The 66115-nt window shown below is 39.7% G+C and overlaps 2 protein-coding genes across 8 annotated transcripts in view; both read left to right on the forward strand.

Annotated features, from left to right (window-relative positions):
- Nucleotides 1-2630: 2630 nt before the first annotated feature.
- SUN3 (Sad1 and UNC84 domain containing 3) lies at nt 2631-49879 on the forward strand. Its single transcript, XM_005549626.4, has 11 exons — nt 2631-3035; nt 3120-3247; nt 6296-6357; nt 14853-14956; nt 23444-23484; nt 24900-25062; nt 26222-26306; nt 35511-35626; nt 37049-37216; nt 41674-41766; nt 49579-49879. Exons 2-11 carry the CDS (start codon nt 3126-3128, stop codon nt 49696-49698), a joined length of 1074 nt encoding a protein of 357 aa, XP_005549683.2. The 5' UTR covers nt 2631-3035; nt 3120-3125; the 3' UTR covers nt 49699-49879.
- Nucleotides 49880-63471: 13592 nt separating this feature from the next.
- The window catches only part of HUS1 (HUS1 checkpoint clamp component), a 17967-nt gene continuing 15323 nt past the window's right edge, over nt 63472-66115 (forward strand). For 5 of the 7 annotated variants that reach the window (XR_275420.5, XR_006696908.3, XR_012433202.1 and 2 more), the window contains exons 1-3: nt 63472-63574; nt 64240-64367; nt 64460-64636. Coding sequence is in view for 4 of the 7 variants with exons in the window: in XM_065541973.2 (XP_065398045.1) it covers nt 63523-63574; nt 64240-64367; nt 64460-64636 (357 nt within the window). In the remaining 3 variants the exon portion in view is untranslated. Of the gene's footprint in view, nt 63575-63620; nt 64117-64239; nt 64368-64459; nt 64637-66115 lie in introns of those variants that run through there. The other 2 variants (XM_065541974.2, XM_074036578.1) reach the window with 1 other exon arrangement.

Genomic DNA, 66115 nt, shown 5'->3' on the forward strand with positions numbered 1-66115 from the left:
TAAATTAGATCATACAGTATTCACCTATCTGTGTCTGGTTTATTTTACTTAGCATAATGTCCTCCAGACTCATTCATGTGGACACAAATAACACAATTTCCTACTTTTTATGCTGAATAATATTCCATTCTCTTTCTCTCTCTCTCCCCCCGCCACCCCCCACCCACCTTGTGTGTGTGTGTGTGTGTGTGTGTGTGTGTGTGCGCGCGCGCGCGCGCGTGTGCATAAATCACATTCATTCATCCATCAATGAACACTTGGGTTGTTTTTATATCTTGGCTTGTAAATAGTGATACAATGAACATGGAAGTGCAACTATCTCTTCAACACACTGATTTCATTTCCTTTGGATATATATACCCAGAAGTGGGATTGCTGAATCATATGGTAGTTCTATCTTTAATTTTTTAAGGCACTTCCATACTGTTTTGCATAATGAGTATACCAATTTCCATCCCACCAACAGTATACAAGGGTTACCTTTTCTCCGCATTCTTGCCTACACTTATCTTTACATATTTTTGTTTGTTTTAAGATTAACAAATTTTTAAAAATACGGTGTCTGGCTATGTCGCCCAGGCTGGTCTCAAACTCCTGGGCTCAAGCAGTCCTCCTGCCTCAGCCTCCCAAGTAGCTGGGATTACAGGCGTGTACCACTTTGTGCAACACTAGCCACTTATCTTTTTTATAATAGCCATCCTAACAGCTGTGAAGTGATATCTCATTGTTGTTTTGATTTACATTTCCCTGATGATTAATGATGTTGAGCATCTTTTCATATGTCTGTTGGCCATGTGTATGTCTTCTTTGGAAAAAAAAATGTCTATTCAAGACTTTTGCCAACTTTTAAATTCAGTTATTTGTTTTCTTGCTATTAAGTTCTTTTGTTGTGCAAAAGCTTCTTGGTTTTTGGTTTGATATGGTTCCAGTTATTTATTTTTGCTTGTGCTTTTGATGCATATGTAAAAAGTCATTGTCAAGACCAATGTCAAGGAGATTTTTTCTTGTTTTCTTCTAGGAATTTTATGGTTATAGCTCTTATGTTTAAGTCTTTTATCTATTTCAAGGTAATATTTGGGTATGGTGTAAGATAAGTGTCCAATTTAATTATTTTGCATGTGAATATCTAGTTTTCCCTGCACCATTCATTGAAGGGACTACAGGGTCCTTTCCTTATTGTGCACACCTGGCAAACTTATCAATGATTAGTTGGCTGTATATGTACGGGTTTATTCTTGAAAAATACACATAGACTTTGACCCAGAAATTCCTCCTCTGGGTATATATCCTTAAAGATATATTCACACATATGGATAATAACTTAAATACAAGATTACTATTGCACATTATTTTAAATATCAAACTGCCCATCAATATGAGACAGGCTAAACAGCCTATGGCCCATTCACCCAATGAAACACTATTCAATCATAAATGAATGAGGAAGATTATCTCAAACCATCAGAAAAACTTCCAAGATAAATGTTTAAGCGAAAGAAGCAAGATGGAGAGCACAGTCTATAGTAAGCTACCATTAGGAATGTGGAGAGATAAATATACATATAAAATGCTACATATATAATACAATGTCACATACTGTGCATGCATATCACATCTTTGAAAGGAAATAGTATAAATGGTAGCATAGATGCTAGGAGGGAGGGGAACCAATAGCTAGAAGGCAAATGCAGGGTGGAAAGGCCATATTTGCTGTGTACCATTTTGTAACTTTCAAATTTTGGACCAATAGGTAAAAAAGTAGAAACTTGGGGGTTTCTTGGGATAGATCTAGACTCTCAGAAAATAGATAGTAAATTGAAAAATAACACTTACAAATGCACCCAGAAATCAGATTAAGTAAAAAGAGAAAAGGGCAAAAACAAATATGAAGGAGCAGTTGAACTATATGGAAAGTAAAGGGGAGACACAAGTGTCAATAGGTGGACCATTCTAAGAAAATTGGGGCAGTGGCAGAGATGCAATATTTGAAGACCTGATGGCTGAAAAATAGTCCAGAACTGAAAAAAACACACAAGTGTCCAAACTGAAAAGACTCTCTGAGTTATAAGTGAGGAAAAACAAAAACTAGTATCAAACCTGGATACACTAAAATACAACTGGAAAATATGGATAAACAGAAAATCTTAAAAACTACCAGAGAAATTGCCAAAAAACACAAGAGAAATGAAGATCAGACAGAATTCTCATCAGCAACAATCAATCCACGAGGCCGTGGAGTAGTATCTCCAAAGTGCTGAGAGTGAAATGTCATCCTAGAATTTATGCCCCAAATAAACCAGCTCATCCTTCCACCTAACTATTCTGTTTCTAGGTGTATGTTTAGAAAAACCTTGTGATGTGTATATAACAACATGCAATGAGCATTATTCTTTGCCCAAAAAAAACTGAAAACAACATAAGTATACATCTATAGAAGGACGGGTAAATGAACTGTCATGTATATACAATGAAATACCATAGAGCAATTAAACTGAGTCGAGTTAATGTTTCAAGATGGATAATATTGTAAGAAAACCAAGAGTGGCATAACATTTAGTCTACATTTTAAGCATGAAAACAATATTATTTGTAGATACACGTTTACATAGTAAAGTATCAAAAATAATGAGAATAGAGTATATCAATTTTCAGGCTGTAGTTATCTGTGGAAAATAAGAGAGAGGGCTGAGATTCAGGATACCTGGGGGTCTACCATTATATTTCTGATATTTTCTTTATTAGAAAGGCACTGAAGCAAACACAGCAAAACATCCAGATTTGCTATAGAAAAGTGGTAAGTACATGGGAGGAGGGGTCTTTGTATTATTCAGTGGGTTTGACATATGGTACAATTAGGCCCTTGAAGCAGAGAGGTGGATGCGTGTCCATGCCCTGGCTGGACGTGGTGGCCATCTGCATTATGAGGTGTCACGGAGGATGATGCAACAGAAGACTCAGAAGCTTTACAAAATTCCTTCTTCAAGAAGAAACACCCGTGGAGGAAGAAGACATTAAACAAAACAAATTTAAAAACTGTATGTATAGCTTCATGTTTTTAATAAAATAGGAATGAGGACAAATGTTGCTCTTCATCCTACCAGCTGTTTGTTCTTTGGTAGGGGATCATGAGTGGAAAAGCAAAGGCAAGAAGGGCTGCCATGTTTTTTAGAGGTTGCTCTGAAGATGCCAGCGGTAGCACCAGTGGCAGCACTTTGCTATCAGAGGATGAAAACCCTGATACGAATGGGTAGGTAAACACGGCAGAATGGTGTGCCTGAAATTGTAGGTTGTATGTGTTACATCTGTCACTTGTGTCCTGTTCACCTGTTACCTGTTACCTGACAGACAGTGTTTTCCTCCTTTATAGAGAAAATCATTTCCAAATAGTTTCCTTTGAAGGTTTCTCTTGATCACAGTACTTACGCTTGATCACAATACTTCTATGTCAACAGTATCTGGATTAATAACAGCAGACTGGGGACAAGGATTAAGAAAGGAAAGCCATCCTGTTTAAAAGAATGAGCCGCAGCAGCAGGAACTTAAAACCATCCAGATAATTCACTTTTTTTTTTTTTTTTTTTTTTGTCATTGGCCTCGCTTGTATAGTCTTGGTGGTATGCAGAGCTTAGCACCGGGCTCAGGACTCTGGGCACAGAGGGGCATTTATTACATTCTTGGGTGATAATTGACTAAAGACTCTGGTAGGGGATGCATATTTTGAGTGAATCACCCTGTTTCCTCTAGTGAGAACATATGTGGGGATTATTGTAGCAGGGAATCCAAAGACCCTAAACCTATTTAAAAACGCCCTGCCCATGTGCTGCCTGCTGGAAAAACAAAAACTTTATTAGAAAAGCACTGAAGCAAACACGGCAAAACATCCAGATTTGCCATAGAAAAGTGGTAGGTATATGGGGTGGGGGACTTTGTATTATTCAGTTGGTTTGACATATGATACAATTAGGCCCTTGAAGCAGAGAGGCAGATGCGTGTCCATGCCCTGGCTGGGCGTGGTGGCCATCTGCATTATGAATGGTGATGAAATAACCTTCCTATTGGTAACAATGAAGCACTTGCACAGAAACAAAACTGTCAATAAAAATAAAAGGAATACTACAAAGTTATTAGTACAAGTAGAGCAGCATTTCAAAATTACAGTAATAACAAAATATGCTTGCCCCAAATGGCAGAATCCCACTGGCTGGGCGAAGGCACCGAAGGAATTTTGCAATGCAGAGCCTGGCAGCAAGTTTTCTAGTAGAAAAAAAAAATAACACTGGAATTAATCTTTGGTAAATATGGTAATGTGATAATTTTCATTTAATGCAGCCCACCAGAAGAGCTCTTATAGACCACAATTGACCTATGAACAACTTTTTTATACAGTGGACCCCTTACCGCTCTCCACATCTCCAATAATAGTTAAAAGGAAGAGGTTTCAGAATATACTTCCCTGGAGGGAAGAGAGTTAAGAAAATTCTCTTCTTAGTTGCTTTCCACACTGTCTCACACTCTTGGATGGCTAATAGGCATGACTGCTTTATGTAGGGGAGATAAGCTACTTAAAGATTCTGTTCCGGGAGAATTAGGTGGCCCACTCTAGTGAATACAGTTAACAAATGATCCATCTTAATGTGATTTTTCGTATGTTTTAAGTAGAAATTTTTAGTTTGCCAACTTGTAATACTTTATCCAGAAGTTTACAACTTTCACCTTAGTTTAATGTGATCATTTTAGCTTCCCTCCCCATCCGCCCTTTAGGGCTTTTTAAAAGGTTGGATGTGAAAAGGTTATCATTACAACCACTTTGTAAAACTGAGCAAAATCTACTGCAACGGATTAAGCATGTATCCTATGACCCAGCAATGCCTCTCTTGAGAATATACTTAAATGAAATACATACTTGTCTTCATCAAAAACCATGTACAAGAATGTTCATAGCTGCATTGCTTGTAGTAATATTTATAACTCCATTGTTTATCATAGCCCCGAACACCCATCAATGTTAGGATGGATAACCACATGGTATATTCACACAATGAAATACTATACAGTTATAAGAATGAATGAACCACAGCTATGCACAACAGCACAGTTGACTCTCACAGACATAAGGCTGGGAACAGGAGGCAGACAGATAGGGCCCATACCTGAATGGGTCCATTTATAGATGGTTCAAACCCAGCAAACCTACTTAATGGGGATAGAGCTCAGGAGAGCAGGTACCTTCAGAGGTGGGAGGTATAGGGTTGATGAGGGCACAAGATGGGCTTCCGATGGGCTTGGTGTATTTATCTGCTCGGGCTGCAACAATAAATACCACAGACTTGGTGGCTGAAACAACAGAAATTTATTTTCTCGCAGTTTTGGAGGCTAGGAAGTCCAAGATTCCAGCTGATTTGGTCTCTGGTGAAGGCTTTCTTCCTGGATTGCCTTCTCACTGTGTCCCCATGTGACCTTTCTTCTGACTGCACAAAGAGGGAAAAAGTTCTAGTCTCTCTTCCACCTCTTCTAAGGACAACAATCCTGCTAGTTTAGAGTCCCACTGATAACCTCTTTTACCCTTAATTAGCAATTAAAGACCCTATCTCTAAATACAGTAACAATGAGGGTAGGGCTTCAACAAATGAATGTGTGTGTGGTGTGTGTTTGTGTTGGGAGGAGGAGTGCAATTCAGTCCACGGAACTGAGTGTGCTCAATTTCCAGTCCTGGGTGAGGTTTCATGGATGTGTTCATTCTGTGAAGCATCACTGGGCTGTACAATTATACAGAAAAGAACACAAATCGTATTTGTATAGCATACTATACTTCAACACAGAGTAGGAAAAAAGGTCATGATGACTTCAAAGAATTTTATCAGATATTTGTTAATTGTCATAGTTTTTTATCTTAATACCGAATTTCCATAAAATTAGAGCCTGATTTTTCTTCTTTTTCTTTTTTCGTAGCTAATTCTACATTTGAGACCTCTAGAAAACTGCCTTTGTTTTTTTCTTATAAGCATTTTAAGAATATAAATAGACGTATACTAGCATAAGCATTGCATATGTGAAAGCGAGAGGTATGACTAAATCTATGTGCTCACATATATGCTGGTAAGTGTGTATCATCACGAAAATGATCTCTTGATTTAAAAAATAGTGGATTGGAAATTAAAGTAATTCATAGACTCAACCTAGATTAAGCAAGAATGAGAATAAGTAAGTTTGTTGACTTGGGAGTAGTGGCTAAAGTCCAAGTTAAATGCATGATGTTGTTAAATTCTTTTTCTAATCATTGTTTTTATTCTTTTAGGGTAACTCGATCATGGAAGATTATTCTAAGTACGATGTTTACATTGACTTTTCTTCTTGTAGGTAAGTCTTCCTAAGTAATGATCCTTAAAAACCATTTCTCTATATGTCTACCTGGTGAGAGAGATCTCAACAGAATGACTCATATTTGTAAATAAATGCCACGGAAAGTGCTGGAGGTGACCTGCACATTATCAAAGCTTTTTTGTTTGTTTTTTATTTCTGATTGTAAAGGTAATATTGGCTTTTAAATAGAAAATTTAGAAAGGACCTTCTTTTCTTTTAGAATTGTGGTTTGCTTTTTGCAAATTTTGTAGTCATATATGTTGCTTTAAAGGTAAGGATTTCTAATATATTTATTGCAAACATATTATACATTTTACCTTTTCTAAATTTAAGTGACTGCACTTGGGAGGTTTTGACAACCAGAGACTGTTGCTCATCACACAGTTCCCCAAAAAATCATTGCAGAATGTGCAGTGTGTAGTTTCATATTGAGAAATATCACAATCCACAACCCCTAGCACACTGGAAATTTGTTATTTAATATATTGACAACTTAAGGCATGGATCTCGCATTAAAATCAAAGTTTCAACCCAGTTATTGTTATAAAAAAGATCATAAAGCGTGTGATCTTTCTTATCTGACTTCTTTCACTTAGCATAATGTTTTTAAGGTTCATCCATATCCTAGCATGTTCTTCATTCCTTTTTGTAGCTAAATAATATTTCATTGTATGTATATACCACATTTTGTTTATCCATTTACCTATTCATGGACATTTAGAGTGCTTTTATCTTTTGGCTATTGCGAATAGTGATGCTGTGCATAAGTGTGTACATGTGCTTATTTGAACATCTGTTCTCAATTCTTTCAAGTATATACCTAGGAATGAGATTTCTGGGGAGGAACCACCACACTGTTTTCCTCAATGGCTGCACTATTTTACATTCCCACAAGCAGTGTAGGAGGAGTGCTATATTTTGGATATCTGACCTCCCAAATCCCATGTTGAAATCTGACACCCAATGTTGCAGGTGGGAGCCTAATGGAAGGCATTTGGGTCATGGGGACAGATTCCTCATGAATCACTTGGTTACATCCTTGTAGTAATGAGTTGTCACTCTATTAGTTCTTGTGGGAGCTAATTGTTAAAAAGAACCTGACTTCTCCCAACTCTCTCTTGCTCCCTCTCTCACCATGTGGTCTCTGCACATGCTGGCTCCTTTTTGCTTTCCACTATGAGTGAAAGCAGCCAGAGACCCTCACCAGCTGTAGATGCTGGTGCCATGCTTCTTGTACAGCCTATAGAACTGTGAGCCAAATAAACCTCTTTTCTTTATAAATTGCCCAACCTCAGATATTCCTTTACAGCAACCCAAATGGATTAAAACAAGAAGTCCGATTTCTCTACATTTCCACTAACTTTTTTTTTCCTTTTTTTTTTTTTTTTCATTACAGCCATCCTGGTGGATGAAAAGTCATGTTTCATCATGGTTTTATTTCTCTAATGACTAATGATGTCAAGCATCTTTTTATGTGCTTATTGACCGTTTGTATGTGTTCCTTGGAGAAATGTCCATTAAAGTCTTTTGCTCATTTTTGATTAAGTTGTTTGTCCTTTTGTTGTTGAGTTGGAAGAGTTTTTTATGTATTCTAGATACCAAACCCTTCTCCGATATATCACTTGAAAATATTTCTTTCATTCTGGGTTGTCTTTGCACTTTCTTTATACTGTCCTTTGATACACAAAGGTTTGTAATTTTAAGGGTGTCATATCGAAGAACCCATTGCTAAATCTTTTTTGAAGAGTTTTGTGGTTTTAGCTCTTCTAATATTTAGGTAATTGACCCATTTTGAGTTCTTTTTTTATATGATGCAAGGGATCCAACTTCATTTTTTGGCATGTGGAAAGCCTGTTGTCCCAGGACCATTTGCTAAAAATATTACTCTTTCCCTATAGGTATCTTTGAATGCCTTGTCCTCCTTTCCAAAAACTGAATTGGCTATAGTTGAGTTAGTTTATTTCTGGATATTCTAGCCCATTGGTCTATATGTCTATCATTATCCAGTATCATGCTGTTGGGATTTTGATAAAGATTACTTGGAATCTGTGGACAGCTTTAGGTAGTTTTGCCATCTTAGCAATACTTCCAATTCATGAACACAAGTTGTCCTTCCGTTTATTTAGGTCTTCTTTATTTCTTTCAGCCATGTTTTATAAATTTCAGTTTTGATTCTAAAGTAAATCTCTTGTAAGCAGCATGTAGTTGAATCATGTTTTTAAATTCATTCTGCCAGCCTCTGCCTTTTGATTGGAAAGTTTAATCAATTTTCATTTACATTAATTACTAATAAGGAATGACTTACTTCTGCCATTTTTCTATTTTTTAGAAAATCTATACCTTCTATCTTTTTGTTCATTTCCTTCTTTACTGCCTTCTTTTGTGTTTAATTGCTTTGTTGTAGTGTACTGTTTTGATTCTGTTCTCTTTCATTTTGTATTTTTTCTAGATATTTTCTTAGTGGTTACCATGGGGATTTCAACTAAGACCCTACATTTATAACAATATAGTTTAAATTTATACCAAATTAACTTTAATAGAATACAAATACTCTGCTCCTATTCAGCTCTGCTCCTCTTTTTTTTTTCCTCCTTATGATCTGTATTCACTGGGATTTACTCCTCTTTATGTTGTCAGAAATTACATCTTTACACATTGGGTACCCATAAACATAGATGTATAATTATGCTTTATAAATTTGTCTTTTAAATTATGTAGGAAATAAAAAAAGGAGTTACAAACCCAAAACAATAATACTGGTTTCATATTTACCTCTCTATTACCGTTACTGGAGATTTTGATTGCTTCATGTGGCATTGAGTTACTCTCTATGTCCTTTCACTACAGCCTGAAGGAATCCCTGTAGCATTTCCTGAAGGGTTGGTCTAGTGGTAGAGACACCATGAGCTTTTATTTATCTTAGAATATGTTAGTTTTTTCTTCAGTTGGGAGAATAGTTTTCTCATATATAGAACTTTTTTTCTTTTGGCACTTTAAATATGTCATCCCACTCTCTTCTGGCCTCCATGGTTTCTGAAGAAAAAATCAGGTGATAATCCAATGAAGACTTCCTTCTATATGACAAGGCATTGCTCTCTTTCTGCTTTCAAGATTCTCTCTGTGTTTTTGTCTTTCAACAGTTTGATTATAATAGGTTTCAGCATGAGTCTTTTTAAGTTTGTCTTACTTGAAATTTGTTGAGCTTCTTGGATGTGTAGATTCATGGCTTTTTATCAAATTTGGAACTTTTTCAGCTATTATTTCTTTAAATATTATTTTTCTTATTTAGAATTCAAAATTTTTTAAATTTTTGTGGGTACATAGTATATATACTTATGGGGTGCATGAGATGTTTTGATACAGGCATGCAATGTGAAATAATCATATCATGAAGAATGGGGTATCCATCCCCTCAAGCATTTATCCTTTGTGTTGCAAACAATCCAATTACAATCTTTTAGTTATTTTAAAATGTACAATTAAGTAATTTTTTACTGTAGTCACCTATTGTGCTGTCAAATAGTAGGTCTTATTTATTCTTTCTATTTTTTGTACCTATTAACCATCCTCACCTCCTCTGTCTTCAACACTACCCTCCCCAGCTTCTGGTAATCATCATTTTACTCTCTATGTTCATGAGTTTAATTGTTTTAAATTTTAGCTCCCACAAATAAGTGAGAACATGTGATATTTGTCTTTCTGTGTGTGACCTATTTCACTGAACATAATGATCTCCAATTCCATCCATGTTGTTGCAAATAACATTATCTCATTCTTTTTTATGGCTGAGTAGTACACCATTGTGAATATGTACATTTTCTTTATCCATTTATCTGCTGATGGACACTTAGGTTGCTTCCAAATCTTAGCTATTGTGAATAATGCTGCAACAAAAGGGAGTGCAGATATCTCTTTGGCATACTGATTTCCTTTATTTTGGGTATATTCCCAAAGTGGGACTGCTGGATCATATGTTAACTCTGTTTATCATTTTTTGAAGATTCTCCAGACCATTCTGTATAGTGGTTGTACTAATTTACATTCCCACCAACAGTGTATGAGGGCTCTCTTCTCTCCATATCCTCTCCAGCATTTGTTATTGCCTGTCTTTTGGATATAAGCCATTTTAACCGAGGTGAGATAACATCCCATTGTAGTTTTGATTTTCATTTCTCTGACAATCAACGAAACAGGCACCTTTTCATATGCCTGTTTGCCATTTGTGTGTCTTCTTTTGAGAGATGTTTATTTGAATCTTTGGCCCATTTTTAAAATCAGATTATTTAGGGTTCCCCCCCCCCAAAGAGCTATTTGAGCCCCTTATATATTCTTCTTATTAATCCCTTGTCAGATGGGTAGTCTGTAAATATTTTCTCCCATTCTGTGGGTTGTCTCTTCACTTTGTTGATTGTATCCTTTGCTGTCAGAAGCTTTTTAGCTGTGATCTCATTTGTCCATTTTTGTTTTTGTTGCCTGTGCTTGTGGGGTACTGCTCAAGAAATTTTTGCCCAGACCAATAACCTGGAGATTTTCCCCCAGTGTTTTCTTATAGTTGTTTCATAGTCTAAAGTCTTAGATTTAAGCCTTTAATCCATTTTGATTTGATTTTTATATATGGCAGGAGACAGGGGTCTAGTTTCATTCTTCTGCGTATGAATATCTAGTTTTCCCAGCACCATTTATTGAAGAGACCATTTTTTCCCCAGCGTGTGGTCTTGGCACATTTGTTGAAAATGAGTTTTCTGTAGGGGTTCTCTATTCTGTTTCATCAGCCTGTCTCTCTCTTTTTAGGCCAGTACCATGCTGTTTTGGTTACTAAGCTCTGTAGTATAATTTGAAGTCAGGTAATGTGATTCCTCCAATTTTCTTCTTTTTGCTTAGAATAGCTTTGACTATTTGGGGTCTTTTGTGGTTCCGTATAAATTTTAGGGTTGTTTTTTCTATTTCTGTGAAGAATGTCATTGGTATTTTGATAGGGATTGCATTGAATATGTAGATTGCTGTGGGTAGTATGGACATTTAGCAATATTGATCTTCTAATTCATGAACATGAGTTATCTACTTTTTGTGTCCTCTTCAATTTCTTTCATCAGTGTTTTATAGTTTTCATTGTAGAGCTCTTTCACTTCTTTGGTTAATTCCTAGATATTTGATTTTATTTGTGGCTATCGTAAATGAGATTACTTTATTAATTTTTCAGATTGTTCACTGTTGACATATAGAAATGCTACTGATTTTTGTACATTGACTTTGTATCCTGCAACACTGCTAAATTTGTTTATCAGTTCTAATAGTTTTTTTGTGGAGTCTTTAGGTTTTTTCCTAATATAAGATCATATCATCAGCAAGCAAGGATAATTTAACTTCTTTCACTGCAGTTTGGATGCCCTTTCTTTCTTTCTTTCTTTTGTCTGGTTGCTCTAGCTATGACTTCCAGTACTATGTTGAATAGCAGGGTGAAAGTGAGAAACCTTGCCGTGTCCCAGGTCTTTGAGGAAAGGCTTTCAGTTTGTTCCCATTCAGTGTGACACCAGCTATGAATCTGTCTGTCATTCATAGCTTTTATTACATTGAGATGTGTTCCTTCTATACCCAGTTTTTTTATGGTTTTTGTCATGGAGAGATGTTGAATTTTATCCAAATGCTTTTTCAGCATCAGTTGAAAACCATTATATGGCTTTTATCCTTCATTTTATTGATATGGTGTATCACACTGATTGATTTGCACATGTTGAACCATTCTGCGTCCCAGGGATAAATTCCACTTGGTCATGATGGATGATATTTCTAATGTGCTATGGAATTCAGTTTGCTGGTATTTTGTTAAGGGCTTTTGCATCAATATTCATCAGAGATATCGGCCTGTAGTTTTCTTTTCTTTTCTTTTTAATGTGTCTTTGTCTGGTTTTCATATCAGGGTAATACTGGCATTGTAGAATGAGTTTAGAAGTATTCCCTCCTCCTCTCTTTTTCAGAATAGTTTGCATAAGATTGGTATTAGCTCTTCTTTAAGTGTGTGATAGAATTCAGCAGTGAAGCCGTGGGGTCCTGGGCTTTTCTTTACTGGGAGATTTTTTATTATGGCTTCGATCTCATTACCTTTTATTGGTCTGTTCAGGTTTTGAATTTCTTTCTGGTTCAATCTTGATAGATTGTATGTGTCTAGTAATTTGTCCATTTCTTCTAGATTTTCCAATTTATTGGCATACAGTTGTTCATAGTAGCTAGTAATGATCCTTTAAATTCACGCCATACCAGTTTTAACGTCTCCTTTATTATTTCTAATTTCATTTGTATCTTCTCTTTTTTTTTTTCTTAATCTGGTTAAAGGTTTGCCAATTTCGTTTAATTTTTCTAAAAACCTTTGTCCCATTGATCTTTTGTATTGTTTACTTCAATTTTATTTATTTCTGATCTTATCTTTATTATTTCTTTTCTTCTACTCATTTTGGGTTTGGTTTGCTCTTGCTTATCTAGTTCTTTAAGGTACATCATTAGGTCATTTATAGTATGTTTTTCCTCTTTTTCAATATAGGCACTTAGAGCTATAATATTCCCTCCTAGTACGTCTTTTGCTGTATCCCATAGGTTTTGTTTATTTCTTCAAATATTCTTTCTGCCCCTTTCTCTCTTTCTCTCTCTCTCCTGTTACAACACACGCACAATGCATATGTTGATCAACTTCATGGTGTCTGATAGGTCTCTTGGGCTCTGTTCACTTTTCACTTTTTTCTTTCTGTTCACAGACTCAATAATTTCAACAGCTCTATCTTTAAGTTAACTGATTCTTTCATCTGCCTTCAATAGACTGTTGAGCCCTTCGAGTAAGTTCTTCATTTTAGTTATTCCTCTTTCAGCCTCAGAATTTATATTTGGTTTCTTTCATAATTTATTTTTATCAATATTCTCATTTTATTCATACATAATCTTCCTGGTTTCCTTTAGTTTTTTGTCCATGGTTTCCTTTAGTTTTCGAACATATGTAGAATAGCTGATTTAAAGTTTTTGTCTCATCATTCCAATGTCAGATTCCTCAGGGATGGTTTCTGCATTTTCTCCTTTTAAATGGGCCATACTTTCCTGTTTTATTGTATGCCATGTGATTTTGTAAATTGAGCATTTTAATATTATAATTAACAACTCTAGAAATCAGATTTTCCTATTTCCCAGGGTTTGCCTGCTGTTGCATGTTGAGGGCTGCAATCACTTGTTTGTTTAGTAACATTTTCAAACAATATATTTTTTTTCTTTTTTGAGACGGAGTCTTGCTCTGTCACCAGGCTGGAGTGCAGTGGCATGATTTCAGCTCACTGCAACCTCCACCTCCCAGGTTCAAGCAATTCTCCTGTCTCAGTCTCCCGAGTACCTGGGACTACAGGCGAGTGCCACCAAGCCCAGCTAATTTTTGTACTTTTAGTAGAGACAGGGTTTCACCATGTTGGCCAGAAAGGTCTCGATCTCTTGACTTCATGATCCGCCCACCATGGCCTCCCAAAACTATTTTTAAGACTGTATTTCTTGTCGTATATGTTTACTATTCCACTATCTCAGTGGTTAGCCACTGATTTAACACATATTTCCTTGAATTCCTGAATCCAGAGAGAGAGAGAGAAACGGAGACAGAGAGATTACTCTCTCAGTCTTTGCAGCTTGGCTCTAAGCTGGGACACTCCTTCAAGACTAAACCAGGCCACCTACAACTCTGCCTTAGCCTTCACTTCCTGCTTATACACAATCTACAGATCCACCAGAGGTGCAACCCAGTATCTTCTTGAGGTCATTTATGAACATGTATCCAGTCCTAGAAATGCACATTACATTCTCTCTTTCCTAGTATATGATGCAGCAGTCCTTCTGATCCCTTTTTCCAGCAAGAGACTGCCTCTTTATTCATGGGCCTTTGGGTCTGTCTGCCGCTTCCATCATCTACTGTCTTTTGTCCCAGTTGGGCTTGGGCAGTGTGTCTTTGAAGTTTTTCAATAGATATTGCCACTTCCTAGAAAGCTATGGGAGTGGAATAAACACAGGTCAGTTTCTGTGCCAGCCCCTCAGGGAACCACTAGATGGGTCAAAAAACATTGCCAAGGTATAAGAACAAGGTCTATATTAAAGGGATGTGAAATGCTGTTCCTATAGTTGCCACCACCAGGTTGGGAAATGGAAGATCATAGTCAGGTAAACAAAAATGCCACATGATCTGTTTCTAGAAACTAGCCCCCCTATCCTTAGTTATCTGGCTGCTGTAGGTTTTGGATTAGATTCCAGAGTTCTAAAAAATTTGATTCTGTCAATCTTTACCAGCTATATTGTTTATATGGAGGCTTGATTTTTTGTGTGTACTATTCCACCATTTTCCATGATGTCACCCAAGGATCTGATACTCTTAAGAGTATATATATTTTTCATGTTTAGGGAAATTCTTATGAATACATGTAAAATATTTTATGTTTCCAGAGAAACTCTTTAATCAGAGTTTGTCTTTTCTTTAACAGGACTCCTAAGTCATCAGTGGCTTAAAGAAACAGAGGTTCCTCAGAAATCCAGACAATTATATGCCATAATTGCAGAATATGGCTCAAGGCTTTATAAATATCAGGTGATGTTTTGTTAAGTCATTTTGTATATCACTCACTTGAAGTTTAATATGCTACAAGGCTAGTTCAACTTTCAATATGTTATCTTTGTTTTATATGAGAATATCTAATAAAGTTAATGTAGGAAATGGAATTCTATTAAGTGGTTTCTATGGTTTGATTGTGACCGCCAAACCTCATGTCAAAATTTAATTGCCATTGTAACAGTGTTCAGAGGTAGGACCTTTAAAAAGTGATTGGATCATAAGAGCTCTGAATTAACGCCATTATCATTGGAATGCGAGACTCAACTGAAGAGTGGGCTCCTAATAAAAGGATGAGTTTGGTCCCATTTCTCTCTCTGTCTCACATGTTCCTGTGTCCTTTCATCCTTCTGCCAGGGTAGAATCTTCACCACATGCCAGTGCCATGGTCTCAGTTTTCCAAGCCTCCAGAACTGCAAGCCAAACAAACTTCTGTCGTTTATAAGTTACCCAGGCTGTGGTATTCTGTTATAGCAGCAGAAAACAGACAAAGACAATAGCTTCATAGCTATGACATCCTAAAAATTCTCCACAGTTCCCCAAGAGAATCTCAAGCACAAATAAAATGGCAAATAAATCTTTATCATCAACTTCTGCCCGACACTGCCTGACACCAGACAGGAGTATGGCACTTCCCTTTATCCTGAAGCTAGTTAGATCTAAGTGGGCTTAGACTGAGGCCAGTCATTAAATGTCCTCTTTCTGATCCACCCCACCCCCAGCATTCCAGAATAAGACTTGCCCATCCTATGCTCAGAAACTCAGAAGACTGGAGGGAGGCAGGTGGCAGTGTAACCACCCAAAGGGTTCACCTTGCCTGTTGCCTTGACAGAGCCAATTTATCAAGACAGGAGAATTGCAATAGAGAAAGATTAATTCATGCAGAGCCGGTTGTGCAGAAGACCAGAGTTTTATTATTACTCAAATTAGTCTCACCAAGCATTTGAGGATCAAAGTTTTTAAAGATAATTTGGCAGGTAGGGGTTTGGGAATTGGGGAGTGCTGATTGGTCAGGTTGGAGATGGAATCATAGAGGGTCAAAGTGAAGTTTTCTTGCTGTCTTCTGTTCCTGGGTGGGCTGGCAGAACTGGTTGAGTCAGATTACCGGTCTGGGTGGTGTCAGCTGATCCACGCAGTGCAGGGTCTGCAAAATATCTAAAGCACTGATCTCAGGTTTAACAATAGTGATGTTATCCCCAGGAACAATTTGGGGAGGTTCAGACTCCTGGAGCCAGGGGCTGCATGACCCCTAAACTGTAATTTCTAATCTTATAGAGAATTTATTGGTCCTAAAAAGGCAGATTGGTCCCCAAGAAAGAAGCGGGTCTTTTCAGGAAAGGACTATTATCAATTTTGTTTCAGAGTCAAACCATGAACTGAATTCCTTCCCAAAGTTAGTTTGGCCTACTCCCAGGAATGAACAAGGACAGCTTAAAGGTTAGAAGCACAATGGAGTAAGATAGGTCTTATCTCTTTCACTGTCATAATTCCCTCAGTTATCATTTTTGCAAAGATGGTTTCAGCAGAAGCTATGACCAGGTCACTGCTGTTCTGTGGGAAGATGGACAGACATATTGACCTGTCTCCACCAGTATGCTGACCTTTTAACCCATAGTGACTGCAGTGACCCCAGTCAGTGACCTCGGGCCTGACTGATCAGATTCATACTTCATACCCTTTTCGCTGAGGGCCTCTGAAATCTTCTACTTCCCAGTTCCTCCAGCAACTGCCTCATTTCAATGTGTCTTGCCATGTGAAGTCCCCAAAGGGAGGAGACTGCACATGCATGATGCCCATAGCATTCCAGTCCAGTGAGGAAGCCTCCCTGGATGTTCATAGGTTGATGCCCGGGATAACTCCCATCTCAAACGTGCTACTCAGTCTGCATATGTTGACAATCTGTGAGACCCCAGTCTTAGACAAAAGCACAGCCACCTGGGAACCCCACAGAGAGAGTCAGCTCAGATAGCTCCTACTCCACGAGGTCCTCACATCAAAGACTAAGACCAAGCCCATGGGAACTGAAGCTGGATAGTTAGGTCATCACCAGAAAAGCAGAGATCAGCATGCAGAGTGGTCAGTGGTGGCTCCAATTATTGCCAATTTGTGCCTGAGCTTCATTGTGATGGTTAATTTTGTGTGTCAGTTTGATTAGGCCATGGAGCTCAGAGGTTTGGTCAAACACCAGTCTAGATATTTCAGTGAACGTATTTTTTAGATGTGATTAACATCTAAATCTATAGACTAAGTACAGAAGACTACCCTCTACAATGTGGGTTCATCTCATGGTCATTTTAAAGTCTTAAGAATAAAGAATGAGATCCCCCAAGAAAGAAGAGATGTTGTCTCCAAATAGCCTTCAGACTTGAGCTGCAACATCAACTCTTCCCTGGTTCTCCAGCCTGCCAGCCTGCCCTGAAAACTTCAGACTTAGCCCCTTGAGCCAATTCCTCAAAATAAATCTCTCTATATATACATTGACTTGGTTCCGTTTCTCTGGAGAACGCTGACTAATACACTCATAAGTTTATCTGGCAGGTTCTGTTAGTGCCTGAATATTGGGTGCCCCTTTGCCCATAGTCTTCTGCTGCAGATCTTTGCAGGGATGGTTTCTTTCTGAAATTCCAGCTAGCTCAAATGTCTCCTCATCAGACAGGCTTCTGTGACCACCCAAACCACCTGTGACAAAATCCAGGTGTAGATGCATCCCAGTTTGACCCCTGCTTTATCTTAGACACTCATCAATTTCTTTACCAGCTCTCTTTTTGCATTCTCCCCTTTTAACTAAAATGTAATGATCAAGGAGCTTGTCTAGAGCCTAGAAGAGTCCCCAGGTAAATGGAGGCTTAATAAATATATATATAAACAAATAAATAAATAAATAATCTGAGACTAATCACATTTTAAAAAGGCATCCTTCCCTTCTACCTTCCGATTTTAGACTAACCAGCATACTCAACAGCAAATTCAACCCTTTAAAAATGTCTAGCCAGCCCAACACGGTGGCTCATTCCTGTAATCCCAGCACTTTGGGTGCATGAGGTGGGCAGATCACTTGGCTCCAGGAGTTCAAGACCAGCCTGAACAACAAAAAAAATCAGCCAGACATGGTGGCGTATACCTGTAGTCCTAGCTACTCTAGAGGCTGAGGTGGCAGGATCACTTGAGCCTGGGAGGTTGAGGCTGCAGTCAGCTGTGCTTGTGCCACTGCACTCCAGTCTGGGTGATAAAGAAAGACTCTGTCTCAAAATATAAAATAAAATGTCTATGGCCGTGTTTCTAAGGACGGTATTTTTCGTGAGGTTGAAGTTGAACTATGATCATTTAATTTTTGACCAGTGTTAACCTGGTTTTCACATAGACAAGCACACTGTCAGAAACCACTGGAGACTGATTGTAACTTATTTCTATGTGAGTTCTTTATAAATCCCAAGCTACATGAAGTAGACGCTGTTTATCAATCTCCTGAGCTCAAGCGATTACAGGCATGAAACACTGCACTCGGCCAGTAATAGATTTTAAATATGCTCCCTTGCCTTTAGATATTATTTTATAATGACATTTAATGGATGATAAAATATTCCAATGAATATTTTCAATGAATACTTATTTCTAAACAATTGGATTGTCTCTAATTTTTTAAATATTATAAACATAAACATCCTATGGCTTAATCAATTTGCCTCTCATTGATTACCTACTTAGGATAAACCCTTAAAAGAAAAATAAGTAAAGAATATTTATAATTTTTAGGTGACTTTGTTTTCATATGGAATCCTAACGATTTGATATTACTTTTCAAAAAGCTGGATATATCGCCCCATATTCCACCATGGGGAACAGGATAATGGTAATAATTATGCCTCAGAAGGGATCCTAAGAACACTAAATATATATTACACTTTATCCTCGAAATTACCTTTCAGTAAGAGTATTACTAAATCCATTTATAGATTAGGAAGCTGGATCAGCACAGTGAAGGAAGGCAGCCTGTGGTCACACCACTGCATATTCCAGAGCTGAAATAGTCCTCCCTGAGGATCCAGATTTTGTTGAGACTGGGCCTGCCATTCAGACTAAGACTTTGCTCACTGCTACACTGAGAACAAAATTTTATTGTCACATGCCACTTTCAAATCACCAGCACAGTCTTAATCCATTTGTGCTATTATAACAAAATGCCATAGACCGGGTGGCTTATAAACAACAGAAATGTGTTTCTCACAGTTCTAGAGGCTGTGAAGTCCAAGATCAAGGCATGAGTATTCTATGTTTAATGAGAGCTTTCTTGTGTCTTCAAGTGGCAGAAGGTCAAAGGGCAAAAAGGGCCTAAACTACTTCCTTTGAGCTTTTTATTAAAAGCACTAATGCTATTCACATGGTTGATACCTTCATGACTTAATCACTCCCCAAAATACCCTTCCTCTTAACACCAACACAATGGGGATTAAGTTTCAACATGAATTTTGGAAGAAACATAGATAGATATTCAAGCCATAGCAATCACAGTCGTTAGTTCAAGACAAATGACTTCAAATTTCTTACTCCAATATTTAATTGGTTTCTATCTTAAAACCTGTATTAAGCAGCAAGCTTAGTTATTTACGCAGGACATAGTCTGTCATCTCTATAGTTTGTAGGATTCACCTTGAAGTTATATGGTTTAAAATTAGATATCTTATGGGACTTCACTGAGAAAAAATTTTAATGACCATGTAAGAAATTTGTTAACACATCATTGAATTTATCCTGGTTCAAATTACTTCAGCCATGTTCCAAGGCATAAAGCTTTGGGTCTCAGTCAACATTATCTGGAAACAAACAAACAAACAAAAAACAAATAAGACTGGGCTTTGCCCATGGCTATTTCTTTGCCAGCCTCTACCTGATGCTTTCATATCTCAGGAGGGTGTAAATTGACAGCACATGCAGACAGACCCTACCTTAATCCATGGTTAGGATAGGGCACAGGGGCTTTGTTGCTGAAAACAATATCCCTGGAGGCTGTGTCCTCTTAATGAGTGCTTTGGACATTTTCACATCTGATGAGGCTTTCCCTGAGGTAGGCTTTGTCATGAGGCCAACAGCCTACAGGGAGGGATGTTTTAGGAAGGTTCCTAGGACACTGAACCCCCATCTCATTGCCAGAAATGTTGCAGAAAGATCATCAACTATACACAAAGCAGCCTTTATAACACTTTTGATTTTCTTTTTTCACATTGTGGATGTGGTAAATTTTGGTCATTGGCCTGCCCGCTTTCCCACCCATTTGGTTGCTGTGATGCTCTGAAACAAATTTATAGCCCACAGCGAATAACTTTCAAGAATTTCAGGCACGAGTAGGTTCCAACCTCATCCTTCTTGCGTTACCTTACTTTTCCAATCTTTATTTTATCGTCACTTTGACTTCCTCACTTACTGTTTTGTCCTACATATTCTTATACTATATATGTTCCTATAGTAGAACTTGCCTGAAATGCTTTTGGGAATGAGGCAAAATAAAAATGTTTTTAAAATTGTGAAAAATTTTATTTTTCAAGGAACTCTCAAGTTCATTTATCAGCAAACTAATTGAGGAGTGTTTTCTATATGTTATTTTATGGCTAGAACAGAAAAAAGAAACAAATTGAAAACACTGCTCCTACTGACAGGGAACTTGCTCAAACACAATGTGAAAAACTAGAAGTGAGAATATCTACCAATGATAAGCTCCCGAATTCACATCCTTTTCAAAATAAAAATGATGAGGAGAACATATAAGAAGTGTAATTGCTCAGAACAAAAGTAAGGCAATATTTTTCCATGTGTCACACTACATTCCATTCTGACACCATTCTCACACATGACGCAACAGCACCATACAAGATACAACACATTTATAGTATGTGGCACTATTTTGGGCAGAGCAAACTGATAAAAAGCCAGTCTTTGAAACAGAAAAGCAGGCTAATCACTGGATAAAGATGGAGCATTATTTCCCAGATAACACATTGATGGTCACTGTAGGAGACTGAAAGGTGATCCCCAAAAAGATATGTCTACCTCCTGACCCCCAGAACCTGGGAACATGACCTTTATTTGGGAAAAAGGTCTTTGCAGATGTAATTAAGTTTCTTGATATCAAATTGTCCTAGATTACTCAGATGGATCCTAAATACAATGACAGGGATCTCTTTAGGAGACTTACAGAGGACAGAGACACAGAGAGGAGAAGAGGAGACCACATAAAGGCAGAGGCAGAGACTGGAGCGATGTAGCCACAAGCCTAGGAGTGCCCAGAGCCACCAGAAGTTAGAAAAGGCAAGAAACAGAATCTCCCTGAGGACCTTCATAGGAGCGTAACCATGTAGACACGTTGACCTCATGCTTCTGACCTCCGGAACAGCAACAGAATAAATTTCCATTGTTTCAAGCCACCTCATTTGTGGTCATGTGTGTCAAGAGCCCCAGGAAACTCATAGGGTCTCTTTGAGTTCTCTGTTGGGCACCTGAAGTATGAGCTTTGTTGCTACAAGAAAGTGATCATTAAAGGCAGAGGTGTCTGCTTCCCAACCTGGCAGGGAGAGTATGTGGATGAGACAAAATTCTGGAAACTGCTGTGGGAATCCTCCAAGATTTAAGTTTAAACCCAAGGGAATTGGTTGCTTGGGTCAGACTTCGTTTTCACACTTATCATTCCTCCACTCCGATCTACATTATTTTCTTGGCACGTAGTCAAAGATACTGCCTCTTAATTGATAAATCACTTGAGTAAAACATGTCAGGGTAGGGGAGTTCCAGATATAAAGAAAGGATGTCAGGAGCCATCCGTTCATGGGCATTGTTGACTATTTTTCCTAGAATTCTCTGGGGAAGAGATCTCCCTTCCACATTTGTCCTCCCCTTCTCACCAGCTTGTCCACTCAGTTGGCTTCTGAGCCCTTCAAGATTGGTGCCCCAAGGTGCTCTCTTTTGCCCTCCTTCCTCTGTTGATAATATTATTGACCTTCTCCAACCATCCCATGTTGGAATAGAGGCTGTGCATGTGTGCATATGTGAGTATGCATGTGTGCATATGAGCATGGGCATAAGTGTGTATGAGTGTGTATGTGGAGTGTGTGTGTTTGTGTGTGTGTGTCTCATGCTGGGTAAAGACAGATGGGAAGAGAGTGCAGGGCTTTGGAGGCTCCCAGGCTAATGACTTGTAGGGCATTTGAAATGTGAGCACCCTTAGCCGGGTGCAGTGGCTCACGCCTGTAATCCCAGCACTTTGGGAGGCCAAGGCGGGCGGATCACGAGGTCAGGAGATCAAGACCATCCTGGCTAACACGGTGAAGCTCTGTCTCTACTAAAAATACAAAAAAAATTAGCCGGGCATGGTGGTGGGTGCCTGTAGTCCCAGCTACTTGGGAGGCTGAGGCAGGAGAATGGCGTGAACCCAGGAGGCGGAGCTTGCAGTGAGCTGAGATGGTGCCACTGCACTCCAGCCTGGGTGACAGAGCAAGACTCCGTCTCAAAAAAAAAAAAAAAAAAAAATGTGAGCACCCAACCAACCACCGTCATCTGTGGCAGGGCCTGGAAGACACACAGCAGGATGAGCTGAGGAACATAGAGGTGCTGGCCACCCAGGCCCAAGGTCTTCTCAGTGACAGGAAGAGGCGGCTAGGCCATTCCCCCATTCTAGGAGAGGAACAGGCAGCACAGTAGCCTGGTACTGCAGACTAGAGTGCTGCCTGCATTCTGGCATCCTCTATCTCTCCAGTGTTTATGTCTTCCCTGACCACCTCCACAGCAGAAAGTCCTCTGAAGGCAAACGTTGTGTCCAAACGGTAATTTTACCTTTTCCTGGTTTCTTGTCTTAGTTTGGTAACCACCAAGACCATCCACACCAGAGACTATCTATACCACACATGTCACCAATGTTAGATACATTTCTGCAATTTTCTGATTGTGATGGCCAGTCTAGCCCAAAAGTAATCACATCCCTTTCTTATTTGTAAGTGGGAGTCTCCCTCCTTGTTCAGGAACAAGCCCAAAGAGCTCAGCATGCCCTCTAATGTCGCCACGTGCTCCTTGGGTTTTTCCACATTCACCAGGGGCGCCTCTCCCCTTTGTCTTCCCTTCCCTCTCTTCCTCCTCCCTCTATTTTTTCCTCTTCCAACCTCACTCTCTCCTCCCCATCAGACTGTGTTCAGGCCTTTACAGTCTTAAGAAACAGGAAATGATGTGCCCAACCAAGAGTTCCTGTTGAATGTCACTCATTAAATAGATTTGCATTACCTCATCTCCTTCAAATACATTCATGAGGTACAGATGAGGCTGGGAAAGAGGCAGGCCACTCAGAGGATGCTCCTGAGTTCCAGCCAGCACATCTATATATCAGGAGTCAACGTGCTATTTATTTCCCCTTTCTGAGGAAAAAAAAAAAAAAAACTCTACTTGAATAAGCAGAATTCAGAATGATTTATCTTTTTCTGTTGTTTTCAGGCCAGACTTCGTATGCCTAAAGAGCAACTGGAACTTTTAAAGTGAGTGAGATTTTTTTTGCTATGTGTCTCTTTTTGGTGTGATTTCAAATACTGAAATGTTTTTGTACAAAAAAGCATAAGAAAGAAAAGCTACTCCCTGAAATAACTCAAAATTTCACTCCCAGAAATAACTATTATTAATAGTTAATGATGTCATTCTTAGCATTTCTCTATGTATATATGCAGATGGAAAGAAAGGAGGAAGAAAAAGAAAAAAAGAAGATAGAAAAGATTAAAGGGTTAGAGGTGAATTAATCTACTCCTGCTGTGTTTAGTATTAAAAATAGTACATTTATTGTTATTTGGATTTCTCAGAAGAAGGAAACAACCCAATTAAAGTTGCCTCCTCTCACTTGTGCATCTACATAATTTAAAATTTTAAACACCAAACAGTAACATTTTTAGTACTTTAGAAAATTACTTGCCCCTTTATATATTTCTACTTCTATGGAGCATTCCTTAACAAAATACACACTGAGGTGTGCTTTCCATGTTATTTATGATAATTAAAAATGGAAAACAACCCTATAAGAAAAATAGACCAATGGTTAACTACATTGGAATATATTCATGAAATGAAGAATTATAAAGCCATTTAAATAATTCTAAAATAGGTTTAATCATTTGGAAGTGTAGTGGAGACACAAAATTATAAATATTATTTCTATTTTGTTACTAATTTTTTGCATGGAATAAAAACTGGTAGAAAGTCATTAAAATTTAACAGTGTTTATTTCTTCAAAATGCTTGTTTTTTCCCCAATTTTAAGCATGTATTGTTTTACAAATGGGGGAAAATACTAGATAAGTAGTGTTTATACTTTTTCAGCATAAAGAAATACCTATTCGCTTGACATTTTCTTATTCTCTCTACTAGTCATTTTCGAACTGTAAACACAGAAAACCCATTCTTGGGAAGTAAAATCTTGCATGCTCAGGCTGTCAATCTGGTAACCGGTTGCTGCCCACTGGCTGGATCCCCCAGCACCCCTTGCCCAAGGCACTTCCACTGAACTCAGGCTACGGTTCAAAAGCCACTGCTCTGTACTACACTGGAAATGCAAGGTGTTCCCAGTCGGAAGGAGGGTACCAGGGGGATTCAGGATTCACCTGTGTAATGTCACCCAGCTGGGGGACCAGCAAGGTTGATTGAGCCTTGCCTGTCGTCCTGTGCAGAGCCCGGCCAAGCACTAGGACACCCTCAGCCATGTGACCCCTGGATGGCCTCGGGTTTTTTTTTTAAGTGAAGCATGATGCTTTAGAGAAATGGGTGTGCTCTGCTCTCCCCTCACTCAAGAATGTATATCTTCAACAATATAAAGCACCTCATCACGTGGCAGGCTCCGAAGCCCAGCCACAGCTGACAACAGGAGCTTTACACTTTCTTCCTCTCATGCTGAGGTTCTCCCTTTACAGGAAGGAAAGCCAGACTCTGGAAAACAATTTTCATAAAATTCTACTTTTGATTGAACAAATAGATGTCCTGAAGGCATTGCTTAGAGATATGAAGGATGGTACGGACAATAATCACAGCTGGAACACCCATGGAGACCCTGTGGAGGACCCAGACCACACGGAGGTCCTGGATGAGGCAAAGCATGTTGGGCGGGATGGGGTGGTGGATAGTGAGGATGTGCAGGGTGACGGGGAGTATGTCCTTCCAGTGTCACATCCACTTCTTCTCCCAATGGGAAGTCCAGTGTTGACTGATATTTGGTTCGTGTACAGAAACCCACTGTTTCATAAATGCTGTGTCACAGAGAAGACATTCTATTGCATATGACTTCCTTCACACCAAAATAAATAACTCTTCTATTTTCCAGTAGAAAGAAAGAAAGAAAGAAAGAGAGAGAGAGAAAGAAAGAACAGTCTCTGAGCTCTATACACAAATACCTTAAATAGCAAAAGATTTGCATTCATCATCTTTGTAGCTAATGCAGTTAGTCTAGTCAGCATCAGATTCAGGCAAAACTGTGTTGGAAACCATGAGCTCTGTTTTGCTTCTTTCTCTTCTGCTGTCATTACTACTTTCTTTTTCTTCCCTAATGTCTACTTTTTGAAATACGCAGCAATCTGACACAGACCACCTGCCGCCCGCCAGGCCCCATTTCATCCTTGTCACTGTGAAGGTGTTACATTTAGGCAGCTTGAACTTAAACTGTTGCGCCTACTTAGGGTGCTTATGGTTTTGTTTGTTTGTTTGTTTGTTTGTTTTTGTTTTTTAGAATGACAGCATCCTTCAGAACCCAATATTAATTAGAGTCAGTGAAAAATGTCTAATATAAGTAATCATGTAATCTGTGTAAACTGCCTTGATTCCCAAGTAACTCTAGAATGTTCAAGTCTTTCAGTCTTTACTGCTAACCACAGGACACTAATGAGGGATGGAACACAGTAGGTCACAGCACAACCTCACCTCACACCTCACCGGGAGGGCACTGTGATGCAGTGGTTAGGGCTTCAGAAGGGACCGTAGGTCCACCATGCTGCGTGACCTTGTGGGAGTCCCTGAACACACCTTGGCTTTATTTACGTCGTATCCCTGAGAGGGACACTCCCAGGAGCCGTGAATATGTCAGTCCACGACGCATGCACAGTGCCTGGCTCAGAGTGCAGCTGATAGGTGCTCACTGCTATTCTAATTTTGCAAATTAGGTCCAAATCAATAAAACGAATGGTCAAAACTCAAGCAGTTGGCAGACATTGTTAACAGAAAACTGTTTCTAAAATTTCTACAGGAAATGTCAAACTTGGTCAATTATGTACTTAAAAAGTTGAGAGAAGACCAAGTCCAGATGGCTGATTATGCTCTGAAGTCGGCCGGTGAGTACAGAAAAAGTGAAAAGAGGAACATTTAAAAAAACAATACTTCAGGAGTGTCTCTACCCTCTACATTTGTTTATGAGGAAAACATGTTTATCTGGTAACTTGAGAGGGGGGAAATTAATCAATTTAGATAATAAAGAAGAGAATAGAAATAGTTGTCACTGATTGCTTTCTGTGTGCAAATGTTCCAGGGAATAAAGCCTGTGCAACTTCATTAACATGCATCTAAAAGAACCACCAAGAAAGCCAAGATGCCACAGTGAAGTTGTGAAAGGCACAAAATATTAGGACATTTTACATTATTATATACTAAAACGACTATGATAACCAATCTAAATGCATTATTAGGGATTAAATGACAGTGTTTAAAGGTTATATATAATGTTCCTAATATATTTCAATTAAGATTAATTCTTAAGGGCTAAGGCTATGAATCATTAACCTTAATCTTCTCTACCATGCTCTGCCTATAATAGACTACGAGCAATATGTGTTCAGTGAACAATGTGGAAGGAAAGAAGAAAGGGACAGAAGGAGAAAGGAAATATAAAACACATAGTAATGCTAATTTTAATCAATTGATACTCAAATTTATGCCAGGGAGATAAATTTCCAGCTTACATGAACTGGAGAGCATTTGGAACAGCATGATTACTCAGGCTTGAGAGTGTGTGTTTTTTGAGAGAGTGAGTTAGAGGGCAGAACTTTCCCGAACCTGATGCCCTAAAGCATGAGTGTTAAGGTAAGATGGGAGAAGGACCATAGTTCTTTATTTTTAATTTTTTAATTTTTTTATTTATTTATTTTTTTTGGTCTTGGCATTCTGATACACTTTTTAAATGTTTTCTTCTTTGTATTGATGTATTTACATCAACTGATGTAATTACAACTTCCATTTTGAAAAGCCTATGATGACGAATGTAGGTGCACAAGTAGCGCATGAAGAGTGAGGAAAAGAAGGAGATAATCGGGCTTCTCTGTAACCATAGATGTGGAAACAAATGTCAGTTCTGCTTTGGCTTTGGCCAAGATGGAGAAAGCCTGTTAAGTCCCTTCCCACCTGATTACAATGAAAAAAAAATCTGGACAAAATTCAAAAAGCAACTACCTGTGTGGACTGAAAAGTAAACAAAGCAGGCAGTTGGAAGAGGGGAACCAAAAACTGTAGTTGTGAGCCTGTGGGAGTTTCCTTTTTTCTTTTCTTTTCTCTTGCAGCGTAGGCTGAGGCAGGCAGCAATTACAGAGCTGCAAATGTGGCAGCAGGTTGGGCAGCTAAAACTGAGAGAGGCCCCATTTTTCTAGCCAAAGACGCAGAATAAAGTAGTTCTGTGGTCCAGAGAGTGTGGGGAGAAAGCCTGGGAAGGCAAAGCTGCAAAGAAGACGCCTGCTCTCCTGTCTGTTTGTGGCCAGCTTCTGGCCTCACCTCTCAGCTGCCCATTCGTGGGAACAGACTCAAAGCAGCAAAGTGGAGGCTTCGAGCATTTGGCAATGATGTAAACTATGACTCAAGTCTTGGACTAACCCCTGAGTGGTACATGGACATGACAGGCCTGTAGCAAAGGTTTTGAGGACTGAATTGAGATTGGAACCACCACCCATAAAAGGAGGGAGGACTCACATTTCTAGGCTGATTGATGAAGCAAATGAAAGCATTCCCTAGTGGATTTTTATGGGACTCAGAGTCTTACAATATAATATTCAGTATGTCTAGGGTACAAATCACAATTACTTGGCATGCAGACTCCTAGGGAAATAAGACCAACTACCAAGGGAAAAGACAACAGATGCCAACCTCATCATGACACAGATGTTCGAATTGTCACACAAAGCTTGAAGCAGCTAGCATAATTATGCTTTATGAGGTAAAAGTAAGTACACTTGAAACGAATGAAAAGATACCTATTCTCAGCCAAGAGAATAAAAAGAACCAGATGGAATTTTAGAACTGAAAAATACAATATCTAAAATAAAAATTGACTATATATGCTTAATAATAGAAAAACAAAAATAGAGAAAAAAAGTAGTGAAGTCACTCCTATTTAACACAGTATGAGAAGTCCTGGCCAAAGTAATCAGACAAGAGAAAGAAATATAGGGCATCCAAATAGGAAGAGAGGAAGTCAAACTATCCCCGTTTGCAGACAACATAATCCCCATAGTCTCAGTCCGAAAGCTTCTTAAGTTGATAAACAACTTCAGCCAAGTTTCAGGATACAAAATCAATGTGCAAAAATCACTAGCATTCCTATACACCAACAAAAGTCAAGCCAAGAGCCAAATCAGTAATGAACTCCCATTCACAATTGCCATAAAAAGAATAAAATACCCAGGAATACAGATAATTTTGGAGGTGAAAGATCTCTACAAAGAGAACTACAAACCATTGCTTAACGAAATCAGAGATGATACAAACAAATGGAAAAACATCTCATGCTCATGGATAGAAAGAATCAATATCATTAAAATGGCCATACTGCCGAAAGCAATTTATAGATTCAATGCTATACTTATTAAACTACCATTGACATTCTTCACATAACTAGATAAAACTATTTTGAAATTCATATGAAACCAAAAATAGCAAGGGCAATTCTAAGCAAAAAGAACAAAGCTGGAGGCATCACATTACCCAACTTCAAACTATACTACAGAGCTACAGTAACCAAAACAGCATGGTACTGGCACAAAAACAGACACATATACCAATGGAACAGAATAGAGAACCCAGAAATAAGGTCACACACAACTATCTAATCTTCTACCAATCTGACAGAAACAAACATTGCAGAAAGTATTCCTATTCAATAAATGGTACTGGAATAACTGGCTAGCCATATGCAGAAGACTGAAATTGGACCCTTTCCATACATCAAATATAAAAAAAACTGAAAATGGAACATAGATTTAAATGTAAAAGCCAAAACTACCAAAAAAAAAATTAAAAAATAAAAAACCCAGGAAGACAACCTAGGTATTGCCTATGAAGTTACTCCTGTTCAACGCAGTATTAGAAGTCCTGGCCAGGGTAATTAGGGAAGAGAAAGAAATAAAGCACATCCAAATAGGAAGAGAGGAAGTCAAACTATACCTGTTTGCAGACAACATAATCCTATATCTAGAAAACCCCATAGTCTCAGCCTGAAAGTTGTATGTACCATTCAGGACATAGGCATGGGCAAAGATATCATGACAAAGACATCAAAAGCAATTGCAACAAAAGTAAGAATTGGCAAATGGGGTTTAATTAAACTAAAGAGCTCTGCACAGAAAAAGAAACTATCAGCAGAGTAAACACACAACCTACAGAATGGAAGGAAAATTTTGCAAACTCTATATCCAACAATGGTCTAATATCCAGCATTTATAAGGAAGTTGCACAAATTTACAAGAAAACAAAACAACCCTATTAAAAAGTGGGCAAAGGACATGAACAGACACTTTTCAAAAGAAGACCTGCATATGGCCAAAAATCATTTGAAAAAAATCTCAACATCACTGATCATAAGAGAAATGCAAATCAAAACCACAATGAGATAACATCTCACACCAGTCAGAATGGCTATTATCAAAAAGTTAAAAACTAACAGATACTGGCAAGGTTGTGGAGAAAAAGGAATGGTTATACACTGTTGGTGGGAGTGTAAATTATTTCAACCACTGCAAAAGACAGTGTGGTGATTCCTCAAAGACCTAAAGCCAAAAATACCATTTGAACCATCAAACTCATTACTAGGATATCCAGAGGAATGTAAATTATTCTTTCATAAAGATATATGCATGCATGTGTTCACTGTAGCACTATTCACAATAGAAAAGACATGGAACCAACCTAAATGCCCATCAATGATAGATTGGATAAAGAAAATGTTGTACATAGACACTATAGAATACTATGCAACCATAAAAAAGAACAAGATCATGTCCTTTGCAGGAACATGGATGGAGCTGGAGGCCATTATCCTTAGCAAACTAACACAGGAATAGAAAACCAAAAACACATGTTCTCACTTATAAGTGGGAGCTAAATGATGAGAACACATGAACACATAGAGGGCAACAACACACACTGGGGCCTATTGGAGGATGGAGGGTGACAGAAGGGAGAAGATCAGGAAAAATAACTAATGAATACCAGGCTTAACACCTGGATGACAAAATAATCTGTACAACAAATCCCCACAACACAAGTTTTTCTATGTAACAAACCTGCACATGTACCCCAAACTTAAAAATTAAAAAGAAAGAAGTAGTGCAGTTGAAGATAGATCAAAAGAAATTATGCAATTCAAAGAATGAAAAAATGTTCGAAAAAAATGCAAACAACTTCAGAAACGTATAGGACACTATAAAAAGGTATAATATTCTTATCCTTGTAGTCTCAGAGGGAGATGAAGAGGAGACCAATGTAGGACAATAATCTAAAGAAGTAATAACCAAAAACATCTCAAACTTGATTTTAAAAAATAAAAAATAAATTTACAGATTCAAAAAGCATGGCAAATCAGAAACAAGATAAATTCAAGGAAAATGACATCCAGACACATCATAGTTAAATTGCTCAAAATCAAAGATGAAGAAAAGTATTTGAAAAAAGCTAAAAAAAAATGCATTATTACAGATTTCTTACCAGAAGTTAAAGAGACCAGAAGAGAAGGAAACTACATGTTTAAAGTGCTGAAGGAAAGGATCTAGTAATGCAGAATTGTAGATCCAGTGAAAATATCTTTCAGGAAATGAAGGCAAAATGAAGACACTCTTAGATGAAGAAAAACTAAGAAAATTCTCTGCCAATGAATCCGCTAAAGGAAGTTCTTCAGCTCAATAGAAATGACACCAAAAAGAAACTTGGGACTTAAAGAACGAAGAAGGAGCAACAGCCTCATCTGTGAGTAAAGATGAGGTGGCCCGGCACGGTGGCTCGTACCTTGTAATCCCAGCATTTTGGGAGGCTGAGGCAGGTGGATCACCTGAGGTCAGGAGTTCCAGACTAGCCAGGCCAACATGGTGAAATCCTGTCTCTATTAAAAATAGAAAAATTAGCTGGGCGTGGTGGCGCATGCCTGTAATTCCAGCTACTCCAGAGGTTGAGGCAGGAGAATAGCTTCAACCCAGGAGGTGGAGGTTGCAGTGAGCCTAGATCATGCCACTGCTCTCCAGCCTGGGTGACGAGAGTGAAACTCCATCTCAAAACAACAACAACAAAAGATGAGGTAATTTTTTTTCTTTAAGTACTTCAAAATATGTATGGCTGTTGAAAGGAAAAAATGTATGGCATTATCCGGGGGTGGAGGGCTAATATATGTAGATTTAATACTATGACAACCATAAAGGAAAAGTCAGTGGGTGAGATTTAATGGGCATCTATAAATGTAAAGATTTTACTTGAATGATAAAAAGTTAACTCTTAAATAAACCATGAGCTGCTAGGTATGTGTGTTGTAATCATGAGAATAATTACTTTAAAACACAGAGATATCCAAATGCTAATAGAGAAATCAAAATGGAGGCCAGGCACAGTAGCTCACGCCTATAATCCTGGCACTTTGGGAGGCCAAGGCGGGTGGATCACTTGAGGTCGGGAGTTCGAGACCAGCCTGGCCAACATGGTGAAACCCCGTCTCTACTAAAAATACAAAAAGCCAGGTGTGGTGGTGCACACCTGTAATCCCAGCTACTCAGGAGGCTGAGGCAGGAGAATCGCTTGAACCCGCAAGGCGAGGCAGAGATTGCAGTGAGCCGAGATTGTGCCGTTGCCTGGGCCCCAGAGCGAGACTCAGTTTCAAAAAAATTAAAAAATTAAAAAAAAATTTAAAAAAAATTAAAAATTTCAACTAATATTTACAAAAGGCAGGAAAGGGAAATGAAGAAAAACTGGGAGAGAGAGAGCGTAAGAAAGGCAGAGGGTAGGGGAAAAGGCATGCAAATTAGAAAGGAAGAAATAAAAATGGTTCTATTCAGAGACAACATGATTGCTTATGTAGAAAAACCACCAAAAAAATCTACTAGAATAAGTGAGGTTTACAAGTTCAAGGGTATATACACAATTTCTATATGCTAACAATAGAAAATTAGAAAATATTTAAAAGCAGCACTATTCATAAATGCAGTAAAAAACATAAAATACTTAGGTATAAGGGTAATAAAATGTGGGAACTGAGAGCTAAAAACTAAAAAATAATAATGAAAGAAATAAACAAAGATTTAAATAAATGGACAGGTATACCATGTTTATGGATTTGAAGACTCAATACCATTAAGATGACAATACTGTCCAGCTTTTCTATGGATTCAATACAATCCTAATCAAAATCCCAGCAGAATTATTTGTAGAAATTGACAACCTGTTTTCAAAATGTACGTGGAATGGTGAAGGAACTAGAAGAGTCAAATTTGTTTTGGGAAAAAGAGGGACAAAGTTGGAGAACTCACACTACCTGATTTTAAGGCTTACTATAAGTTTACAGTAATCAAGAGCATGTGGTACTCGTGAAATCAATGGAACAATGCAAAAAGTCTAGAAGTAGTTCACACCCGTGGTGAATAGATTTTTGAAAAATGGAAAAAAGGCAAGTCAGTGGAGCTGGAACAGGTGGACATTCATATGCAAAAAAAGAAAAAAAAATGCCTTGGCCCCAAACCCACAATTTGTAAAAATTAACCCCAAATGGGTCACAGTCTTAAATATAAAACTTAAAGCTAGGAAAAAAATAAGAGAAATTTTTTAGAGTTAGAAAAACTTTTCTTAAACACAACATCAAAAACTATGATTGTAAAAGGAAAATAATGGATAATACAGGGTTCATCAAAATTAATTTCTGCTCTGCCAAAAAACAGTTACGAGAAGGAAAAGACAAGTTACAGGCTGGGGGAGAATATTCGGAAACCACACACATTCTTGAATCCAGAATTTATAGAAAACTGTCAAGCCTCAATTAAGCAAACAGACAACCCGATACAAAATAGGCAAAAGATTTAGAAGACACTTCATTAAAGAAGATATATGCATATCAAAAAAGTATATGAAAAAATGCCTCACATTATTATTCATTAGTGAAATGTCAATTAAAATCTCAATGTTATATCATTACACACCTATTAGAATGCCAAACAGAACAAAACTGACCATACTAAGTGCTGGCAACAGCATGAACCAAATGGACCTCTCATACACTGTGGGTGAGAATGTAACCTGGCACAGCCACTCTGGCAAAGTCTGACAATTTCTTATGAAATTCAATATAACATCTTATTGACCCAGCAATCCCACTTCTACATATTTATCTAAGATAAATTGAAACATGTTCACATCAAAACTTGCCAAGAATATCTATAGCAACTGTATTCATAATCACCAAAATTGAGAATAACCCCATGTCCATCAACAAAGAATAACAGATGCATTCATACAACGGAATATTAACCTGCAGTCAATAAAAGGAATGAACTTCTTATACTCATTACAGCATTCATAAACCTCAAACGCATTGGCTAAATGAAAGTAGCCTTAGTGAAAAGGCTACATACTGTGACTGACTACAAGGGAGCAGCAAAAGAAATGTCCAGAATAGGTAAACATACAGGGACAGAAAATAAATTAATAATTGCCAAAGCTTGGGGAGGGATATTGGGGGAAATGGGGAATGACAGCTAACTGCTATGGGTTCCTTTTGGGGCTGACTAAATGATCTAAAATTGATTGTGGTGGCTGTGCCACTCTAAGAATATAATACAAAACCCTGAGTCACACACTGTGAATGAGTGAATTGTTTAGGATGTGAATTATATCTTAATAAAGCTGACTTACATTTCTTAATGAATGATAAAATGAATAAATATGAATTATTTTCAAAATTCCACAACACTAAAATTTTAATTTTTTTCTGGAAAGGATTATGGGGATGGGGTGCTCAGTCCTCACATTAGCAGGTGAAAGTGTAGATTCTGTCCAGCCACTTGGTCGAGTAGGAATAGTGAGTGGGCAGTCAGTATCAGCCTTCAAAAACGAAGTACACATAGGGTTTCCAGATAAAATGAAGGGAGCCCAGTTAAATTTAAATTTCAGACAAATAGTAAATAATCTTTTAGTATGAATATATCCCAAATATTGTATGTATATATCCCAAAGTTGTATGACTACAACTAAAAACTTATTCTTTGTTTACCTGAAATTCAAATTTAAATGGCATCTTGTATTTTTATTTGCCAAATCTGGCAACTCTAGGAACTCATTTACTATTTCAAAAAGTGTGTCATCTAAGAAAAAGTATGGATAATCAGCTGGGTGCGGTGGCTCATGCCTGTAATCCCAACACTTTGGGAGGCCGAGGTGGATGGATCACTAGGTCAAGAGATGGAGACTATCCTGGCCAATATGGTGAAACCCCGTCTCTACTAAAAATACAAAAACTTAGCCGGTGTGGTGGTGGGCGCCTGTAGCCTCAGCTGCTCGGGAAGCTGAGGCGGGAGAATCACTTGAACCCGGGAGGCGGAGGTTGCAGTAAGCCAAGATTGCGCCACTGCACTCCAGCCTGGCAACAGAGTGAGACCCGGTCTCAAAAAAAAAAAAAAAAAAAAAAAAAACTTGATGAGGCACATGTATTTTTAGTGTTGTGGTGTGTTATGCAAATGCAATTTGAAAAAGCCATTTGCATTTTCTTTATTTCTTATGTATAAAATACATTTTGCTTCTAAAATGAAGTAACCTGAAGGGATAATGTTTGATGAGTATATTTCATATTTATTTGATTAAAATTGAGTTCAATGAATCTGCATAATTGCTGCAAATGTAACTTGAAGGACATTTGGGGCGTTGTTGGTTTTCTGCTTTTTTTGTTATTGAGTGAATGGGGATGACAGGAAGTCTCATTTATCGCATGAGCTGTTGAAATATAGAGATCTATGTACGTTTTAGGTGATACAGAATCCATATAATGTTCTCATCTCTACTTTACTTGCCTCAAAATTCAATTTTTATCTTACATTTTGTGAAACTAAACAGAGAAAACTTGTTTTCTACAAAATGACAAAATTTCAGTGGTAGTGAAAACTGTCATACTTTTCCTATCAATTCCTAAGTATGAATTTTACCTCACTTATAATTTGCCCAGTAATAATTTTCTAGAGACACTGTTAAAATTCAAATGATGTGTTTTGAATGGTGTATGTTGTTTCTTTATTTTAAAACTTATTTTATAATTTTAGGAGCCTCCATCATTGAAGCTGGGACCTCAGAAAGTTACAAAAATAATAAAGCAAAATTGTACTGGCATGGGATAAGTTTCCTAAATCATGAAACGCCTCCAGATATTATTCTTCAGGTAAAGCTAAATTAAGAATCACTTATTTCTATTTTAGAATTTTGTTCTTATTATTTATCATGAAAATGTTAATTTTAAAATAGAGGCAATATAAGAGTGTCCGAACTTGTTACAGAACCTGAAATCATCTCATTACATTTTTTATAGTCAGTACACTGCATGAATTATGTCTTATTTTATGGTTAGTAAACTATGATTAATTATTTACTTATTTATCATTTTAAGATTAGTAAACTAGATTATTTTATTCTCAAATAAAACATATACATTCCGTGTCTTTTCTGTAAGTTGATTCTGTGACCATACTTTTCCATTGAAAACTTCAGTCATTCAACGAACATTTGTTGAAAGTACTTGTCTGCTAAGTGCCAGTACTGTACTGTGTTAAGTGCTATTCAGACCACATGTTCTTAAGTCTAATTATAACAGGAGAAATCTCCAAGTAAGATCCCCACCAAACTTTTCAGTTACATTCTAAAGGCAGTAGCCATCAACAGACAGCAGAGCACCTCTCAACTTTGATCCATACACCTGAAGTTAGTTGCAAATTTAGAATTTTCAGGGGTAAAACCCATTGATCTTATTCCAGTCTGTAGTTTATATCTACAAAGTAGTAGACCTCATTTTTCTTCTCTATCACCATAATCACCACCACCACTCCCATCTCCATCAACACCCTCATCTTCGTCACCACCACCACCACCATCTTTCTTCATCACAGCCTCCATGTCCATCACCATCACCACCACCACCATCACCATCACTGCCACCACAGCCACCATCACTGCCACCACCACCGCCACCTCCATCACCATCTTTCTTTATCACCACCCCCATGTCCATCATCATCACCACCACCAATGTCACTGTTGCCCCCACCACCACCACCATCACTGCCACCACTACCACTACCTTTATCACCACCTTCACCACTACTACTCCAATTATCACTATCACTATCACCACCACTACCATTACTACCATCACCATTACCTCTACCACCACCACCATTGCCATGACCACCATTGCCATCACCATTACCACTACCACCATCATCATCACCTCCACTGCCACCATTATTACCACCATCATCACCACAATGATCACTACAGTGGTCACCACCATCATCCTCACTACCACCATCACTAGCCTTACCAGCACCCCACTCATGCCCTCTAGCTGCCTTATAACAGGTTACAGTCTAGTTAGAGCAATGAAAGAAAACATGCTCATATGATAAAGGACTCTGATTGATATGAGCATACAGTGCTCTGGAAAAACAACCACACTAGAGGTGTCTTGGGAGTTTTCCTATTTTATAGGCATAAGAGAGATCTGCAGTCAATAGTGATTAGCTGATCAGTATTGTGGGAATGGATTCACATAACTAGTTAAGAGATTAATTCAGTGTTTTCTTTCCAGCCGGATGTCTACCCTGGAAATTGCTGGGCTTTTCCAGGTTCCCAGGGTCATACCCTAATCAAGCTTGCTACAAAGATCATACCTACTGCTGTTACCATGGAGCACATCTCAGAGAAGGTGTCTCCCTCAGGAAACATCTCCAGTGCACCCAAGGAATTTTCTGTCTATGTAAGAAGCTATCTAAATTTGTCATTCAGATTGGCCTGATAGAAGGTGGTTGGCTGGGAATTAGGGGCTGTCCTCTGAACTAGTACAGATAACTAGTTGTGTCACTTATTTCCTGGACTTTCGCTTTCTCACCTACAAAGAGAGAGAGTTGGACCAAATGATTTATATTATTCAACTTTTTTTTACTTTTATCAAAGTTATACATGTACATGTAAAAATCAAGTATTTCCATAAAGTTTGTAAAGAAATAGTTATTCCTCGTCCCACTTCTCCACATCTCCAATTCTCATTATCCCAGAGCTTCTACTTGCAACAATTTTAGATGTTTATTTGGGTACTTGCCTCCATGTTGGCTTTTACCATTACTTCTTGATTTTTCAGTTTTAGTTATGACATCCTCTCATGGAAAGTGAAGAGTATACTGATCTTTTCCATGGCACTTCCATCCTCCCAACATGTGTATGTCTTGATTTAAAAAACAAAACATGTTTCTGGAGAAATAATTCCAATAACAATTAATTCACCCACTTAAAGTACACCCTTCAGTGGTTTTGGTATATTCACAGAGTTGTGTATTCATCACCATAATCAATTTTAGAACATTTTTCTTACCCTAAAAGGAAACCCCATAACCCTTAGCCATCACCTCCTATTCCCCTAGTGTACTCCTCCAACCCCTGGCAACCACTAATCTACTTTGTCTCAATAAATTTACCATTCTATGCATTTCATATAAATTGAATCATTTATAATGTGTGATCTTTTGCAAATGGCTTAACTTAGCATACTGTTTTCAAGGTTCATTTATGATATAGTATGTCTCAATATTTCATTTATTTTTTATTGACAAATAACATTTCATTGTATGGATATATGATATTTTATTTATCTATTCATCAGTTGATGGACATCTGAATTATTTTCATTTTTTTGGTCATTATGAATAATGCTTCAATAAACATTCATGTACAAGTTTTTGTGTGGACATGAGTTTTTGTTTTGCTTGGGTGTATACCTAAGACTGGAATTCCTAGATAGCATGGTAAATGTAGGTTTAACATTTGAGGCACTGCTAGAAGACCGTATTATCTTTTTGTTCAAGCAATACTCAATGTTTTCACGGTGACTATGTGAACAAAACAGCTCTCAGTTGAACTATTTAGTGTACTTAAATACTACTTTCTTCCATTTTTTTATGTTTCTGACTGTAATAATTGCTTTACTTTTTTTTTTTTTTTCTTGAGACAGGGTCTCAGCTCTGTCACCCAGGTTAGAGTACAGTGGCACAATCACAGCTCACTGCAACTTCAAACTCACGGGATTGTTTTTTAAGTCTTTTAGTAGAGATAAAGGTCTCACTATGTTACCCAGGCTGGTCTCAAACTCCAGGGCTCAGGGGATCCTCCCTCCTTGGCCTCCCACAGTGCTGGGATTACAGACGTGAGCCACAGGTGCCCAGCCTATTTTTCTTTAATTTGCTTAGTTTTTCTGTATTCCTATTACTAAAACTTTCCCAAATTCTTCTTCAGAAGTACAAATATTCCCCCATTATGTTGATTCACATGAGATAATTTATAAATTTCTTCCATTCTTCATCCCTTCCTTCATTTTCTATTCATTTATTTTCTTTTTTCTTTTTCCCCGAGATATCCCTCTGGCGCCCTCAGCGTTTTGCTCCAGCCTTGTTAGGTAGGCCTGATGCACAACTGTTGTCATGGGATTTCATGCCTGCATCCTGAGGATTCAACTTATTGTCTAATTTATTATTTTTAAAAAGTGTTTATTTCCCTTTTCTGTTTTTTGTTCCACCTGCTGGAAGATCATATCAATTCATATTTTAACCCCTCTATGGAAATTTTCATTCCTGCTGTCATGATTATACTTTCTGAGACTTCTTGTTTCTATACATATTCCCTTTTTTAGAGCCTATTTTTTTTTTCTTTTATGAAGGCAGTACCTTCTCTTATGCTTCTGAAGATATTAACTGTAGGGTTGTCTCACTTTCTTCTGCTCGCTTCCGGGTCTGGATTTCCTAGCCCCACTTTTCCCCCTTGTGCGTATGGTCTGTTTCCTGTACAACGCTCTACTCCCATGTCTGTGATGCTTGTCACATGAATTGCTAGGCGGTGCAAAGCCAGCAGGAAGCTTTGCGCGCACGTTTGCGCTCACGATGGGGCTTATATGTCGTGAGTTTGCCCCGGGAATCATCAGGTCAGGCCATTTCGTTGGGAGTCACAAGTGTGCCATCAGGAGAGTTGACCCTGAGAGGACTCCTGCAGTGCACAGGAGGTACCAGCCTGGCCAACTACACCAGGAACTGCTGGGGAGAGGAGGGCCGCGGGGCCACCACTTTGTGCAGGGGTCATGCTCTTGTGGGCGGTTCTGGGGCGGTGCCGGCAGTGGTTTTAGAGATGGGAGGAAGAACAGAGCCCTCTGCTGGGCCAGGCGGGGCTGGAGGGGCGTGGAGGGGTTGTAACTGCTTTTTGAAATGACTGTCAGCTAAACCGCAGATTCAGGCTCCTTTCCCCCACACCTCCCCGCCCCACGTGGACTCCCTCTTCCGGCCTTTCTGGGAATCTGCCGCTTAAGTCCTGCACTGCTGGTTCCACCTACAGCCAGAGTAGTTTGTGTTCTTTCTCTCCAGCTGCCATTTGGTCATCTTCACTTTTTGGTGTTTGTTTCTTTCTTTGTTTTTGTTTTTGTTTTGGTTTGGTTTGGTTTTTGGTTTTACTGTCTACTCCCACTTTTGCCTTATAGGTTTATGCCTTACTTCAATTATTTGATCTTCCCATCTGGAGGAGGGCCCCGGGTTAAACAGCCTGCCTTACATGCCGCCCAAATGCCTCTACATTCCATATGTGGAGTTTCACAACAAAGGGCTGCTGTCCTTTCATAGAAGCCCGCACCACCTGCAAGTGGTGTCTGAAAAGTTGAGTTTGAGCAGCTAAGTTCCATCTCAGAAAGGTGAACATATTCATTGTTTAGAAAACTTATGGGTGAATCCCAAAGGCAGGGATCCTTTAGTAATAAAAACTGCTTCTCATTATTTTCTTCTACATTAGAGAATTTATGAAACAAGTAAAATCAAAACAAGGTGATAAAAGGGCTGGGTGCAGTAGCTGCTCCTGTGATCCCACCTCCTTAAAAGGCTAAAGCAGGAGGATCACCTGAGCCCGGGAATTCGAGGCCAGCCTGGGCACCGTGGCCAGACCCCGTTTTTTTGTTTGTTTGTTTGTTTTTCTTTTAACTTTTATGTTAGGTTCAGGGATATATGTTCAGGTTTGTTATATAGACAGTAAGTAGTAATACCCAACAGGTATTTCTCTGCTCCTCTCCCTCCTCCCACCCCCCCACCCTCAAGTAGATCTCAGTGTCTATTGTTCCCCTTTGTGTTCATGTGTTCTCATTATTTAGCTCCCACTTATAAGTGAGAACATAGGTATTTGTTTTTCTGTTCCTGTGTTAGTTTGCTATGGATAATGGCCTCCAGCTCCATCCATGTCCCTGCAAAGGACATGATCTTGTTCTTTTTTATGGCTGCATAGTATTCCATCAGATCTGTTTCTTAAAAAAAAAAAAAAGGAGGCGATAAAGAAGGTAAAAATAAAACTAGCACTCCTCTCAAGCTAAAGAGAATATATGAGGCTTGAGTCATATATACATATACAATTGTCAGTACATTATGTAACCATGATGTATCCAACTCTTTTAATAAAAAGTTATAGTTTGATATTAATATTTTTATTATAAAATGATTTAACGAATGTACTCTTTATTTTGCTGTGTTACTACAATTTAAGGAACCTAACAATAAACTTCAGATTCACGTAATGAATTAGTTTGCAGCAGTGCATTCTCCTCTCACAAATCTTCAATTTGAAGGGTTGAGAGGAAGAACAAAAAGCACAAAAGAAATTGCATACAAAGAAAAAATCAGTGTTTTTATCAGTCAACAGAAGCTTACTTTTTAGAGGAAATTATTTGTGTGATCAAAATCTAGCAATTGGCCTATGTTTATCTCATTTTGGAAAACATCAGTTCAATATGGGGACCCATTTTTATTTTATTCAAAGTATGCTTATTGCAAATACAGTTATCAGACCAGAGTTAATGCTGGGATTTTCTCTACATGTATGTATCTGTCTTTCATCTATCAGTTGTTTATCTATCAATCATCTATCTTTCATCTGTCTTCTATCTATCTATCTATCTATCTATCTATCTATCTATCTATCTATGTGTCCATCCATCCTCTGTCCTTCTAGTCAGTCCCGTGATCAGCCTTTGGCCTCACTGGTCCCTTGTTAAATGCCCTCTGGGTGCATAGATTAGTACTGGCATGATCACAGCACTGTGCCCCGGTGGACATCAGAGATATCTGGTGAATTATTTCTTCTTTTTGAAAACACAACTGTATCCATTCATTACAATCTCTATATCTGTTGCTTTCTTTATAGGGCATCACAAAAAAATGTGAAGGAGAAGAAATTTTCCTAGGTCAGTTTATATATAACAAAACAGGAACCACCGTTCAAACATTTGAACTCCAGGTAATGTGTGCCCTGGGAAATGATGTAAGTAGCTCTATCACTGGAAGAAATTTGTTGGGATTGCTTCCTGTAAAGTGATGTATGAAAATAATTATGACAAAAGCATGAGTTACACAAGGCTTATCTGAACTTCATTTCTTAGCTCCAAGTGCTTACAAGGATTTTAATGCAAAAGACAGACAAATGCAAAACCAATTTCTAAGTCAAATTCTTCCTCACCTGCTATCACTTTTTTATAATATATATATTTAATTTCTCGGTTCTTTCTCAACTATTCCATTCCCTGAATATTATTAAGTGTAATAGTTACTACCTCACCTTGCTTGAGTATAGGGGAGGAGGATGATGGTACAATATGAAGTGGACAGAGGCAGAGAGAAACTCAAAGGAAGAGTGGATAAAGATTTAATATCAGATAATACAAGTAAAACTCCTAATCCAATGGGGGAAAATATCAACTGTTAACTTATAAATCCCCTGAAACTCGCCAAGGCATATGAAATATATACTCATTTTTTTAATTAGCCACAGGGAGTAACTGAAGTGACGTAGAAGACATTTTATATCATGTAAAACCAAGTGTTTTATGACACTTTTTTTTATTATTATACTTTAAGTCCTAGGGTACCTGTGCACAACGTGCAGATTTGTTACATAGGCATACATGTGCCATGTTGGTGTGCTGCACCCATTAACTCGTCATTTACATTAGGTATATCTCCTAATGCTATCTCTCCCCCACCCCCCCAACAATAGGCGCCAGTGTGTGATGTTCCCCTTCCTGTGTCCAAGTGTTCTCATTGTTCAATTCCCACCTATGAGTGAGAACATGTGGTGTTGGGTTTTCTGTTCTTGTGATAGTTTGCTGAGAATGATGGTTTCCAGCTGCATCCATGTCCCTACAAAGGACACAAACTCATCCTTTTTGATGGCTGCATAGTATTCCATGGTATATATGTGCCACATTTTCTTAATCCAGCCTGTCACTGATGGACATTTGGGTTGATTCCAAGTCTTTGTTATTGTGAATAGTGCCACAATAAACATACGTGTGCATGTGTCTTTATAGCAGCATGATTTATAATCCTTTGGGTATATCCCCAGTAATAGGTTGGCTGGGTCAAATGGTATTTCTAGTTCTAGATCCTTGAAGAATCGCCACACTGTTTTCCACAATGGTTGAACTAGTTTACAGTCCCACCAACAGTGTAAAAGTGTTCCTATTTCTCCACATCCTCTCCAGCACCTGTTGTTTCCTGACTTTTTAATGATTGCCATTCTAACTGGTGTGAGATGGTATCTCATTGTGGTTTTTATTTGCATTTATCTGATGGCGAGTGATGATGAGCATTTTTTCATGTGTCTGTTGGCTGTATGAATGTCTTCTTTTGAGAAGTGTCTGTTCATATCCTTTGCCCACTTTTTGATGGGGTTTTTTTTTCTTGTAAATTTGTTTGAGTTCTTTGTAGGTTCTGGATATTAGTCCTTTGTCAGATGAGTAGATTGCAAAAATTTTCTCCCATTCTGTAGGTTGCCTGTTCACTCTGAGGGTAGTTTCTTTTGCTGTGCAGAAGCTCTTTAGTTTAATTAGATCCCATTGGTCAATTTTGGCTTTTGTTGCCATTGCTTTTGGTGTTTTAGACATGAAGTCCTTGCCCATGCCTATGTCCTGAATGGTATTACCTAGGTTTTCTTCTAGGGTTTTTATGGTTTTAGGTCTAACATTTAAGTGTCTAATCCATCTTGAATTAATTTTCATATAAGGAGTAAGGCAAAGATCCAGTTTCAGCTTTCTACTTATGGCTAGCCAATTATCCCAGCACCATTTATTAAATAGGGAATCCTTTCCCCATTTCTTGTTTCTGTCAGGTTTGTCAAAGATCAGATAGCGGTAGATGTGTTGTATTATTTCTGAGGGCTCTGTTCTGTTCCATTGGTCTATATCTCTGTTTTGGTACCAGTACCATGCTGTTTTGGTTACTGTAGCCTTGTAGTATAGTTTGAAGTCAGGTAGTGTGACGCCTCCAGCTTTGTTCTTTTGACTTAGGATTGTGTTGGCAATGCGGGCAATCCCGCATTTAAAGTTCCATATGAACTTTAAAGCAGTTTTTTCCAATTCTGTGAAGAAAGTCATTGGTAGCTTGATGGGAATGGCACTGACTCTATAAATTACCTTGGGCAGTATGGCCATTTCCATGATATTGATTCTTCCTATCCACGAGCATGGTATGTTCTTCCATTTGTTTGTATCCTCTTTTATTTCACTGAGCAGTGGTTTGTAGTTCTCCTTGAAGAGGTCCTTTACATCCCTTGTAAGTTGGATTCCTAGGTATTTTATTCTCTTTGAAGCTATTGTGAATGGGAGTTCATTCATAATTTGGCTCTCTGTTTGTCTGTTACTGGTGTATAAGAATGCTTGTGATTTTTGCACATTAATTTTGTATCCTGAGACTTTGCTGAAGTTGCTTATCAGCTTAATGAGATTTTGGGCTGAGACGATGGGGTTTTCTAAATATACAATCATGTCATCTGCAAACAGGGACAATTTGACTTCTTCTTTTCCTAACCAAATACGCTTTATTTCTTTCTCTTGCCTGATTGCCCTAGCCAGAACTTCCAACACTATGTTGAATAGGAGTGGTGAGAGAGGGCATCCCTGTCTTGTGCCAGTTTTCAAAGGGAATGCTTCCAGTTTTTGCCCATTCAGTATGATATTGGCTGTGGGTTTGTCATAAATAGCTCTTATTATTTTGAGATATGTTCCATCAATACCGAATTTATTGAGAGTTTCTAGCATGAAGGGCTGTTGAATTTTGTCAAATGCCTTTTCTGCATCTATTGAGATAATCATGTGGTTTTTGTCTTTGGTTCTGTTTATATGCTGGATTATGTTTATTGATTTGCATATGTTGAACCAGCCTTGCATCCCAGAGATGAAGCCCACTTGATGATGGTGGAAAAACTTTTTGATGTGCTGCTGGATTCAGTTTGCCAGTATTTTATTGAGGATTTTTGCATCGATGTTCATCCAGGATATTGGTCTAAAATTCTTTTTTGTTGTATCTCTTCCAGGCTTTGGTATCAGGATGATATTGGCCTCATAAAATGAGTTAGGGAGGATTCCCTTTTTTTCTATTGATTGGAATAGTTTCAGAAGGAATGGTACCAACTCCTCCTTGTACCTCTGGTAGAATTTGGCTGTGAATCCGTCTGGTCCTGGACTTTTTTTGGTTGGGAGGCTATTAATTTTTGCCTCAATTTCAGAGCCTGCTATTGATCTATTCAGAGATTCAACTTCTTCCTGGTTTAGTCTTGGGAGAGTGTAAGTGTCCAGGAAATTATCCATTTCTTCTAGGTTTTCTAGTTTATTTGCACAGAGGTGTTTATAGTATTCTCTGATAGTAGTTTGTATTTCTGTGGGGTCAGTGGTGACATCCCCTTTATCATTTTTTATTGCGTCTATTTGATTTTTCTCTCTTTTCTTCTTTATTAGTCTTGCTAGTGGTCTATCAATTTTGTTGATCTTTTCAAAAAACCAGCTCCTGGATTCATTGATATTTTGGAGGGTTTTTTGTGTCTCTATCTCCTTCAGTTCTGCTCTGATCTTAATTATTTCTTGCCTTCTGCTAGCTTTTGAATGTATTTGCTCTTGCTTCTCTAGTTCTTTTAATTGTGATGTTAGGGTGTCAATTTTAGATCTTTCCTGCTTTCTCTTGTGGGCATTTAGTGCTGTAAATTTCCCTCTACACACTGCTTTACATGTGTCCCAGAGATTCTGGTATGTTGTATCTTTGTTCTCATTGGTTTCAAAGAACATCTTTTTTTCTGTCTTCATTTCGTTATGTACCCAGTAGTCATTCAGGAGCAGGTTGTTCAGTTTCCATGTAGTTGAGCAGTTTTGATTGAGTTTCTTAGTCCTGAGTTCTAGTTTGATTGCACTGTGGTCTGAGAAACAGTTTGCTATAATTTCTGTTCTTTTACATTTGCTAAGGAGTGCTTTACTTCCAACTATGTGGTCAATTTTGGAGTAAGCGCAATGTGGTGCTGAGAAGAATGTATATTCTGTTGCTTTGGGATGGAGAGCTCTGTAGATGTCTATTAGGTCCGCTTGGTGCAGAGTTGAGTTCAATTCCTGGATATCCTTGTTAACTTTCAGTCTCGTTGATCTCTCTAATGTTGACAATGGGGTGTTAAAGTATCCCATTATTATTATTATTATTATTATTATTATTATTATTCTGAGATGGAGTCTCGCTCTGTCACCAGGCCGGAGTGCCAGTGTCACGATCTTGGCTCACTGCAACCTCCACCTCCCAAGTTCAAGTGATTCTCCTGCCTCAGCCTCCCAAGTAGCTGGGACTACAGGTGCCTGCCACCACACCCAGCTAATTTTTTGTATTTTTAGTAGAGATGGGGTTTCACCGTATTAGCTGAGATGGTCTCAATCTCCTGACCTCATGATCTGCCCACCTCGGCCTCCCAAAGTGCTGAGATTACAGGCGTGAGCCACCACGCCTGGCCTCTCCCATTATTATTGTATGTGAGTCTAAGTCTCTTTGTAAATCTCTAAGGACTTGCTTTATGAATCTGGGTGCTCCTGTATTGGGTGCATATATATTTAGGATAGTTAACTCTTCCTGATGAATTGTTCCCTTTACGTTTATATAATGGCCTTCTTTGTCTCTTTTGATCTTTGATGGTTTAAAGTCTGTTTTATCAGAGACTAGGATTGCAACCCCTACTTTTTTTTTTGTTCTCCATTTGCTTGGTAGATCTTCCTCCATCCCTTTATTTTGAGCCTATATGTGTCTCTGCATGTGAAATGGGTCTCCTGAATACAGCAAACTGATGGGTCTTGACTCTTTATCCAATTTGCCAGTCTGTGTCTTTTAATTGGACCATTTAGTCCATTTACATTTAAGGTTAATATTGTTATGTGTGAACTTGATCCTGTCATTATGATATTAGCTGGTTATTTTGCTCGTTGGTTGATGCACTTTCTTCCCAGCATGGATGGACTTTACATTTTGGCATGTTTTTGCAATAGCTGGTACCTGTTGTTCCTTTCCATGTTTAGTGCTTCCTTCAGGATCTCTTGTAGGGCAGGCCTGGTGGTGACAAAATCTCTAAGCATTTGCTTGTCTGTAAAGGATTTTATTTCTCCTTCACTTATGAAACTTAGTTTGGCTGGATATGAAATTCTGGGTTTAAAATTCTTTTCTTTAAGAATGTTGAATATTGGCCCCCACTCTCTTCTGGCTTATAGAGTTTCTGCCAAGAGATCTGCTGTTAGTCTGATGGGGTTCCCTTCATGGGTAACCTGACCTTTCTGTCTGGCTGTCCTTAACATTTTTCCTTCATTTCAACTTTGGTGAATCTGACAATTATGTGTCTTGGAGTTGCTCTTCTCGAGGAGTATCTTTGTGGCGTTCTTTGTATTTCCTAAATTTGAATGTTGGCCTGCCTTACTAGGTTGGGGAAGTTTTCCTGGATGATATCCTGCAGAGTATTTTCCAACTTGGTTCCATTTTCCATGGCACTTTCAGGCACGCCAATCAGATGTAGATTTGGTCTTTTCACATAATCCCATATTTCTTGGAGGCTTTGTTCATTTCTTTTTACTCTTTTTTCTCTACACTTCTCTTCTCGCTTCATTTCATTCATTTGATCTTCAATCGCTGATACTCTTTCTTCCAGTTGATCGAGTCAGTTCCTGAAGCTTGTGCATTTGTCACGTAGTTCTCGTGTTATGGTTTTCATCTCTATCAATTCTTTTAAGGAGTTCTCTACATTGGTTATTCTAGTTAGCCATTCATCCATTCTTTTTTCAAGGTTTTTAGTTTCTTTGCGCTGGTTACATAGTTCCTCCCTTAGCTCTGAGAAGTTTGATCGACTGAAGCCTTCTTCTCTCAACTCATCAAAATCATTCTCCAATCAGCTTTGTTCCATTGCTGGCGATGAGCTGCATTCCTTTGGAGGGGGATATGCACTCTGATTTTTTGAATTTCCAGCTTTTCTGCCCTGCTTTTTCCCCATCTTTGTGGTTTTATCTGCCTTTGGTCTTTGATGATGGTGATGTACTGATGGGGTTTTGGTGTGGGTGTCCTTTCTGTTTGTTAGTTTTCCTTCTAACAGTCAGGACCCTCAGCTGCAGGTCTGTTGGAGTTTGCTTGAGGTCCACTCCAGACCCTGTTTGCCCTGGTATCAGCAGTGGAGGCTGCAGAAGATAGAATATTGCTGAACAGCGAGTTTTGCTGTCTGATTCTTGCTCTGGAAGGTCCGTCTCAGGGGTGTACCCAGCCACGTGAGTTGTGAGGTGTTGGTCTGCACCTAGTGGGAGATGTCTCCCAGTTAGGACCCACTTGAGGAGGCAGTCTGTCCGTTCTCAGATCTCAGCCTCCTTGCTGGGAGATCCACTGCTCTCTTCAAAGCTGTCAGACAGGGAAATTTACCTCTGCTGAGGTTTCTGCTGCTTTTTGTTTAGCTATGCCCTGTCCCCAGGGGTGGAGTCTACAGATGCAGGCAGGCCTCCTTGAGCTGCGGTGGGCTCCACCCAATTCGAGCTTCCCAGCGGCTTTGTTTACCCACTTAAGCTTCAGCAATGGTGGGCGCCCCTCCCCTAGCCTCGCTGCCGCCTTGCAGTTAGATCTCAGACTGCTGTGCTAGCAATGAGGGAGTCTCCGTGGGCGTGGGACCCTCCGAGTCAGGTGTGGGATATAATCTCCTGGTGTGCCTTTTGCTAAGACCCTTGTTAAAGTGCAGTATTAGGGTGGGAGTTACCCAATTTTCCAGGTGTTATGTGTCTCAATTTCCTTTGGCTAGGAAAAGGAATTCCCTTCCCCCTTGTGCTTCTCAGGTGAGGTGATGCCTTACCCTGCTTCAGCTCTCGCTGGTCGGGCTGCATCCGCGGACCAGCACCAACTGTCCGACATGCCCCAGTGAGATGAACCTGGTACCTCAGTTGAAAATGCAGAAATCACCCGTCTTCTGTGTTGCTCACGCTGGGAGCTGGAGGCTGGAGCTGTTCCTATTCAGCCTTCTTGGGCATGCCCTCCTTTATGACACTTTTTGGCCAAATAGTGAGAAAATAAAGATATAACAATAATATATGTTAGAAATGAGCATATTTGTCGAGTTTCATATTTGATTATATATTCATATGCATTTGAACTCATATTATCTGTTCTTATAGTTGGCTTCATAGATCTGGTTTTAGACAACAAGCCCTCTCTCCCCTGCTCCTCAGCACAGCCAGCAAGGAGTGGAGAAGGGAGAAACAGTGGAACAGAGAGGTCACTTGGCTGCCATATTATCCTCCTCTCCCTCTACTTATCTTTTCATAAGCTCTTTATTCCAGTAGCTTATTTTCCCACTCATTACACTGATATTTGAAAATAGTTATGTTAGAAAAGAAAAAAGTATATAGGCCAGGTGTGGTGGCTCATGCCTATAATCCCATCACGTTTGGAGGCCTAGGCAGTTAAATTGCTTGAACCCTGGAGTTCAAGACCAGCCTGGGCAACATGGCAAAACCCTGTCTCTACAAAAAATTAATAAATTAGCTAGGTGTGGTGGCATGTGCCTGCAGTTCCAGCTCCTCAGGAGTCTGAGCTGTGAGGATGGCTTGAGCCCAGGAGGTAGAGGTGGCAACGAGCCGTGATCATGCCACTACATTCCAGCCTGTGTGACAGAGCCAGATCCTGTCTCAAAAAAAAAGAAGAGTATATAATTTTAAAATTTTATCAGTATTCATTGGGATTATTTGAGATGAATTTCTTTATGAGGCATTGATTTTCTTTTCTTTATTTTCAGCATGCTGTTTCTGAATATTTATTATGTGTGAAACTTAACATCTTTAGCAACTGGGGACACCCGAAGTATACTTGTTTATATCGATTCAGGGTCCACGGCACACCAGGCAAGCACATCTAGAAGAGTTGGTGCAGAAGGTCATGCCACATGTCCAGAATATTCAAGAACACTTGTTCTCTTAGATGATACTGCACACATAGGAATTGAGAATTAGGAGTGGGAAGAAAACCTCAAAGTGGTTCATACTTGCCTATAAAAAGTAAACAAATTTTACTAATAAAAAATATGGAAGTAAATTAAATATCCTTGCCATAGTTTAGTCTTTAAGGATGCTCCATGTTGTCAGAGCATTGAAAACTCATTTTTTATTTAGAAGAAGATTGTCTCATCATCAGTCTTTCTCATAATACCATCTTTGCCTTCACTGACTCATTTATTTACACCAGGCTTGGGTGTCCACTATCACCACTATCATTTAGTGCTGATCTGGAGGCACTGGTCAGCGCAATTAGAGAGGAAACCAGTAATTTTTAAATTAGAGGTAAAAATTAGTGAGGAGTTCTGACCATGACCATTTACAGATAATTTGATGAATTCCTTGAAATGCAATAGAGTCTATTTTAAAAGAATAACAAACAAGGAAAAACTGTTGTAAGTTAGTGGATGCAAAATTCCCACATATAAATCAATATCATTCATAAATAAAAACAACAACCAGTTACAGAGTATAACTTACAAAATCCATTATCATCTTTAGATAATAAACATCAAATAAAAGAAGAAAATAAAATATCTACATGAAGAAATCCCAAACAGCAGTAAATGACTAAAAGAAGACTTAAGGCCAGGCGTAGTGGCTCACAACTGTAATCTTAGCACTTTGGGAGGTCAAGGGTGTGGGATCACTTGAGCCCAGGAATCTTGAGACCAGTCTGGGCAACACAGCAAGACCCCATCCCTACAAAAAATTTAAAAATTAGCCAGACGTCTTGCATGTTGCAGCTACTCAGGAGACAGGTGGGAGGATCACTTGAGCCTGGGAGGTTGAAGCTTCAAGTGAGGTGTGTTTGAGCCACTACACTCCAGCCTGGGCAACCTGTCTGGAAAAAAAAAAAAAAAAAAGACTTCAATAAAATAAATGGAAAGATAGATATACTATATGCCATATCCTTCGATGGGAAATCTCAACTGTCAAGATGTCAATTTTAAGTTAATTTATAAATGTAACTTGATCTCAGTTAAAAACCAGAAAAATATGGCATTTATGGGACAGTTACAAGCTATTAAACAATTATTATTTAAAAAAATAATTTGGGCTGGGCATGGTGGCTCACACCTATAATCTTAGCACTTTCAGAGGCCAAAGTGGAAGAACCACTTGACTCCAGGAGTTCAAGATGAGCCTGGGCGACATAGTGAGACCCTGTCTCTATTAAAAATAAAAAAAATTAGGCGGTGCACACCTGCAGTACCAGCTACTTGGGAGGCTGAGGTGGGAGGATCACTTGAGCCCAAGAATTTGAGGCCGCAGTGAGCCATGATCACTGCACTCCTGACTGGGTGGCAGAGCAAGACCCTGTCTGAAAAAAACAAATTATAGGTGTGTGTGATTGTGGTACTACAATGATGCTTTATAAAATAAATCTTAACTTTTTATTTACATATTTAAATATTTAAAGTTGAAATGGTATATGTGGGATCTTTTCCAAAATAACATAAGGTGAGGAAATTAATAAGAAAATTCATGATTGGCCATGAAATGATCATTGAAGTTGGATGCTGCCAGTCCATGGAGCTTCATTATACTATTCTGTCTAGATTTATAAATGTTTGATATTTTCAATTAAAAAGTTTTTTAAAAATTAAGACATATATATTTTTAAAAACCCAAAGGGGGGGTATGTTTTAAATGAAATTGATTCTAAAGTTCATATGGAAGTATAAACTTAGCAAAAGGACAGCCAGAAAATCTCTGAAAAAAAATCAACAAAAAGAAATAGCTCTATGACATAGGTATAAAACAATAGTTAAAACTGTATGATACTGGCAAACCGATAGACCAATGGAACAGATAAACAAGTCCAAAACTACATTTACATGTATGTGGAAGTTGGGTGTATGATAAAGGTAGCATCTCAAAAGAGTATGGGGGAAAAAACAAATTACTTGGGACAATTATCTAGTCATTAAGAAAATAAAATTCCATCCATATTTCTCACTTTATAACATGACAAACTCCCAATATGGTAAAATATATACAAGTAGGTAATAAAACCATAAAAATATTAACAGGGAAACTTGGGATAATTCCTGTATGGCACTGAATAGAGGAATGTCTTTCTAAATATGACTCAAAATTTAGAAGCCACAAAAGAAAAAAAATTCTACTATATAAAAATCAAGAACCTCTGCATGGCCAACAAAACTTAAAATGGAAAAAATATTCACAATTGACATTATAAGGACCAACCTTTCCAATATATACACAGTCCCCTGAAAGCAATTGTAATATCAGTAACACATTAGAAAAATGGCCAGTGAACAGATCATCTAGAGAAGCATATGAAAGATATTCAAGCTTATTTACTTAAGAAAATTGGCAAAACTTATATTGTACCATGTTTCACTGATGAAATTAGAAAGATCCAAAAGTTTGATAATGTTTTATTTCAAGGCTTTGGGGAAACAGGATCTCTCACATATTGCTGGAAGGAATGCAAATAGGTATAACATTTATGGAGGGAACTTGGCCTATCTATAAAAATTAAAGATGAATATATCCTTTGACTGAAAAACTTAACCATGTGCAAAATGCCATATATAAAATGTTATTCATCAGCAATATTTCCCAGGAGGAAATGTAATGAGAGAGGTAGGAATGGGGTAGGAGGAAGTCCCCACATAGGCAGGACCAAAGTGTTTTACTGTATATTTATACTATTTTGTTTTTAAACCATGTTTTAAAAAAACATGGTTTTTAAAGCATGTGAATATTTTGCCAATTAAGGCATTACATGATATTTTAAATAGACATGTTCTTTTGTTTTTTAATACAATGGTCAAGGAGAAAATAGATATTCAATAAGTAAAGAGTGATAAATGTAATGAAAAGAAAAAAATAAGAAAGAGACACACGAAACCAGGGGACCTTAGCCAGGAGACTAGGGAAGCCCCCTGCCAGGAAAACAATTTGTGAGATAGTGGTCTCGGGCTACCCTCTGTATTAGATTCCCCTGGTCATATGAGAAAAATCAGTGGGCTTTCTGAAACACCCAGGAGCTGGAAAGATGAAGATAGAGAAAACAACACCAGGGTGCTGCCTCTGTATATCCTCTTGAGGATGTGGATATGATGGGGTGGTGTGAAAATGGAAAAGACCTGGGTGCCTTTTATGAGGCATAGTAATGCCAGCCCTCCCATTTTCAGCATGGAAAACCAGCACAAAATTATGATCCTCATCTCCTTCTAAATCACCCTTTTGAATATAGGGTCCACTTCTAGCGACCCTGGGCTAAGGGAAGCTCCAAACTCCTCCTGTTCATGTGGCCACACAGCCGTAGCCTACTTTCTGTCTCTTTGCCAAGCAGATTGGAAGCTTTAGCAAACAATTCTCTATGTAAATGTGTGTTTTCTACCTGCTAACAGGTAGCCCACCAAAAACGTACCACTTCATTGAAAAGGTGGCTTTTTATGAAACCATGAAAGCCATGTGCAGTGAAGTGGGGCTGGGAGTGGCAGCAGTGCTAGGGGTGGTCATTCTTTGACTATAATGGGGGCACATGTGTGACACTTTGGAGGAACTAGAAGTTCAAGAGCTGTGCAAAAATGGCTTAAGAGTGATGGGATGGCAGCAGACAAATGGAGTAGCTGGAAAATGTAGGCAGTGCTACCCAGGGAAGCAGACAAAAGATTTTAAACTTTAACCAAGGAGCAATGTTTTGTAGCCATTGAGGATCTAAGAAAAGATTGTGATATAATTGAAGTGGAGTTTAGACATATCACACTGGTTGGCATGTGGAGAATGGACCATAGAGGCCCAGGAGTAGGCAGGGGAGGTCAGTGAGAGAGTTGCTGCAATAGTCCGGGTGGCAATTAGTGGGGATAGCAGGATGGAGAGAGGCAAATGGAAATAAAAGGGGAAACAGAATCAATGGAAAGGGCCAGTAGGCTGGTTAGAATGGGATTCATTCTGAGTCACAAATAGCCACTGCTCTCATGGGGTAAATAAAGAATTGCTTCCATGCTTTCAAAGTGGAAGTCAGTTCGCAAGAGTCTTTTCCTTAAGGCAGTTGAACTAAGCCTCCTTCCAGCAATTACCCATGACATGCACCAATACTTGGCAAAGCCAGCTTTCTCACAGATAGTAATGATGCTGGCATCCCTTTGTGTTCCCTTGGCTTTCCTTAGGTTGAGGAATAAAGTATGGAATTCTATTTCAAGTGGTGGATATTAATTCCAGTAGGGTGGTGTAAATTTAGAGTGCAGGCTTGAAATCAGGAGATGTGAGTTAAAAATCAATTTCAAAGCTAGCAAGCACTGTGAACTTGAAGAGTGTTCTAGAAAAGGAATTTTTGGTTATAAGAAAGAGAAAGGCCCTACAACTAGTGCAGTAGTTGGGAGAGGTTCCAAACAAAGTTCCCCAAAGATCATGAAATGCAAGGACAGGAAATGAAATATAGCCAGACCTCATGAGAATAGGACCAAGGGCAGCTGTTCTCTGGAGTTGCACTCATGACTAGTATAGCTGTTCAATACCAGCCAGGTTCCTGGGAGTGGGGGAGCTGTTTAATGGCAACATACTTCTGCCTCCACACATCCCACATGCAAGCCCCCTGACAATGGAACTCTGCTGCTCCTCCCATCCAGAGGTGAAGTCTTGTTTCAATCATTCTTTTTTCTTTTCTATATCTTATGATGATTTGGCATTATAAAAATCTGGGGAGGCTGGGTGTGGTGCCTCAAGTCTGTAATCTCAGTACTTTGGGAAGCTGAAGGAGGTAGATAACTTGAGGTCAGGAGTTCAAGAACACCCTGACCTGTTGCAGGAAATCAGAGGACTAGAGAGACCAATGGGTGGAACAGGAGGATTTTGTTAAGGTGCACACCAGCTCAGCAGATTCGCAACCAAAAGGCTGAGCCCTGAACAAAAACAGGGCTTGACTTTTACAAGCAAGCTTACAGGAACAGAACAAAGACAGTTAATCAAACAGTGACAGGGCTCATAATCTTTAGCATAGCTTGTGACCTTGCAGCTGCATTGAAGAAGAAACAGGAACTTACAAAACCTTGCAAAATACAGGTGCTTATAAAAATAGCTATGAGTTACAGCAAGGGGAAGGGGCGACAGTAAAGAAATTTGTTTTTCTTAACCTAGCTCTGGGGGAATGTCTGGAGCCCAGTCCTTTGGCTTCCGACTTTCCAGACAGTGTTGTCAAGGTATTGCCAGGGCCCTGCCTACCACTGTCCTTGGAATGAGTGAGTTAAGTACAGGAAACTTGTTTTTCTCTTTTAACTCCTGCTTCAGACCAACATGGTGAAACCTTGACTCTACTAAGACTACAAAAAATATAGCCAGATGTGGTGGTATGCACCTATAATCCCAGGTACTTGGGAGGCTGAGGCAGGAGAATCGCTTGAACCAGGGAGGCAGAGGTCGCAGTGAGCCAAGATTGCACCATTGCACTCCAGCCTGGGCAACAAGAGAGAAACTCTGTTTAAAAAAAAAAAGTCTGGGGAGAGGAGGGAGTTCTAAGTGGCCAATTTTTTAAAAAGTTAAAAAAAATTAAAATACAAATCTGAAGAGATTGCCCCATCCAGGGCTAGCCAATTCTTAGAGATCACACATCTTTCATATGCTCACCCAACTGCTCCAACTACCTCCTTATCTAACTTTCACATGCCAAGCCAATATTTCTCCTGCCTTAAATCATCCAGGGCCAGGTAGCAGACAACTAGAGACCACTCCTAAGGCCCAGTGTCTGCCAACATTATTCAAACGGGCCAGTTCTAAATTGTTCACCCTTCCCTGCCTTGCCTTTGCCATGGAAATCCCCATAACGGCTCTGGCTCAGGCTGTCTGCTTGCTCCAACTTTTGCCACCTGATCTATCTTAGTCCGTTTGTGTTGCTATAAAGAAATACCTGGCTGGGCATGGTGACTCAGGCCTGTAATGCCAGCACTTTGTGAGGCCGAGGCGGGCAGATCACGAGGTCAGGAGATCGAGACCATCCTGGCTAACACAGTGAAACCCCGTCTCTACTAAAAATACAAAAAATTAACCAGGTGTGGTGGCAGGCGCCTGCAGTTCCAGCTATTCAGGAGGCTGAGGCAGGAGAATGGCATGAACCCAGGAAACGGAGCTTGCAGTGAGCTGAGATCACACCACTGCACTCCAACCTGGGCAACAGAGTGAGACTCCATCTCAAAAAAAAAAAAAAAATACCTGTGTAACTGACTCATGTCCAGATGCTGGCCACTCAGAAGTCAAAGAATGAGAACTGAGGTGTGGTAAAAGGAAAGCAGCTTTTATTGATCAAATGCTACCAGATGAGAGAATAGCTGGACTCAGCCTCAAATGAACCCTCTCAGCCTTCTGGGCTGAGTAAAGGGCTTTAAGAAGAAAAAAGGTGTGGAAAACTTAGAAGAGTAGTGAAAAAGAGAGTACATGGCTGCCTGTCTTTTTTTTTTTTAAGATAGAGTTTCACTCTTGTCATCCAGCCTGGAGTACAATGGTGCGATCTCAGCTCACTGCAACCTCTGCCTCCCAGGTTCAAGCAATTCTCCTGCCTCAGCCTCCCAAGTAGCTGGGATTACAGGCTTGCATCACCACACCTGCCTAATTTTGTATTTTTAGTAGAGATGGGGTTTCACCATGTTGGTCAGGCTGGTCTTGAACTCCTGACCTCAGGTGATCTGCCTGCCTCAGCCTCCCAAAATGCTGGGATTACAGGCATGAGCCACCGCACCGGACTTGGGCTGCCTGTATTGTTCCGATGGTTATCTTGAGGAATCACCCATCCTGAAGACCAATTTGCATCATCCTGCCTTTGGAATGGTAGTGGTAGGCTCAATGTTTCTAACTTCCTGTGAGCAGGAAGATTCTGCAGCTGGGTCTCTCTGCCTGGTTTGTTTCAAAATTGGTCCTGGGAATTTCTAAGCAAGCACATAATTAGATAAGCAAGAGCTGTGCACCAATGTGCCTGGCGGGAAAGGCAGAGAAACAAAGAATCTCACAGTACAAGGCTACATTTTGAAATCAGAAAGGAAGCAAAAAAAGTTTTAAAGTGCATTTCAAGGCTGGATTACTCTATTACATCTCAGGCTGAGTTATTTATAAAGAACAAAAGGTTTATTTGGCTCACAATTCTGCAGGCTATACAAGAAGCATGACATCAACATCTGCTTCTGATGGGGACCTCGGGAAGCTTCTACTCATAGCAAAAGGCAAAGGGGAACTGGCATGCAGGACACATGGAGAGAGAGGAAGTGAGAGAGAGAAAGCGGAAGAGGTGCCAGGCTCTTCGCAACAACCAGCTCTCACGGGAACTAATAGAGCTAGAACTTACTATTATCATGAGTATGGCAACAAGCCATTCATGAGGTATCTGTCCCCATGATTCAAATACCTTTCATTAGGTCCTAACTATAACATTGGGAATCATATTTCAACATAAGATTTGGAGGGACAAACATCCAAAACATAGCATGACCAAAAACGTGCTTTCCTGTGTGATCCTGAAGAGGGACTCTTCCTATGGCGTTGGCCCGTCCCATTAAGTCGTCATGCAGCCACTACTATCAATTAAAATAAAAAAAAACTTGTCTCTGTAAATTCATTCTCTCAGTAGGTGGCCAGCAACTTACAGCTCAGATAAAAAAATAAATAGAGATGGAGCTCAGCCAATTCAGAGTTATCTTTTAGAAACAGGGAATAGGGGTTGGATGTAATCCCAGCGTTTTGAGAGGGCAAGGCAGGTGGATCACCTGAGATTGGGAGTCTGAGACCAGCCTTGCCAACACTGCAAAACCCCATCTCTACTAAAAAGACAAAAATTAGCTGGACATGGTGGTAGGCACCTATAATCCTAGCTACTCAGGAGGCTGAGGCAGGAGAATCACTTGAACCCAAGAGGCAGAGGTTGTTGTGAGCCAAGATCGCGCCATTGCATTCCAGCTTGGGCAAGAGTGAAACTGCAAAGGAGGAGGAGGGGGAGGAGAGAGGAGGAGGAGAAGAAGAAGAAGAGGAAGAAGAGGAAGAAGAGGAAAAAGAAGAGAAGAAGAAGAAGAAGAAGAAGAAGAAGAAGAAGAAGAAGAAGAAGAAGAAGAAGAAGAAGAAGAAGAAGAAGAAGAAGAAGAAGAAGAAGAAGGAGAAGAAGAGGAGGAGGAGGAGGAGGAGGAAGAAGAGGAAGAGGAAGAGGAAGAAGAGGAAGAGGAAGAAGAGGAGGAGGAGGAGGGGGGTGGAGGAGGAATGAGGAGGAGGAGAAGAAATTGGGAATAGGAACCTGAGAAATTGTAGCAATCAGGAAGTGGGGAGTATATTAGTTATCTATTGATAATGATTGAGGCAAGTCTGTTCTCCAGTCCATTGTATCTAGACTGGCCCATGGATTGCTCTGAATAGTAGTTTGTGATGGAAGTAATGTTCTAGGAGCTCCGGTGCCTTAGCCTTTAAAGATCTTGTGGTTTCCACTCTCCCCTTGGACTGCTGTCCAGAAACCACCTTGTCAAGAAGTTGGACTTGCCTGCTGGAGGGTGCGAGACTATGTAGTGGAGAACAAGGTGCCCAGGCAACATCCTAGCACCAACTCTCAGGCATATCAATGAGGCCACCTTGGACCTTCCAGCCCAGCAGACCTTCAGCCAAATGCAGCCTCATTAGGGAGCCCAGGTGAAAGTAGCAGAGCAATCACTCAACCAACATCCTAAATCCTTGGTGAAGTCACATGTTTGGGGGAGTGTCTTACACATCAATAGGGAACCAACATACTTCCCACTCCCCAATTACTACAATTCCCCAGGTTCCTATTCCCAGTTTCTGAAAGGGGACTCTGAATCAACTGAGTTCCATTTCTATTTTTTTTTTTTTACCCAGGCTGCAAGTTGCTGGAAGCCTATTGAGAGAATGAACATGCAAATGGCCAGACCATATATGAAAACAGAACTGAACTCTGGCCCACAATCTGCAGCAACCTGACCAGAAAGCCAAGCCATTCTCTACAGTAACCGGCCCGGGTGCCGGCTTGCTACCCAGGAGACACACTCCGGGTAGGAGACAGACAACTCTCTCTAACAACTGATGCAGGAGGCCAAACAACTCCTCTAATAATTCACCTCAAATGGCCAGGATTTGATTAATAACTTGCAGATTCCCTAATTTTTGTCCCTGCTTGCAACTTAGGAATAACTAGAGATAGGCAAATATCCTCCCCTAAACAATCATGTGGGAAGCATCCCTTCTGGTGAGCCCCCTCAGCTTCTCCAGGCCGACAGCCTGAATCAGGGCTCACCCCCGGTGCCTTCCCTTTTCCACTATAAAACATTCCTAGTTCTCTGCCTGCCTTTGAGTCTCTGCCGAAATGCAAGTGATGATGGCTGACTCTGAATAAATAGGCTTTGCCTGTTCCATTTGGTTGGTCTTCATTTATTTCCACACTATCAATTGTTTTCCTGAAGGTCAAATGTAAATAGGGCTGGTCCAGTCAGCAGGAGCATGTGGGTCACTGGACACTCAGCAATCCAGTGATGCAGATTCTCACCAAGAGTGTGAGGTAGGGCATGCCATGGCCAACATTGCCAGTTCTATCTGTCCCCATCTTTAAAATGGGAATAACAGCCCAAGTGCGGTGGCTCACACCTGTAATCCCAGCACTTTGGGAGGCTGAAGCAGGCAGCTCACCTGATGTCATGAGTTTGAGACCAGCCTGGCCAACATGGTGAAACCCCATCTCTACTAAAAATACAAAAAATTGTCCAGGCATGGTGGCGGGTGCCTTTAATCCCAGCTACTCGGGAGGCTGAGGCAGCAGAATCACTTGAACCTAGGACTCGGAGGTTGTAGTGAGCCGAGATTGCACCATTGCACTCCAGCTTGGGCGACAAGAGCAAGACTCCATCTCAAATAAAATAAAATAAAATAGGAATAATAGTGCTTATTTTATGGGTGTTTATGTTATCTAAGTGATGGTATCAGTGCAGAGTGCTATAAAATGAGAGCTATCTATCTCATCCTACTGATCAATAATATTTAGATAGTGCTTTAAAGGCATCCAACAAATGTTGATCACCCTCCTCTTGAGTGGGGCTGGTCCCCTTCCTTAATCCCCATCACTTACTACCATGCCTGACACTTCTCATGTGCTCCACAAATGTTCATTTAAAAAAGTATCTATGGAATTTATTGAAGAATTTTTTTGACACCTTAAAGATGAAAAGAGTCTTTGAAGAGGTGCTTAAGCAAAAACCCATCTCTTAGAACAAGTACAATTCTCAAAAGACATTCACTCATGCCACCTCTAGGGTATGCTTTCCTTCATTTTACAGTTTTCTCATGTTAAAAAAGAAGACAAATACTGCCTTTCAAATTTGATGCGTAACAACTGAGCTAGTCACATGTTTCCCTTGGGTAATTTTTCCGACATTAACTGCTAACAACAGGGCTGCAAATTGCTGCCTCTTCCCCCAGGAACTAGAGAAGGCAAGTAAGTACCTGAAAGAGACTGGCCAAATACCTAGACAGAATTGACCATCTGTAGCTGTAGAGAGGTTATTTCCCTTACTTCCAACTACATGCATCCTGACTGACATTTTATTCGCACCACTATTTATTTCAGTTTCTAATACAAGATTAAGGCATTTACCTCCCCACTAAACAAACTTAACAAACAGCGTCAACACCGTTTCCCAAATCATTGTGTGACTGAATTACTAACCCCTGAGGTTCGGCAGTTCTTAAGTCAGAAGGCAATTTACCGTAGCTAGATAAGAACATGAATATACATTGCATTAGAAAACTCAGTGGTACATGGGGCTTCTAGAAATCTCTAGAGATCACATTCCTTGCCTCAAAATCATTCAGAAAGTACAGAAGTAGTGTCAGTATGTTTAATTATCAATTCTGAAGTTATTGAATTAATTTGCTAAGCCTATTTAAGAAAACTGCAAGAGCACATAAAATATTCCTTTCTTCTTCCAAGAAAAGATAACTGCAGCTTTATTTTCTATTTCTTGAGTCAAATTCCTATATGATTTGCGCATTTATCAATGCAGAATGTATATCACATCTTCTTAGGAAGTTTAAAAAATTGCTTTATCAGTTTTTACGACATAAAATTAAGCAATTTACAGTAAAGTTCAAGATGTTACAAAATATTGTTTACAAAGTTTATTTAGATACATTCTTTAATTATATTCATTTATCTACTAGCAACCACTTTATTTAATGCGATGTTCAATTCTTCAAATTACTCATTCATGAGGAAATTTAAAAACATGCTTTTTTCCTGCAGATCATATGGGGCAAATGAAAAATGTTGGCAGAACTTTTGTGTGTGTGTGTGTGACGGAGTCTTGCTCTGTTGCCTAGGCTGGAGTGCAGTGGCAGATCTCGGCTCACTGAAATCTCTGCCTCCTGGGTTCAAGTGATTCTCCTGCCTCAGATTCCTGAGTAGTTGGGATTACAGGCACAAGCTATCACGTCGGGCTAATTTTTGTATTTTTAGTAGAGACAGGGTTTCACCATGTTGGCCAGGCTGGTCTCAAACTCCTGACCTCAGATGACCTACCCGCCTCCGCCTCCCAGAGTGCTGGGATTACAGGAGAGAGTCACTCTGCCCCACCTGTTGGCATAACTTTGAAAATGATATATTAAGTTTGGTCTGGTAAACGCTCGCATGTGACAATGAAGATTAGAATTTTGCTTCATGTTATAGTCTTAAAATAGGCAAAAACTGCAATTTTTGTATTTTGCACCTTTTTATTATTATATTTTAAGTTCTAGGGTACATGTGCACAATGTGCAGGTTTGTGGCATAGGTATACATATGCCATGTTGGTTTGCTGCACCTATCAACTCATCATTTACATGAGGTATTTCTCCTAAGGCTATCCCTCCCCCAGGCTTCCACCCCCCAGCAGGCCCCAGTGTGTGATGTTCCCCTCCCTGTGTCCATGTGTTCTCATTGTTCAACTCCCACTTATGAGTGAGAACATGCAATGTTTGGTTTTCTGTCCTTGTGATATTTTGCTGAGAATGATGGTTTCCAACCTCATCCATGTCCCTGCAAAGGGCATGAACTCATCCTTTTTTATGGCTGCATAGTATTCCATGGTGTGTATGTCCAACTTGTCTTTATCCAGTCTGTTATTGATGGACATTTGGGATGGTTCCAAGTCTTTGCTATTGTGAATAGTGCCACAATAAACATAACGTGTGCATGTGGCTTTAAAAATAATCTAGGCCTGGCACAGTGGCTCATGCCCATAATCCCAGCACTTTGGGATTATAGCCGAGATCGCACCACTGCACTCCAGCCTGGGCAATAGAGGGAGACTCCGTCTAAAAAAAAAAAAAATTAACCTTGCCTGGTAGCTTGTGCCTGTAATCCCAACTACTCGGGAAGCTGAAGCAGGAGAATCCCTTGAACCCAGGAAGTGGAGGTTGCAGAGGTCCGAGATCACGCCATTGCACTCCAGCCTGGGTAACAGAGCCAGACTCCGTCTCAAAATCATCATCATCATCATCATCATCATCATCATCATCATCTGCATTGTCTTGATTCTATATGTCAAGTTAAAGACAACGGTCTAGGCTCCTATTTGCAGAGGGCATTAAAAATAACAATTAACATAGATAATCTTTAGTCTTTGAAAAACCAAATTAGATACAATTGTTGCTTCATTTCCCCCTCTAAAATTTCTTTCCTTTTGGGCCGGACGCGGTGGCTCAAGCCTGTAATCCCAGCACTTTGGGAGGCCGAGACGGGTGGATCACGAGGTCAGGAAATCGAGACCATCCTGGTGAACACAGTGAAACCCCGTCTCTACTAAAACTACAAAAAACTAGCCGGGCGAGGTGGCGGGCGCCTGTAGTCCCAGCTACTCGGGAGGCTGAGGCAGGAGAATGGAGTGAACCCGGGAGGCGGAGCTTGCAGTGAGCGGAGATCCGGCCACTGCACTCCAGCCTGGGCGATAGAGCGAGACTCCGTCTCAAAAAAAAAAAAAAAATTTCTTTCCTTTTAAAAAAACCTAATGACATTATTTATGCTAATAAGAATTTTATCGGATGTAATAAAGTTCATCTTGAGGCAAACTGCAGAATTACCACTTAACGTCAGTGTTCTTTAAGCATCCCGTCTTTACCAACTAGCCAGTAATATGTTAAATTTTTTAAAAAGTCATTTAAAACAGTTTTCAGAACCTTAATCAACCAAGATGCTTCAATACCAAAGTACCGGTACCGTCATCGGAGGCTAGAGGGTTTAAAGCTGCTCTACCTTAGAGAGGTATATTTAAGATAATATTGTTTAACCTTTATAAACGACTAATTTTATTTGGATATTTTTAAATAGCACTTGGAGTAGGTGTCACAAAATTCTTTCAAAACGTGAATTCTCAGAACCACCTCCCCAAATCTGGGGCTTGAAGCCACCGCCTCACTAAAAGCAGATCCCACATTACCCCGGAGCGCCGAGGCATACCCGGAGACTGGGACCCCACCTCCTCGGGGCGTGACCTGTGATCCTTGACCCGTGACCCCACCTTCTCTGGGGCGTGACCCCTGGCCCCACCACCCCAGGGGCGTGGCCCGGAGGCAATCCTGGCAAGAGCCGGGTAGCCCGAGCCGGGCGGAACCACTGTGCGCGCCGCCGTGTTTCCGGGCCGGGACACTCAGGGCGCGACACTTATCTGTTACCCACAGAGGCCGTCGCGGCTGCGGCAGGCGCGGCCATGAGGTTTCGGGCTAAGATCGTGGACGGGGCCTGTCTGAACCACTTCACACGTGAGCAGGGAGGCCGGAGGGGAGCGAGGGAGGAACGGAAGGAAGCAGTGAGCGCGCGGTGGGGACCGCGGAGGAAGATCAGAGCGGGGATGGGCGGTGGAAGGGGCAGCGAGATGGGCCGCGGGAGGGGCCGCGGGAGGATGGGGCAGGCATAGGGGTGCTGGTGGAGGCCGCGGGATGATGGGCCGGGAGTGCGCGGGTCGGATCGTAGGGCACTTGGGGTGAAGGCGGCTTTCAAGGGACGTTTCTGAAACTTGATTCCGATCACGCGGCTTTAAAAGCAAGCGGCCACTGCTCCCACAGACGGCTTTATCAGGCATTGACATTCCTTCAAGGCCCCATTCGTCCCTCCACCCTGACAGTGCCTAACCTTGCATTGAACTCTGTACTGCGGTACCCAGTAGTCAATAAGTTCGTGTTAAATGAATGAATGACTAGTAGGTGCCTGTTTTTTTATTTGAGCACTGATGATGTATGCTGTACATCTCCCCGGGTTTGTTGGGAGAATTGCGTGACATCATACTTTCCAGTGTGATACCAATGTAAGTGGTTATTTTTCCACCGAGAAGTTGCACCATGATGAACAAGAAATTCTGTAAAATAAGTTGGTCTCTAGGATACATGATGTGCGTTTTAGTGATTCCTTATTTTAACCCCTGCTTTAGGAATCAGTAACATGATAGCCAAGCTTGCCAAAACCTGCACCCTCCGCATCAGCCCTGATAAGCTTAACTTCATCCTTTGTGACAAGCTGGCTAATGGAGGAGTGAGCATGTGGTGTGAGCTGGAACAGGTGAGCAAAAACTTCTGAGAGGCCTGCAATCTGCAGATTGTCTCTGGAAAGACCACAAGTGCCCTGCCTCATCCCCCATGTTTTTCCCTTAGGAGAACTTCTTCAACGAATTTCAAATGGAGGGTGTCTCTGCAGAAAACAATGAGATTTATTTAGAGCTAACATCGGAAAACTTATCTCGAGCCTTGAAAACTGCCCAGAATGCCAGAGCCTTGAAAATCAAACTGACTAATAAACACTTTCCCTGCCTCACAGTCTCCGTGGAGCTGGTGAGTAGGAGAGTCAGGGTTTCAGAAATTTCCCACAGAAGTCTTGGCTTCGAAGGAATAGACATAGTTAGCCTAGCCTCTTTAGCAATAAATATTGTTGAAAGCTATTTGGTTTATTTAAATTTAAAGAGCTGGTCCATAACTATATTTTGCATTAGAGTCAGTTCCTCCTCATTTTAAAATAGTGTTGTTATCCTATGCATTCGGCTAGACTGCTGCTTTTTCCAAGCCATAAAACTTCCAGCCTCTCTATTTCTTGTAGTGGTATTGTCACCTTGTCTAGAAATCATGGTTTCTATGCATTTTCACCGTTGACACATTTTCTCCCCACTCCTACCCTGCCTCATCTGCTCTGATAACCTTTAAATGGCCCCTCATTGTTCAGTACACATATGTTTTATATGCTACTGCCAGATGAATTTAGTGCACAGCTGTCCTCCAAACACACAAATACACAACCTCATGCGCACACATACAACCCAGAGTTGCTCTTGTTACTCATGGAATGAGGTTCGTATTTCCTTTTTTTTTCCGAGACTGAGTCTCTCTCTTGTCACCCAGGCTGGAGTGCAGTGGTGCGATCTCGGCTCACTGCAACCTCCGCCTCCCAGGTTCAAGTGATTTTCATGCCTCAGCCTCCCAAGCAGCTGGGATTACAGGCGCCCACCACCACACCCGGCTAATTTTTGTATTTTTTTAGTAGAGTTGGGGTTTCACCATGTTGGCCAGGCTGGTCTTGAACTCCTGACCTCAAGTGATCCACCTACCTCGTCCTCTCAAAGGCCTCCCAAAGTGCTGCGATTATAGGCATGAACCACCGCGCCCGACCCAACTTTTCTTCATAACTCTCGACTCTGCAGTCAGGCAGTTCTTAGAGCTAATTAGGGTATTTCATGTCACAACATAAGTTTGGTATGTTTTTCCTATTAAGGAAAAGCAAGATAGTAACGTATAATATTTTAGGTCCAAAAGTGCAAGATATTTTGTTCTGCGAGTCTCATAGAAGCCCCTAGAAGTAAATATAGTTTGCCTTTTAACTGTTTAGAAACTGCAGCCCCCTGAGTGTCCTATGCCCAAAGAGTGGCCTTCTCTTGGTTGCATCAACATAGCAGGCTTGCTTCTTTCTGCCTCATGGCTTTACATGTGCTGTTTCCCCAGCCTGAAACCCTGTCCCCTTGTTCCTGTCTTCCCACGGCTGCTGCTTTTGGTGGTATCTGAAATGTCACCTCGTCAGTCTAAGGAAACTCCCCCACACTCACTCTGGTCACTGTGGTTTGCTTTCTCACGACTCTAATGAGCATGTCATGCAATTTCATTTGTTTGCATTTTTATTGATCTGTTTGTTCCACTGGAATATTGAGGACCTTTTTGTCTTATTTACCACACTTCCCAGTTCCTGAAAGTACCCAGAGTCTGTTCCGTAAATATTGGCACCATCAATATTGGTCGAATGGCTTTTCAGTGAATAAATTGACAGCA

This window comes from Macaca fascicularis, chromosome 3 (genome assembly GCF_037993035.2).
Source record: "Macaca fascicularis isolate 582-1 chromosome 3, T2T-MFA8v1.1".
Classification (NCBI taxonomy): domain Eukaryota; kingdom Metazoa; phylum Chordata; class Mammalia; order Primates; family Cercopithecidae; genus Macaca; species Macaca fascicularis.

Coding starts and splice junctions, on each gene's coding strand:
- SUN3 (XM_005549626.4), top strand. CDS start 3,126: ATGAGTGGAAAAGCAAAGGCAAGAAGGGCTGCCATGTTTTTTAGAGGT. Junction 26,307..35,510: donor TTATGCTCTGAAGTCGGCCG/GTGAGTACAGAA, acceptor TTATAATTTTAG/GAGCCTCCATCATTGAAGCT. Junction 41,767..49,578: donor TTCAAACATTTGAACTCCAG/GTAATGTGTGCC, acceptor CTTTATTTTCAG/CATGCTGTTTCTGAATATTT.